A 72,089-nucleotide genomic window follows, 5' to 3' on the forward strand; every position below is an offset into this window, starting at 1 on the left:
TATCATAATCCAGATTGGCATTCCCGGAGTACCCATTATAGTGGAGAGACCCGCGTTTGTAATGAAAACCATGGGTAAAACTCGTAGACATGGGAATAGTCCCACAATATCATAATCCAGATTGGCAGTCCCACAGTATTCCATTATGGTGCAGAAACCCACATTAATAATGAACAACATGTGCAATACCCGTAGACATGGGAATTGTCCCAAAATACAAAAAAAAAAGTCACGTAGCCCACACATAGTCACGTGGATTAAATTGCATGAGAAATGGATTAAATTATGTGAAATGAAGATTAAAATTAATGAAAGCAGGATTAATTCGGATGGCAAAAGGATTAAATGTCATGGTATAAGGATTAAAATGTAGGGCAAGAGGATTAATAAGGGCGGGAAAAGCTGTAGAAGGGAAGACGGGAAAATGTGCACTGTGCGTGCATTGTCACGCGGAATATACTGTAACGTGCAAAACATGCATTATACAGAGTGTCCCAGAACAAGTGTAATTGAATTATCATAAAAAACTACACCACCATAGGTTTTTTGTTATAATTCAATGACGCGTTTTCTGGACATCCTGTAGAACACTAGAACCCTTCTAATCGGTTCCAAATCAAGAGAGTTTCTTCTTTTTTTTTTTTTGTCATCATTCAGATACGAAACCATATAAAAAAGCATGCATTTGCATGAAAATCCGCGCTCTACCTGTCACCAAGACTGCGGCCTCCGAAATCAACTTCGTCCAGGTGATGAATCTGTGTCCCATATATAAATGGAATCCGCAATGCCCTGGCACATCTGCTAGTGAAGGAAGGAAACCCGTCTCAAAACTCACACTGGATACCACAACCCAAAAGATCGCCCAATGAACGAAAAAGCCGAATGGGCGAGAAAAGGAACTTTCGCAATATGCTGCGGTAGCACAAGAAGGATGTGTGCAGATGTGTGGAACACTCAGGCGACGCGCGCTCACTGAACACTGTGAAGTCAACGACCCCCTTCTCCCAGAATGCACACGTCATCGACTTTGAGGATAATGCCAAAAGAAGTCTGTGGAATTCTGGCATATACTACAATCAACTCCTGGAAACCATAACCTGCCTATGGGGATGCTGCCCAGCGCTGGTGTAGGGAAAAATAGACCCTGGTCGTGTGGGCGGAAAACATAGTCCCGCAAGCGCCTCTGCGGCCAAAATTACAGGAGCGTAGTTGCGGATGGCTGATGAAACACATCACAGCTGAGCGAGTGTGATCATTCGCTCTCTCAATTTTTTTGAAATTGGGAGACAGTCTTGTTTCGTTAATGTGCACGCCATTCAATGAGTAACATAAAAGCGATATCATTCGCGGGGCTAGTTCGCTAGCGACATCGTTCGCGGGATGCTAGTATTTTTCTGTTGGTCACACACGGCTTTGACCCTGTATTCACACAAGTCAGTTTTCTGCCGGCTGACGCTCAGGCGACAGGGAACGTCACCGCTCTCTGGTGCCACGTGACCGGCGCTCTTCGCCACGTCACCACTTTCTGATCTCCGGAGCGGCAGTCGGAGGCAGCCGGATATCTTGTCCTCCCGGCACAGATTCTGACGACCGACGGCGTCTGCTGCCCGCAGAAGGAGAAGGTGACGCAACGGATACTTATCGCGCTTGCTTTTTATTGCATCAGGATTGCTCTGAATGTGTCCCATACAATACTCACTGCATGTACCATGGCCAATTCTGAATTGGAACGCCAGCGATGCTTGGCTTTACCGCGAAAGTGGTGCAACGACACACCGGCGCAGCAACTTCGGAACAATTATGCAATGCATAGATAGATGCCTACAATGTAGTGTTGCATATGAAGTTTTTCTCTACGTGAGGCGAAACAGACACGGAATACAAAGCAGGAATTTGATAAACGCGGATATTTCTTTCCCTGGACATACGTTGACTACACCTAATCGTTCGCTTGCACTTTTCCAATACATGTATAAAGACATAATAATTGGAAGCTACTCGTCCTACCGAAAGGAAAACAACAATTGATTTGATTTGATTTAATGTAATTAATTCTTGACTGCCTGTAGCTAGGCATCACAGTGTTATCGCCAGTCGATCATTGTCGGCACGCATCGCGCCTATATTGGTTCTCAGCATCGAGATACGCTTCATTTGTGGAAAATAAAATCGAACGAGACAACGTCTATTCTCAAAATACTCCGACAGGCGTTTGGGTCGTCCACACGGAGATTTGGGTTAATGCTGTTTTACATTTCGCAGCGCTTCTTCGGAATCTATTCTTTGGCCCATATCTTGTCCCGTTTCTCACGTGAATGCACTTGCATCATCCACAAGGAGCGCAAGTACAATGAGTTTTTTCTTTCATTTGTCCATCCTGCGCTAGACACAGACGAAATGCAAGCGCGAATACAGAAGGAATCGGAAAACTGACAGCTGCCGGGAAACTGACTCGTGTGAATGCAAGAGAATGAGCGGGCGTCTCCAGACACGTAGTGACCAAGGTAAATATAAATGGCAGCGAAGCTTGCATTGGCCACCACGTCTTCAAAGGGGGCCATGATAAAGACCGTCAGTGCCATCCATCCGTTGCGGGGCAAACTACAAATTCCGTCATAATGACGTCACCTGGTACGTCACCATTACGTATAGCGCGAGCCTGGCGCTCGCGCTGCGCGTTCCTTTCATCGCGATGTAGAGCTGCGGAGTACCACAATCGGCTGTTGAAAGCAAATCCAAGAGCAGAAACTCATAAACAATTTGTAAACAGAGAAGAATCAACACTGGCGACATGCGTGCAACAAAGGACACAGGGGACCAGGTGGAGGCTTTCTTTCTTTTATCACAGGTAAATTCGTCATGCCGTTGTAAACAGTATAAATACCCACATGAGACAATTGATGTTCGGAGGCTGGAACATAGTAATTCGTATTCACCAGCCGACTTGAACCATTGGTTTAGTGACGTCGGGTTTAAATCGATCACGTGATGTCTCCGGCTATGAAGAGCGGTTGACCAAAGGTTGACCACAACGCACGCGCATTATTGGCCTTGTCATGAGATGGTGGAGGGGAGGGAGAACGTAGCAGACGACAGAAGGATTGTGAAGAGGAAGCCCCCCTCCCCTTTCTTTTTTGATTAGGATGCTGTTGACGATTCGAAAGTTCAGGCGGCGCTGGCGCCCTAGCGCTGCCAGAGCGCTGCTACGGGTGCCTTTCTCTCATGCTTTCTCTGTATCTGTGAATTAAAAGCTTATCGACATATTGATATGGCCGCTAAAATCGTGTACAAAGAGAGCATGTGGCATGTTATTTCCAAAAACTGCTTTACGTATTCGCGCGGATGCAATCGTTGCCCTTTTGTCAGTGTCCGGTCGTCGATTGCGGATTGCATCTGCGTCGATCGTCTGGTTGTCGTTTGTTGTGCGGCCTGCTGTGTGCTGAACTGCAACGATCAAGATAGCCTCTCGATCGCTGGGGCATTCCAGCAGCGTGTGTTATATGTTGCAACGTTCCCAAGGTGTGTGCGGGCGCTTGATCACGGTAGGCTATGTAAACAGAAAAGACATGTATTGGTGGCGTTATCCTTCATGCGACTCCCGCAGCCATAACTTTCATGGTGTTATTGTTTTAAGAAATCGACGAGGTACTTTGCCACAAATCTGCAGCGTTTTAAAGCATCACTTCTGTGGCTGCGTTCCTTCGTGCGCACAACTTACAAAGAAAACCTACTCTGGGTGCTGTTCTGTTTACATACTCGTCCTGTGTTCTTTTCTTTTTGCGCTGTTTTCGTCGTGTCATCTAGGGTGTCTCTGCGTGTGAGCGTGTAAGCTGCCACTATCATGACCCCCTGTCGCTCTGGCAGCTGCGGTTCTGTGCTCCATTCTTTTCTAAATATATTTTACATCTGCATATCTGTATATAACATTGTTGTACAAATCATGAAGCGCTCAATTGATTGTTCTGTTCAGCCAACAAAAGTTCATCATTACGTTGTGACTAGGACGAACCTTCACAAATGGGAACATGATTGCAACCCAATGCATATGCTTGTCATCTGATATGATGCACTTGACATCACAGACATCATAATTGCAAAAGTAAAAGGCCACACTTTAATGCCGTTACAATATAGTTATGGGACATGCAGAATTTGTTGTTTATTGACACCACATAAACTACAATCTTCTCCTTGATGTTAAAAGTAACCAAATATCTTGTAAGGAAGGAGGTCTTATACCGATTTTGACACTGGTGTTTCAAGCATGGAGCAAACAGGTACGGACCAAGGCAAACACACACAACAACAGCTGCAACATCAGCTACAAACAAGCCTGTGCCGCTACATTAATTATTAATTGCATTGTGCCTATTTGTTCAAAGCCATATATTATTGAGGAAACACTTTTATGCACCTGGTCAGGGACATTCAGTCAGTTTGTCCATGCTCATTATTTACAAGTGCCTCCCTCGACCTCATACTTGCATTGTTAACAATTTCACTTCCATTATCATTGTTCCATTACATGCCAAACCATCACCACCAGCAATGCTCAAAAACTCCCCACAGCTTATGCCACGCTATAATAGGCTAGGTACATATATGTAAAACAATCAATATTCTCATGTACAGCATTGAAGAACTGCTTACCTGAAATAAAACAAATAAGAGGCATAGCACATGTACAATCACACAACACAGGCATTTGGTGTTGGTCATGCAATGAAAGTACTGTGCATGAGATGCCACATGTTCTCTTGGTGATGATGTGAAGGAATGAAGCTTCAACCTTTCCAACTGTTAAATATGTGCTGTGGTGTCTCGCATTGCAATAGCATTTACGTAATCTTTCCTGTAGGCGTTAACTGACAGATGTATGGATGTTAGAACCATTTGTCACGATGTTGATGGCACACTCTTAATTTCAACAAAATTCTGTGATGGTAGTATGGCCATATTCTGTTCATCTTCCACTGGAGAGTGAGAGCCAAGGGACAGGGAAGCTGGTGTGGAATGAGAAAGTACCTGTTCCGTGCAGGTAATATGCAGGACACATCAGAAAGGAAGAACCGTGTAAACTTAGCATGCACCTGTGCTGGTATAAGGGTAACAAAGTTGTAACATAACTGAAAGTAAAGTAAAGTATACATACAAGTATTAAAAGTAGCTGTTGCTTTAGTTCGTGCAGCATTACTACCATTTCTACTACTCTGCACTTATTGCTCGAGCTGACCTATTCAGACATTGACACGAACAACACAGCCAAACAAGAGACATTGGCATTGTTGATAAATAGAGGCACAGCGTTTGTTATAGTGTCCAACCATCGATTATTGCTGTGTACTTGTGACTGCATTAGTATCGCTCATCGTTGGTTGTGGGACCTGTGTGGTAAACCGCAATAACGAAGATGACCTCGCCTGTCTTTGGGGAAATCCAGCAGCATTTGTTTACGAGCCTACTGCAGTGTTCGCAATGATTCCTCTGCAATTGCTCCGTTACATGCGGTAGGCGAGATAGACAACACAAGAAACAAGACTTACTGCAGTGACAGACAAGACTTAGTCACTTACACATTGCAGTTGATAGTGGTGTTTATTGGTAAAATCGCACAACGGGACTACAACATTAAACACAACTTAAAGCTTGACATTTCGGGAACAGTACTGCTTCCATCATGAGAAGCAACGGGCTTGGGTGAATTGCTTGCTTGTCTATTAACGGTAGGTTTTACCCCTCTGGCCTTTGGACTATACCCTAATGTGAACGTACGTGCTAACCTTCGGAACGTAAATGTGCGAACTGTGCCCATTGGGACAGCACCCAGTGTGCCTTTGATGGTTCCCACTGGCTGGTCCATACTCTTGAATAACATAGAATTTGAGAATGTCATCTTTACGTCTGCAATACCCTGAAATTTTTTGCGTTCCTTCAAACCCCTTCATTTTGCACCTTTTCCCTCACGAAGTAAGAATACAAAATAAATCAAAGACGAGAAGACTAACATCATACGTGGTTTTAATTTTTGATTTCCTTCCAACAGGCCCAATTCGACCTCATATTTTCTGTCTCTTCATATTATCTTATCCCGAACCCTTTTATGAACCACAGGAATTTGAACTATTTGCAGTAAGAATAAGCAGCAAGAAATCCTGTTATGTTATAAATTTTCCTTTCTGTCCTATGATCTTCAACATTCAAGAGTCGTCAGTCACATGTGTGAACTACCTGCAAATATGTTTTGCAAAATATGTAATTAAGCCCTGGTTATAAACACTGTTGTACAGCCTACACAAAGTGACGGCTGAGCAGTGGTGGCGTGGAACGTGGCACGTGGGGGCGGCAAAGTAGGCACGCTCCCCCCCAGGCTCTATCTGCGGTTGATGCCCTATGGCAGTGTTTCCCAAAGTGTGGTCCGCGGACCCCTGGGGGTCCGCGAGAGTGTCCGTGGGGGTCCGCGACCGTCTCTCACATATCAGTGAGGATTTTCGTCCCCACAAACACGCGCTCGTACATGCTGCCCGATTTCCAAACACCCAGAACTTCCAAAATTGCTACAAGCATGCTTGAACGGCTGGCTTCTAATTTCTGATAGAAAAGTCCCGCAATGCACGTTTGTCCGCGTCACAGACTTACAAACAAGAAGAAGACACTAGTCCGAAATCGTTTCTGAAGCTGTATTGAAAGCACGCAGCAGCTGACGAGGTTGCTGGCTATGCACTGGCTGTGATGGTGTGTGTGTCTGTGTGTGTGTGGGGGGGGGGGGGTCCGTGAATTGGTTCTCATCGCTTCCGGGGGTCCGTCACCGCCAAAAGTTTGGGAAGCACTGCCCTATGGGACAGACAGATATTCCGCTGGGGTGATGCGGCTGAGCGTCAAAAGGTCTATTTGTTCGGTTATTCAGTGGGAACCATGACATTTGCGTGCGAGCATTGGGTGTGAGAAAGGGGTGTATGAATAAATTAATCTGCCACATGACAGGTGTCAATAATAGAAAGCAATTATGCCTATAATGTAGAAAGGAGTACATTTATGTGCTGCACAAGTGTAGCCGTCATTATTTACATTTCAATCTCATGAATAAATTAATCTGCCACATGACAGGTGTCAATAATAGAAAGCAATTATGCCTATAATGTAGAAAGGAGTACATTTCTGTGCTGCACAAGTGTAGCCGTCATTATTTACATTTCAATCTCATGAATAAATTAATCTGCCACATGACAGGTGTCAATAATAGAAAGCAAGTATGCCTATAACGTAGAAAGGAGTACATTTCTGTGCTGCACAAGTGTAGCCATCATTATTTACATTTCAGTCTCAAGAATAAATTAATCTGCCACATGACAGGTGTCAATAATAGAAAGCAAGTATGTCTATAATGTAGAAAGGAGTACATTTCTGTGCTGCACAAGTGTAGCCGTCATTATTTACATTTCAGTCTCATGAATAAATTAATCTGCCACATGACAGGTGTCAATAATAGAAAGCAATTATGCCTATAATGTAGAAAGGAGTACATTTCTGTGTTGCACAAGTGTAGCCGTCATTATTTACATTTCAATCTTATGAATAAATTAATCTGCCACATGACAGGTGTCAATAATAGAAAGCAATTATGCCTATAATGTAGAAAGGAGTACATTTCTGTGCTGCACAAGTGTAGCCGTCATTATTTACATTTCAATCTCATGAATAAATTAATCTGCCACATGACAGGTGTCAATAATAGAAAGCAATTATGCCTATAATGTAGAAAGGAGTACATTTCTGTGCTGCACAAGTGTAGCCGTCATTATTTACATTTCAATCTCATGAATAAATTAATCTGCCACATGACAGGTGTCAATAATAGAAAGCAAGTATGCCTATAATGTAGAAACGAGTACATTTCTGTGCTGCACAAGTGTAGCCGTCATTATTTACATTTCAGTCTCAAGAATAAATTAATCTGCCACATGACAGGTGTCAATAATAGAAAGCAAGTATGCCTATAATGTAGAAAGGAGTACATTTCTGTGCTGCACAAGTGTAGCCGGCATTATTTACATTTCAGTCTCATGAATAAATTAATCTGCCACATGACAGGTGTCAATAATAGAAAGCAAGTATGCCTATAATGTAGAAAGGAGTACATTTCCGTGCTGCACAAGTGTAGCCGTCATTATTTACATTTCAATAACATGAATAAATTAATCTGCCACATGACAGGTGTCAATAAGAGAAAGCAATTGTGCCTATAATGTAGAAAGGAGTACATTTCTGTGCTGCACAAGTGTAGCCGTCATTATTTACATTTCAATCTCATGAATAAATTAATCTGCCACATGACAGGTGTCAATAATAGAAAGCAATTATGCCTATAATGTAGAAAGGAGTACATTTCTGTGCTGCACAAGTGTAGCCGTCATTGTTTAAATTTCAATCTCATGAATAAATTAATCTGCCACATGACAGGTGTCAATAATAGAAAGCAATTATGCCTATAATGTAGAAAGGAGTACATTTCTGTGCTGCACAAGTGTAGCCGTCATTAATTACATTTCAATCTCATGAATAAATTAATCTGCCACATGACAGGTGTCAATCATAGAAAGCAAGTATGCCTAAAATTTAGAAAGGAGTACATTTCTGTGCTGCACAAGTGTAGCCGTCATTATTTACATTTCAGTCTCATGTATAAATTAATCTGCCACATGACAGGTGTCAATAATAGAAAGCAAGTATGGCTATAATGGAGAAAGGAGTACATTTCTGTGCTGCACAAGTGTAGCCGTCATTATTTACATTTCAATCTCATGAATAAATTAATCTGCCACATGACAGGTGTCAATAATAGAAAGCAATTATGCCTATAATGTAGAAAGGAGTACATTTCTGTGCTGCACAAGTGTAGCCGTCATTAATTACATTTCAATCTCATGAATAAATTAATCTGCCACATGACAGGTGTCAATCATAGAAAGCAAGTATGCCTATAATGTAGAAAGGAGTACATTTCTGTGCTGCACAAGTGTAGCCGTCATTATTTACATTTCAATCTCATGAATAAATTAATCTGCCACATGACAGGTGTCAATAATAGAAAGCAAGTATGCCTATAACGGAGAAAGGAGTACATTTCTGTGCTGCACAAGTGTAGCCGTCATTATTTACATTTCAGTCTCATGAAAAATTAATCTGCCACATGACAGGTGTCAATAATAGAAAGCAATTATGCCTATAATGTAGTAAGGAGTACATTTCTGTGCTGCACAAGTGTAGCCGTCATTATTTACATTTCAATCTCATGAATAAATTAATCTGCCACATGACAGGTGTCAATAATAGAAAGCAATTATGCCTATAATGTAGAATGGACTACATTTCTGTGCTGCACAAGTGTAGCCGTCATTAATTACATTTCAATCTCATGAATAAATTAATCTGCCACATGACAGGTGTCAATAATAGAAAGCAAGTATGCCTATAATGTAGAAAGGAGTACATTTCTGTGCTGCACAAGTGTAGCCGTCATTAATTACATTTCAATCTCATGAATAAATTAATCTGCCACATGACAGGTGTCAGTAATAGAAAGCAATTGTGCCTATAATGTAGAAAGGAGTACATTTCTGTGCTGCACAAGTGTAGCCGTCATTATTTACATTTCAATCTCATGAATAAATTAATCTGCCACATGACAGGTGTCAATAATAGAAAGCAAGTATGCCTATAATGTAGAAAGGAGTACATTTCTGTGCAGCACAAGTGTAGCCGTCATTATTTACATTTCAATCTCATGAATAAATTAATCTGCCACATGACAGGTGTCAATAATAGAAAGCAATTATGCCTATAATGTAGAAAGGAGTACATTTCTGTGCTGCACAAGTGTAGCCGTCATTATTTACATTTCAATCTCATGAATAAATTAATCTGCCACATGACAGGTGTCAATAATAGAAAGCAATTATGCCTATAATGTAGAAAGGAGTACATTTCTGTGCTGCACAAGTATAGCCGTCATTATATTTACATATCAAGTATAAAGATAAATTACTCCGCTGCATGTTAGCTGTCAAGTATAGGTATACCAAAACATTTAGCATAATGAAACACATATATAGAATTCACTCCTAAATAAGCACAGCGATGTCCACTAGTCAATACAAACAGAAGCATGTGCTGCTTCAGCTGTCTTCTTGTGCCACTGTCCTTGCCTTCTCCGTCCAATATCGCGCCTGTTCTCTTGCTGCCTCTAACTTGTAGGTCTGGAGCAGTGCAAGATGATGGGTGAGCTTTGTCTCACGCTCTAACTGCAGCTTCAAAATCTTCCTCCGAAGCATGTGCTGCTCACGGTCAGATTGCTGCTGCATCTCTAGTTTCCTAATGTACACAGCCCCTGGTGTGTTACCTGGACAGCCTGCAGCAGCTGAACAACGTTTTCTTTTCCTGCAATTTGGCCATGACCACATCAAGTTGAATACAATAAATTTACCATAGTTTTGGTTCCTTTTCACTCGCAACTCAAGGAAAGGTGGTATTCCCATTTTTTCGCATCTCACATTTTCTCATGCTGATTTTATTATTTACACATTGATATGCTCTTGTTTTACATCTTACATGTTGAGTGTGTAACGGTATAGTTTCCATGATTTTACCTAGGCAATGTACAGAACAGCGTAGGTTTCTACCTGCGTCCTGCGGCTGTCTCTGATTGTGGAGCATTAACTTGAGCGGGCTCTGGTGTGGTGGCTTGGGTCCCAGTGACACTTCGCTGTGAATGACTGGGTCTGCAGGAGGCAGTTCAGAGGTCAACAAATTTATATGAATGGAACAAGTAATAGTTATTGTGATAGCGCACATAAAATTATCCACCTTGGGCTTTCATGGTTCCATCGCACTACTTCTGCGGTTTGGCTGGAGAAAAGAGGAAAGTTATTTTCTAAAAATGTAATACAGTTGCACACTTACGATTCAAGCTGTGACGCAGTTGCGTCATCGTCAAATGGGTTTTGGTCCTTGGTGAACTTTTGTGGCAGGGCCTCCCAGATGGCTTTGTCTATCGCGGACAGTTCGAATTCTGGGCCTCCGCCGGTGCCGCGGTGCTCCCGTTTATATTTTCTGACGTTTTCCTTTGCCGTCAGCTTCATCCGTTTCCATTGGCCCTTGATTGCTTCTTCTGTGCGCGGGCAAAATGTACTCATGGCGATAAAGCGCTCTGCTATTGCTCGCCAAGCTTCTTTCTTCTTATTTAAAGTTCGGACGTCTGCAGATTTATCTTCAATGATCCTGACATATTCTATAGCAAGTTCAGCAATATAAAGCTTCTCAGAGAGGTCCCAATTTTCCGCCCTCGTACGTTTCCCTGCCATTGCGCGTAGATCCGCAATCGTCTGCTATGTGTTGTCGTCTGCTGTGCAACGCTTCTGTATAGCAATAAACTTAGCTTCAATTGTATAGCAATTAAACTCAACCGGCAAAATTACAAAAGATGTACCCTTCTTTCCTTGCCGATGATAAATGCACATTTGGCACCAAAAAGTTACAGCTGCGCATCCGTGCAACGCGCGTACCTTGTCGTCTGCTATACCAGGAACCAAGAATGAACGAACTCCGAGAGCTAAACGAAGTTGACGAAATCGATGCTTTCTAAAGCAACTTAACCAGAACTGTGAGGGATCTCTTGGACCCTTTTAGGACATGGAGCCAAAGGGTTTTTAGGCACCGGTATCGTTTCACGAAAGATACCGTACGCTTCATAATCGAGATGGTGCGGCCCGATCTCCAAAACAGCGAACTAAACAACGCAATTTCGCCTGAGCTACAAGTGTTGAGTGCCCTGAGGTTCTTTGCAAAGGGCTCCTACCAGGACGATACCTCTGACATACACGGGTTCAGCCAGCCGACCCAGTCACGTATCGTCCGGAGAGTATCAGCGGCTCTAGCCAGTAGGCGAGCCGACTTCATTAGGTTCCCGGAGACCCCAGCCGAGCAAGACATGGCAAAAGCAGACTTCAGAAGAAGATTCGGCTTTCCACTTGTCGTTGGAATAATAGACGGCACACACATTCGCATCAAAAGTCCTGGTGGCCCAGCTGCACAACTTTACATCAACAGGAAGGGATACTACTCCTTGAATGTGCAGGTATACAACATGTCCCATACATACAACTCAGCACGTCCAAAACTTGGCCAAATAAAATTTAGCCGTATAATAAAATTGGCATCATCATTATATACTCATTTTAACAATGGAATATAGCAAGCTGCCAGAGGCATACAAAACCCTGCGCACTATATGTGATAAATACTGCATGATAGTTAGAAGAGAGGTAGGATAACCACTACACCCCAGATATGTCATCCTGGCAGTGTCAAGAAAAAAATGTTTTATTCGCAACAATTGTTGCAAATACAAATATTTGCCATACACAAAACACCTGTGTTCGAAACACCTGGATCCATCATCCATCAGTCATGCAGCGGTGATCCACCTCTCCTCTAGCCACCATGCACTACTCGTACTGTGTTGGGTTTTGAGGCTGTAAGTGGCCACCCTCCGCCTAGCTTTGTATATTGCAATCTTAAAATGAGTAAATGCGTGAAATGCTCTTAGGATGCCAATTTTCTTTCAGTGGTGCCACTTCTCTTTACTGCATTTGTAATTATCCGATACCTTTTTCAGTTGGTGCGCAGTGCTCAGGACATGATAACGAATGTGGTTGCCCGATGGCGAGGCAGCGCACACGATTCCAGAATTTGGGAAGAATGCGAGCTGCATAGGAAATTTCGCTCGGGTGTAAGGAGTCTCTTCGTAGCAGCTCTCAGTAAATACACCAGAAGTATCATGACATAAATGTCCTGATTTCTAACAGATCATAAATGGAGTTCTCCTCGGGGACAACGGGTACGCCACCAGTGAACACCTTCTGACACCGCTCCTCAGGCCAAGCACAGAGGAAGAAAGGCTGTACAACAAAAAACACCGCAAGACGAGGCAGCTCATTGAGCATGTCATTGGGCAGTTGAAGAACAGGTTTCGCTGTCTAATTAGGAAACTTGAAGTAAGCCTCGACACAACAAAGGCAGTCATAGTAGCGGCATGTGTTCCCCACAACATTGCGAAAACACCTAATGGTGGGTTACACTGAACATGCATTTGTTAGGCGCCTTCAACTAAGATCAAACTCTTTCAGACGAAGAGGTTGACAACTCGTCAAGCACTGATGATGAGGACAACTCTGACGACGATGCTGACCCTGACTTCGCCAATGGGAATGACGTAAACACATTATCGCGACATATGTCGATAACAAGCGCGTCGGTCACGAGTACGCCCATCAGGAAGAGGGCGCTGATTGTGTGCTTGGATATGATATAAGCGGGTGGCAAGTTGAGGCTGCGGTTACTCTGGGAGTATCGACCGTATCTGTTGTCAAAGGTATGGAATAAACCTTGCATGTTGTTTGAACCTTTTCGTTTGCTGTGTCTTCCTTGGCGACGGAACGGACGGACTGACGCCCCGAGGTTGTGGAAACACCGGGTTTCCACAACTGGCGCCCAACGTTTGGGGTCACAGTTCGTCCGTTCGACAGCGGGGAGGACGCAGCACGCGTTGTTAATTTTTCCTTTGGTACGTTTTTTCTTTTTCTTTTCTTTCATTCAGGACCCGCCGGTTTGTTTGTGTTCTTTTTCCGGGGTGTCATTTTTTCTTTCTTTTTCTTTTCTGAGCTAGCGTTTTGTTTGTTCGAGTGTGTTTGAGTGTGTTTTTGAGTGCTTCAGAGCTCCCACTCGGTGCCCGAGCCCCGGAGCCGATGCATCATTCGCCGCCAGGCAGATACAACCTCCGGAACAAAGTGGTGGCACAGTTGGTGGCACAACGCCTTGATGCCGGGTCGGTTTCGCCGCCGCAGGCACAAGCGCCCCTGCGACTGAATTTACCGGTCCCTACCTTCTCAGGGTACACCGATAAAAAGTCGGTCGCAGACTTCTTGGATGACCTTACAGCCTATCAGACTGGTATGGGAATCTCAGATGAAGTCCTGATACAACGCATCCTGCAGGTTGCTTTGATCGGAGACGCCGCTCGCTGGCTTCGGCTGCAGTCGAGGTTTACGTCCGTTCAGGACTTTCAGAAGCGGTTTAAGAGCGAATTTCTTCCACCGGATTACGAATATCGTATCCTGGAGGAGCTGCATAAGCGTACTCAGCATCCAGATGAGACCTTAGCAGAATTCGTTCGGGCCTTGCAAGACCTGTATAGCAGAGCTGAACCTACTGCTACAGAGGAGCAGCGTGTGACACGGGCTATCCGTCAGTGTCATCCTCGCTACCGGCCCTATCTTCGAGCCCATCGCTTTAATAGCCTTGAGGCGCTGGCGCAAGAGGCTCGCTCAATTGAAGGAGACCTCTTAGCGGAACTCGAGTATCGGCCCCCGCCGCCGCCTGAATTGGCGTTAGAACCGCGCTGTGCGTGGTCAGCGGGAGCAGCCTCGGTTGAGCGCCCACCTGCAGTGGGACTGGATGAGCAGAACCGCAATTATTATGCGGAGTCATCACGCCGAGCACCTGATCCCTTCCGTTATGAACAGAGGGCGATCCCCGCAGGAACGAGCCTGGGCAGACCCGTCCTGTCCCTTAATCATGGGCAACCCGGCTATTTAGCTGGCGAAACCCCAAGGAGGCCGCAAGAGCAACGGCATGCTCCGCGGCAGCAACGCAGAATACGAGCCGGCTGTTGGACGTGCGGCAGCCCGGACCACTTTCGTCGGGACTGTCCGCAGCAAAGACCAAACCCCCATAATGTGCCAACGGGAAACGGTCGCAGCCGACGCCGGTAAACAATCGCTCAGCGACGTCGGCTATCTGCCGAAAGAGCGAACGAACGGTTACAATCCGTGACCCTGGTAATTCAGAAGCTGGCTTTGCAAGCAGCAAGATAAAAGGAGACGCTTTAGCTCCTTTTGCTTTTTCTGTCCGAGATAACATCGAGGACAAGGAACCAAACATCGCTGTTCGAATTTTGGGGAGAGATTACATCGCCCTTATCGACACGGGAGCTACAGTCTCCCTTATCGGCGATTGTGTTTACGAGCACTGCGCATCACGGAATGTGGAATTGCAATACACAGATGTCACTCTACGTCTTGCTTCCAATGACGTGATTCCAGCACAAACTGCAGTTGTGCTCTGGCTTCACTTTGATGGGAGACGACGAAAGCAGCGCTTCGTCCACCTTCCTGGCTTGGCAGTGCCCGTTATCCTGGGCAGGGACTTCATCATCCGGCAGAAATTTGTGCTGGACCTGCCCAATGGAGGTTACGTCTACCACGGATCGTCAGGATTTTTTCCTTTCGCCGTGCCACAGGACAGCAGTTCAGCTAAGCAAGCTGCAGCAACGTCCGTCGAACCGTCCCCGCTCCCGACTGTCTTAGGGTCATTTCATGGTCCCGAGGAGGAGCGCCGTCAGCTTGAACAAGTACTGCGGCAGTTTGACGGTGTCTTCACGGAAAAACCCGGTAAGTCGTCTGTGTTACAGCATAGCATAGACACGGGTAACGCTAGGCCCTGGCGTTGTAATCCGAGACCATTGAGTGTGCATAAGCGTGCTTTGTTAGACGCTGCTCTTGATGAAATGCTCCAAACCGGTGCAGTTCAAAGGTCCCAAAGCCCTTGGGCGTTTCCTATCGTCCTGGCTCCGAAACGTGATGGTACGGCTAGGTTATGCGTCGACTACCGTCGACTTAACGCAGTAACTGTAAGGGACTCTTATCCCTTTCCGTCCATCGAGCCTATTATGTATTCTCTGGGCAACGCTACAGTGTTTTCAACGCTTGATAGTAGTAGAGGGTTTTTGCAAATCCAAGTTGCCCCGGAGGATGTCCCGAAAACAGCCTTTACCTGTCATAGGGGTTTGTTTGAGTTTGTACGGATGCCTTTCGGTCTGTCTAACTCTCCCGCCAGTTTCCAACGGCTAATGGATGCCGTATTGGGAGATGCGAAGTATAACTTCGCGATGGCGTACATGGATGATGTCGTAGTGTTTTCCAGAAACTTTCAGGAACACTTGGAACACCTGTCAATCGTCCTTGCAAGGATGAAGCAGGCGGGGCTAACCATCAACCCCCGCAAGGTGCAGCTGGCATCGCCTAGGATCAGCCTTCTCGGCTTCATGGTGGACGGAGGAACCATCAGTCCTAGCGATGACAAGCTAAAGGCGATCATGGAGTATCCGGTTCCCGGTAACGTAAAAGCCTTGCAGCGTTTCTTGGGTATGGTTGGTTTCTACAGACAATTAATTCCTAATTGCGCTGAGTTAGCGCAGCCGCTTAACCGGTTGTTGCGCAACGATACACCCTGGCAGTGGGGAGAGGAGCACGAACGATCATTTCGAGCTCTTTCTCACGCGATCGCTAATACGGCCAGGCTATATTTGCCTGACCTGAACAAACCGTTTGTAGTGCAAACGGATGCTAGCGATTATGGGGTTGGCGCAGTTCTCTTGCAGGAGCATGACGCTATTCTCTGTCCAGTGGCTTTTGCAAGTCGCACGCTGAATCCCGCAGAACGGAATTACTCCGTCACGGAAAAGGAATGCTTGGCGATCATCTTCGCTCTCAGGAAGTTTGATCTGTACCTGGAAGGCACCACTTTCACCGTCCAGACTGACCACCAGGCACTTTCCTGGCTGCAGCGGCTCCACAACCCATCCGGACGTCTTGCCAGGTGGGCCCTGACGCTACAAGGCCACTCCTTCAACGTGGAGTACAGGCGGGGCTCGACGAACGTGGTAGCAGACGCGCTTTCCCGTGCGCCTCTACCGGACGGGGGAGAGGAAGGCACCGAGGCGCCTTCCCAGCTCTTGGCAGCAGCACAAGTGGCACGAGACGTATCTTCGTCTTGGGGCACGGTCGTGAGCAGAGAGCAGCTCCTAGACGCTCAGAGAGCGGACGGCCTTTGTCAGCGGGTGTCTCAATGGTTAGCTGAGCAGGACTCGGCAGGCACCGGAACGACTGACGGACGGCACGACTCCTATCTGCTGGGCGAGGATGGCATCCTGTTCAGATACATACCCCAGGCGGATGACGATGACGGCTCATCCCCCTTCAGAGTCGTGGTGCCACGGAAGTTGCGTAAGTCTTTCATACGTTACTTTCATGATTCGGCCTTGGCAGGTCACAGCAGTGGCAGGAAAACGTATGAAAAGTTATGTCGTGTTGCGACATGGCTAGGAATGAGGCAGGATGTAACAAAGTATGTTCGTACTTGTCCCGTATGCCAGAGAGCAAAACCTCGTGGTGGTTTACCCCCTGGGCGCTTACAGCCTATTCAGAGTAATAGGCCCTGGCAGACAGTTGCTTGTGATGTGATGGGACCGTTTCCACGTAGTCCTAGAGGTAACCAGTATTTGTTTGTGGTTACTGATCATTTCACGAAATGGGTTGAGCTGTTTCCTCTCAGGACACTGACTTCCCAGAGAGTGTGGGAAAAGTTACTCGACACATTTTGCCGGTTCGAGTTTCCTGCTCAGCTCATCACAGATAACGCTACCTACTTTACAAGTAAGGTGTTCTCAGATTCTTGCGCTGTCTTAGGCATTCGGCACAAGAAAACTTCCCCATATCACCCTCAGGCTAACAATACCGAACGTGTTAATCGGAACCTGAAAATGATGTTGGTTGCTTTTACTAGTCAGCACCACCGTGATTGGGATCTACACGCTACATGGACAACAGTAAACAGATCCACAGGCTTCACCCCGGCGTTCCTGAACTTGGGACGAGAGGCCCCTTTCCCAGTGGAGAATGCTCTGGGCCTCCGGGATGGTGCTACCCGGCTTCCTTATTCAAGGTTTGCTGAGGACCTCCGGAGTCGACTGGACGATGCAGCCCGGACGGCTCGGGAGAACCTGGATGTCGCAAGGTTGGACCAGGCTCGCCAGTACAACCGTGGACGTCGGAACCTCACCTACAGCGTCGGTGACCTCGTCCTTCGACGGACTCACCCGCTAAGTGATGCGTCACGAGGCTTTGCAGCTTCACTCGCAGATAGGTGGGATGGCCCCTTCGAGGTAAGTGCGTGCTCCTCCGGCCTCACTCACAGGCTTCGTCGCTGCGACACGGGCGAAGAAACTGGGGCAGTACACATCTCGGACCTGAAGACTTACCACCTCCGAGACCCCGAGAGTGAAGAAGCAGACAGTCAGCTTCCTCCTCGAGACCTGGATCAGGATCCCGTTCCCGGACCTTCCAGTCGCTACAGTTTGCGTCCCCGCAGGCGGCGCACGTAGCTGCCACTATCTCCATCACTAGAACCTAGTGCTTGTGATTTAGGGTTTTGTTCGTGTGGCTACTATTTTTAGCTTCTCACGACATATGCACGAGGGCCTTGCCAGACAATCGCCGTTAGGTGTTTCTACCTGACGGTGTCTCCGTTTTTCAATTTTTTCAGTGATGGCTCCGAAACAAGGCGCACAGAAGGTTGCGGCCGGCCCAGCTCGTCAGCACCAGGCGGCCCCGACAGGACGTCGTAACCGTCGAGACCTAAGACCGTCCATACCACCGAGGTCTTCGTCAGTTGCCACCTGGAAGGTAGTGGCGTACAACCGTCCCGTCTCTTGGGCGTCCAGGGCCCGCTGGTCCTCCCAGCCCAGGCCACTCCGCGGAAGCGACCCGAGCCAGGTCCCTCCTCCGTTTCGAGGACTCACTCTACAAGACAGGCACCCCGCCGACCCCCCGATTGCCCTCACCGAGGATGAGAAACGTCTACTCTGCCCCGTCTGCGAGGTGCCTGAACTTCATCGTGCTGCCCACCGCCGTGGTCCCCTACATCGAGCCAAGATAGACGCACTGAGAGAAGGCAGGAGGACTGTCTCAGACGTGGCAGTGGCTGTCCTCCAGCGGCACCGCCCGGACCTGCTCCAGAGACAGGAAGGAGTCCCGGCGATCCCCGACGACGTTGTACTGGACATGCCCGATGTGTGAGGGCTGTATTTACTTGGACTTTGGGGGGGGGGGGAGTATCGCGACATATGTCGATAACAAGCGCGTCGGTCACGAGTACGCCCATCAGGAAGAGGGCGCTGATTGTGTGCTTGGATATTATATAAGCGGGTGGGAAGTTGAGGCTGCGGTTACTCTGGGAGTATCGACCGTATCTGTTGTCAAAGGTATGGAATAAACCTTGCTTGTTGTTTGAACCTTTTCGTTTGCTGTGTCTTCCTTGGCGACGGAACGGACGGACTGACGCCCCGAGGTTGTGGAAACACCGGGTTTCCACAACATCTGACACAGAATCGTATGACGTCCCTCCAGAGGGGACTGGTACAACATTTCGTGCAGAATTTATTAGGAACTACTTTGGTGTATAACCAAAAATTGTACAAGTGTGTATCATTTGTGAAGTCGTATAGCGCACGTGAGGCATTGTGAATGTAAATAATGACGGCTACACTTGTGCAGCACAGAAATGTACTCCTTTCTACATTATAGGCATACTTGCTTTCTATGATTGACACCTGTCATGTGGCAGATTAATTTATTCTTGAGACTGAAATGTAAATAATGACGGCTACACTTGTGCAGCACAGAAATGTACTCGTTTCTACATTATAGGCATACTTGCTTTCTATGATTGACACCTGTCATGTGGCAGATTAATTTATTCCTGAGACTGAAATGTAAATAATGACGGCTACACTTGTGCAGCACAGAAATGTACTCGTTTCTACATTATAGGCATACTTGCTTTCTATGATTGACACCTGTCATGTGGCAGATTAATTTATTCCTGAGACTGAAATGTAAATAATGACGGCTACACTTGTGCAGCACAGAAATGTACTCGTTTCTACATTATAGGCATACTTGCTTTCTATGATTGACACCTGCCATGTGGCAGATTAATTTATTCTTCAGACTGAAATGTAAATAATGACGGCTACACTTGTGCAGCACAGAAATGTACTCCTTTCTACATTATAGGCATACTTGCTTTCTATGATTGACACCTGTCATGTGGCAGATTAATTTATTTTTGAGAGTGAAATGTAAATAATGACGGCTACACTTGTGCAGCACAGAAATGTACTCGTTTCTACATTATAGGCATACTTGCTTTCTATGATTGACACCTGTCATGTGGCAGATTAACTTATTTTTGAGAGTGAAATGTAAATAATGACGGCTACACTTGTGCAGCACAGAAATGTACTCTTTTATACATTATAGGCATACTTGCTTTCTATGATTGACACCTGCCATGTGGCAGATTAATTTATTCTTGAGACTGAAATGTAAATAATGACGGCTACACTTGTGCAGCACAGAAATGTACTCCTTTCTACATTATAGGCATACTTGCTTTCTATGATTGACACCTGTCATGTGGCAGATTAATTTATTTTTGAGAGTGAAATGTAAATAATGACGGCTACACTTGTGCAGCACAGAAATGTACTCGTTTCTACATTATAGGCATACTTGCTTTCTATGATTGACACCTGTCATGTGGCAGATTAACTTATTTTTGAGAGTGAAATGTAAATAATGACGGCTACACTTGTGCAGCACAGAAATGTACTCCTTTATACATTATAGGCATACTTGCTTTCTATGATTGACACCTGTCATGTGGCAGATTAATTTATTCTTGAGACTGAAATGTAAATAATGACGGCTACACTTGTGCAGCACAGAAATGTACTCCTTTATACATTATAGGCATACTTGCTTTCTATGATTGACACCTGTCATGTGGCAGATTAATTTATTTTTGAGACTGAAATGTAAATAATGACGGCTACACTTGTGCAGCACAGAAATGTACTCGTTTCTGCATTATAGGCATACTTGCTTTCTATGATTGACACACCTGTCATGTGGCCGATTAATTTATTCTTGAGACTGAAATGTAAATAATGACGGCAACACTTGTGCAGCACAGAAATGTACTCCTTTCTACATTATAGGCATACTTGCTTTCTATTATTGACACCTGTCATGTGGCAGATTAATTTATTTTTGAGAGTGAAATGTAAATAATGACGGCTACACTTGTGCAGCACAGAAATGTACTCCTTTATACATTATAGGCATACTTGCTTTCTATGATTGACACCTGTCATGTGGCAGATTAATTTATTTTTGAGACTGAAATGTAAATAATGACGGCTACACTTGTGCAGCACAGAAATGTACTCCTTTCTGCATTATAGGCATACTTGCTTTCTATGATTGACACCTGTCATGTGGCCGATTAATTTATTCTTGAGACTGAAATGTAAATAATGACGGCAACACTTGTGCAGCACAGAAATGTACTCCTTTCTACATTATAGGCATACTTGCTTTCTATGATTGACACCTGTCATGTGGCAGATTAACTTATTTTTGAGACTGAAATGTAAATAATGACGGCTACACTTGTGCAGCACAGAAATGTACTCGTTTCTGCATTATATGCATACTTGCTTTCTATGATTGACCCCTGTCATGTGGCCGATTAATTTATTTTTGAGACTGAAATGTAAATAATGACGGCAACACTTGTGCAGCACAGAAATGTACTCCTTTATACATTATAGGCATACTTGCTTTCTATGATTGACACCTGTCATGTGGCCGATTAATTTATTTTTGAGACTGAAATGTAAATAATGACGGCAACACTTGTGCAGCACAGAAATGTACTCGTTTCTACATTATAGGCATACTTGCTTTCTATGATTGACACCTGCCATGTGGCAGATTAATTTATTCTTCAGACTGAAATGTAAATAATGACGGCTACACTTGTGCAGCACAGCACAGCACTTTATTGTCTGAATATAAACAAAAGGCTCACGAATACAAAGTTGTGATAAATGAGTCCATAACAGATAATTTCCGAGAAAGGACCTCCACAATATCTGTGCTTATACAATGCGCAAAAGCTGTCGGTGATTAGTGACCCAGGCAGCACACCATGATTGGACCGTCATTGGTCCAATATTGGCACCCCAATTTGGCTATATTGGTCCAGCATTGGCTCTGCAACGCGGACCGATGTCGAGCTAATGTAGCTGCCAATGGATGGCCAATATTGGGATACCAATGAATGGCCAATTAGTGACCAGTGAAGGTACTTCTCATGAACTGGTCCGCATAATTATAACATGCACGAAAATGTGATTTGTTTTTAAAGAAGTTGACCACAGGAGACTGTGAAAACAAGTGAGTCAAATTTATTTATTTATTTAGATTTCTTTCATCCGTCGTTTTCGGCCACCATCTCTGTCGCATGCTCCAGCCAGATATTTCCCGATGCGTCCATGAAAATCGGCTTCGGTCACTGGGATCTTTAGAGCATCCATGCGCTGCAGCACTGCAGCTGCAAAATACAATAGAAAAAAAAGAATGTAAACCATAACCAAGACTAGTGATGCCCAGTGGCTCTTCGAACAGCAGATCACGTGCAAGCAATCGTAAACTCACCAACAATCACGCTGCACAAGGAGAGGGTCTTAAAAGACCGCTTGCCTCTACGTCCCTCTACGCTATACTGCGCCTGAAGTGTGTTCTTCATAGTCCGGTCCAGGGCAAGCTTGACAATTTCCTTGAAGTCACCACCACCTAGGATGGCTAGGCGATTCGTCTATAGCACAAAGTTGAAAACAGAGGGGTAAGATAAGGTATAAAATAACATGCTGTATATCTATATCAAATCCTCATGTATTTTCAATGGGCTATACTGATGTTGTAGTGTGAGAAGTTGCACACTGTATCCCTGGTGCACATGCTGAAGATAACGAGAGGATAGAGAGGTAGCAAGCGAGCGGGTAGTATAGTCTCGGGTCTTTAAGTTATCGATGCTGAAGATGTAATGAAGCAGTACATGTACCCCCAGTAGGGACCCTCCGCAAAAAAATGCTGTAGGAGTATTTTTGTCACAAAAATAGAGCTAGGTGTATGAATATAACAAAGTGTTTTTGCATATCTGCACGCATCTAACATGCATGGAGCCCAACACAAAGGACAGCTTTTGGACCGGTTCACGTAATGCTCTTTCCACGTCTTCTAGCTCTTCTATTGAAGACAGTGGCTGCTCAATCAGTAGTGCAGCATCACATGACAATTGGTGCTCAGCTGGTACAAGAGAAGCGTTGTTTTCAAGGGATGCCACACGTTTAGTCAGCTCGCGGAGCAGCAACCGGTTCTCAAGGAGTAACCTGATGCATTTTTCTTGAAATCCTGCAGAGTGCATCACTCAATTTTACACACTGGTGCCCATGACAAAGTTGAAGCTCACCATTCAAGCTAGTGGAGTTTTCAGCTCCTGTGGTCTGGGCTGCAGTAGCTGTTGCACGTGCCCCATTAGCATTGCTTCCACCTGCCACAAGAACACGAAGGTGTTACTCTGACTGACGAATACTCCATAAAAACAAACTGAATGAATGTACTTACATAGTATCATGCCTCTACCTTGATCACGAGACGTAGAGGCAACTGAAATTCTGGGGGTTGGAGCAACTGGCACTCTGACATTCTGGGTGTTGGTGCTTGGCGGTGCTGCAAAATATCAGGAACTTATTAGTTCCACAAAGCACAGGAAATACTCAGCACTTCAGCAGGGCAGAAATGCTTACTGGGTCTTAAGCTACATGAAATACTATCTCCTAGTTGCGAGAAACTATGAAGACAAAAATTAAGACAAGTGAGCTGGTGTATAATGTAAAATCCCGAGACTAGGGAACACGAAAGGACAGACACAGACTTCGTGTTGTGTCTGTCCTTTCGTGTTCCCTAGCCTCGGGGTTTTACATTATGCATCATCTTCACCAGCTCGCTTGCTTCTTAGCCATTTTTTCATTGAGCTGGTGTGTCAGCAATGCAATCTCTGTGCCTCAGGATGAGGGAGGTGTGCCAGACAACAAGTCTACAGAGACTGTCAGCGTGTGTGCTAGCTTTGTATGAGTAACTTTTGACACAAAATGATTAATCATGACGTTTTACTTATGACCTGCCATTCCCAATGCACCTCCAGTACAAACTGCTGCTTGTATTTCGTGGTATACTACCATACCTTTTAGTAGCACGGGTTCAAGGTTAATGATACAAAAGGCTGCAAGCCCATGAATGGAGGATGCAGAACATCACTAAGGTTCACTTACATGACAGACATCCTGCAAGAAGTATAAGTGGCAAAATATTACAGGTAAAGAAATGCTGAAGAGTAAGGAGATGAAGAGCGTGTTGGTTGTTGGGTATCACATGTTCTCATCATCCATGTTTTCCTTGCATTTTTCATCATGAAGCTATGCTGGGAATGACATGTGCAGAGAGATGTGATATGTTGCTGCTAAAAAACAAAAACAGCAAGGAGACCCTCATATACTACAAGCAAAACAGTAAACCACACAAGCAACAACATCTAACACTCAAGTAACGTTGCAACTAATACTGTAAATGACTCCAGACTACAATGTCCGCTCTCTACAAATGGATACTTACACGAACATGGGAGGTCGTGATCAATTAGGATTTCTTCAGTTTCACCATTATCTGCAAAAAAATTGTTGAAAAAGTTGGGAATGACATAAAAGAAAAATAAACAGGAGATGCACACAAGATTGCATAGTCCTGAAACTGAGTGCAATTTCGTTTGTTTACGGCCATGTTTTGGCCTGTACCAATCCACGAGCACAGTATGGATAACTTATGATGTAAAAACAAAAAAAGAAAACAAAAAAGGGAAATGAAAAACCTTACTTTGGCAGAAACCACTAACTCCAAATACTCGTGCAGCAACATTTGTTTTCTTGGCTGCTGAAAGAAAAGAGTACAGTATGACCAAGTAGGAATTTGCAACACCACATTTCCAAGTACGCTGCAATGCATGCAGTCATTCCGAGGCTCGGAAGAAGGAAATGCTAAAGAAATAATAGCGGTTCATCAATGAGATGTGTTTTTTGGCAAATGCAGAAAAAAACGACAAAGCCTAGTCACAAGGAAGTATGACTAGGGTTCACTGTATCATCCACAACCAGCACACCTTCTCCTCAGCTTTCCTTCCACCATGATTGCGTGCAGGTACGCGCACAGAAATCATGAACACAGCATTGTTTAATCAGATCCAGTTACAACCAACACATTCTGCTTCTGTTATTGCCATTAAGTCTCCGTCCTGTATGCGAACATGAGCCTATCAAATAGAGGGCACACCAGGTACTCACGTGGAGGTGGCAAAATAGTACGCCGCTTAGGGGGCGGCACGATTTCGTCACTGTTGGCCCCTACACCTGCAAAAAATATTACCTTGGGTGACAATCATGCCAGTGGTCACGAAAAAAAACATCAGCGGTCAATGTTGCCATTAGCACTTATGTCACTCAATTCTCAACTATTGCTTCTAGCTTCTTCCACAATAGAACTGAGTGCATTCACAAACGTCGCCTTATGACGTGGCCAGTCCGGGCCCATAATGGTGAAACCCGAGCCCTGACCGGGCCCACAAAAAGAAAGCGTCACCCAGCTCAGCCTGTGCAGTGCTCTAGCACAAACACTAGATAATCTCGGCAGCTGCACCGAAAAAGTGACGACCACCATGGTGGCCAAAGAAGTAAATAAATAAATAATTGGGTGTTTACGTCGCGAGACAACTGAGATCATGAGCGACGCCACAGCAGTCGGTCTGTGGAATGCTTTTGCCCACCTGAGGGATCTTTAACGTGCGATGAAAGCTCATCACACGGCACCCCGTATTTAACATCCCTCGTGGAAGACGGCGTGCCTAAGCAACTTGTACCCTGCCACCAAGTTGCTGGCGTCCTCGGCCGGGTTCGAACCCACGATCTCGGGATCAGAAGGCGAACACGCTACCAACTGAGCCACCGAGGCCGGTGGCCAAAGAAGTCTTGACGTCATGTGAATACACACGACAGCTTTCTGCCGCATGTTGGTGCAGCATGTGCTGGTGACCATCCATTACCCACACTTATGCGCATGTGCAATTCAGTATATTTAGGTGAGCAGCGTCAACACAAGGCAGAACTGAATATGACGAAAAATATTACTTAGCAAGGAAGTGAGTCACTAGACCAACTTACTTGTGTTGAACAGCATGGACTCTGTTGGGGCAGAGGTGTTCTCCTTGTCAACCTCATGGTCTGTAATAGAATAAGCAGAAAAATCAAGTTAGTTTGTTGAAGGCAGTCAGAACCTGTACTAGTGACTATTTAGGACTTCAGGGAGTGTATATTGCAGTAACGGATCTGCGTACGTTGACAGGCATTTTCAATGGTGCATTGTGTCGAGTGCACTTTGTCAAGTGGAGGAAAGCTCTAACGATATATAGACTAACGATAACGTGAAGCTATAATGCAGTTTCCGTGCGTTTGACAACGCAATCACAAAATCAAGTCTTTTTTTTATTTTGTTTTCTGCTTCTCTGAATTGTAACGATGTTATCGCATGTGATGCATACGTACCTGAAGCTTCAGATTGCGCCGGGCCGTGTGTATCGAGATCCGACGTGTCAAGCGCCAGCTTCAGCTTTTTGAGACCGCGCCGGTACCCGTCTGAAACGTTACTTAGCTTCAAACAGGCGAAAAGAAAAACAGGCAACAAATACTTACAACTTTCCTTCATTTTCACGACGGGGCAAAGAGCCCAGCCTGCTCCGGGTCCTTTGCACGCCCTTATCGCGTCTTGGATAGAAACACAACTTTCTGGCGGCCACAGGCAAAATTCACCACCTGCGATGAGCCATGATGCTGGCACGAGTTCCACTTTGTCGTCTTCTTCAGGAAACCTGACCACCGCATATTCTTTGGGCATTTTTTTCAGTTTTCTGGAGAGGCGGGCGCATCCAATTAGAGAAACTGGTTACAAAGCCACGACAAATTGATGCTCACCTGGAAACCACGCGAAGCTCGGTCAATCCTGATGCATCCAGCAATGCCCACAATAAACGACCTACACCCTACAGGACGTCAACGCGCTCCAAGCGTGCTAAGTAAAATGGCGTGGTGTTGGTGTTGTGTGCAGCTCTCCGCCCCGGCCCGGCACCTGTTACGATTGGCTTGACGTGGATTGGATAAATAACAAAAGACAAGTTGCTCCAATATCGCAAAATGTCGCATGAATCATAGACGTTCTACGTTTCCTGTCATATACTTAAAATACTAATTTTAGTCGTTTGTTAGAGAAATAAATAGTCGCTCGAACAAAAATGACACATGATGCAGCCAAGTCAGTCGCTTCACAATCCAACGCAATCCATCAAGTGCCGCAGCGCCATAACTAGTTGTTTTCATATCTTCGCGCGATGATTTCGTCGAAGTGGAAACGTTGTCGGACCTTGCGGGAAGAGTGCCGGGAGGTTTTGGAGGAAATTTCTTCAGTGGACAATGATCAGTGCCGTGGACCTTTTTTGGACCAGTCGAGCTCACCAACAAGAGAGGTTTTGTCAGCGGCGTCAGATACGGCTTCAAGCTTAGAGGACGATTCGTCAGATTCCGACGCAGACTCTTACGGTTCAGACATCGAGCATGAAAATCTTCTCCAAGATGAGCTAGTGTGTGAACAATATTCCACATCGCAAAGTAATTCCAATGGAGTGCTCCAGACAAGTGATGAGCAAGAACTGCCTGGGATGCCCTCAATCGTAGCTGGTCTTGCACAATTAGCCCAAAGGCATAACCTAACACACGCCTGCCTAAATGACATCTCAACCATGCTTCGCAAGTGGGGCATCGAGGTACCCAGAGACGCTAGGACGATACTTGGCACACAACGAAAAGCACATTTGCAGCAGGATGGCACGTTTGTTCATTTTGGCCTGGTGCGTGGTATTCTTCAAGCATTGGCCGGCAGTGAAGATGTTCCATTGCAACTTCAATTGCAGGCGAACATTGACGGGCTCCCACTTTTCAAAAGCTCAGGAACATGCCTGTGGCCAATATCGTGTCGGATTGCTAATGCTAGCAACAGTGTGCCCTTTCTCGTAAGTGTTTACTGTGGTAGAGGCAAGCCACCACACTTGGGTGATTACCTGAATGATTTCATCGAAGAGGTGGAGAATCTAACAAGCAATGGCTTGGAGTATCGGGGATCACGTCTCACAGTCAAGCTCACTGCGGTTATTTGTGATGCACCGGCACGGAGCTTTGTGAAAGCAATAAAGGGTCACAACGGACATCATGCGTGCGAGCGTTGCAACCAGCCAGGTGTGTATAAGGACCACCGTATGACCTTTCCAAACACTGACAGTCCTAGGAGGACAGACAGTTCTTTTCGCACTCAGCAGGACTCGTCTCATCTCAACGGATATTCTCCATTTCTCACACTGGAACTGGACATGGTGTTTGGCTTTCCAATAGAGTACATGCACCTCTTGTGCCTTGGGGTGACACGTCGTCGTCTTCATACGTGGGTCAGGGGTCCACGACCACACTGCTTGAGCGAGTCGCAGAAGAAGGAGCTCAGCCTGAGGCTAACAAGCTCTGCTCAGCATTTCCCGAAGGCATTCCAACGCAAGCCACGTGGATTAGAGGACCTGGAGCGGTGGAAGGCGACCGAGTTTCGTACCTTCCTCATGTATGTGGGACGAGTTGTGCTGAAGGGTCTTCTACGCGATGACTTTTACTTTCACTTTCTCTGCCTCTTCGTGACATCAAGAATTCTAGCATCTCCAACCCTGTGTTCTATGTACTGTGATTATGCAGGACACTTGCTAGAATACATAGTATCCGAGTGGGCACAGCTTTATGGCGCTCATAGTGTCGTCTACAATGTGCACTCACTTATTCATATTGCTGAAGAGTGCAAGGTGCATGGCCCACTGGACAATTTCAGTGCTTTTCCCTTCGAGTCTCATTTGGGAAAAGTTAAAAAGATATTGCGTACCACAAACAGTCCACTTTCCCAGCTAAGCCGGCGCCTTTCTGAGCGAGGCAGCTCAAACCGACCCCAGAAACAGTTGGTGCAGCACGAAATCAAACCGAAATCAACTGTTCTCTTGACGACTGGAGTAGCACTGTATGTTGAAGCAGTAGAACAAGACCAAGCATTTTGTGCCGTGTTACCAAATCCGCGTGACTTCTTCACAAGTCCTATGCAGTCTTCTGTGATAGATATCTATCAGACAGACAAAGTTCACCCATCAAAAAAGTGGTACAATGTCGGTACTTTCAAGAATGCAAGAACATGTCTCAAACTTGAGTACAGGTCCGGTCATCTCGTACTGCCACTTATGCATTTGCTGTAGGTGCTCACAAACATACATTGTATGCTCGATAGTTTTGCAAAATGCCGAGATGAGTGTTTTTGCAACTATGCAATTGCCAGTGGGTTCATTCTTTCAATGTTAGGTTTTAAGCCTGCTGTTAGTACATCCCATTTTGTGCACCCATCATTGTACGTGGCATGCCAGATTTCCTGGGGCTCTCGACACTTGCTAGAGAACCTCAGACGAGGACAATCACACCGGTTCCACATGTTTCTTGTATCAGTATTTGCAATGTGCATATCGTTGAAGTCATCTTTGGTAGCGTGCAACACATAAACAGATAATTTCAAATTCCTACTGTTTTGCGAACGATTGACAGTTGCCAGTGGGTTCATTTTTTTTCAATGTTAGGTTTTAGGCCTGGTCTTAGTACACTCCATTTTGTGCACCCATCATTGTACGTGGCATGCCAGATTTCCTGGGGCTCTCGACACTTGCTAGAGAACCTCAGACGAGGACAATCACACTGGTTCCACATGTTTCTTGTATCAGTATTTGCAATGTGCATATCGTTGAAGTCATCTTTGGTAGCGTGCAACACATAAACAGATAATTTCAAATTCCTACTGTTTTGCGAACGATTGACAGTTGCCAGTGGGTTCATTTTTTTTCAATGTTAGGTTTTAGGCCTGGTCTTAGTACACTCCATTTTGTGCATCCATCATTGTACGTGGCATGCCAGATTTCCTGGGGCTCTCGACACTTGCTAGAGAACCTCAGACGAGGACAATCACACCGGTTCCACATGTTTCTTGTATCAGTATTTGCAATGTGCATATCGTTGAAGTCATCTTTGGTAGCGTGCAACACATAAACAGATAATTTCAAATTCCTACTGTTTTGCGAACGATTGACAGTTGCCAGTGGGTTCATTTTTTTCAATGTTAGGTTTAAGGCCTGGTGCACCCATCATTGTACGTGGCATGCCAGATTTCCTGGGGCTCTCGACACTTGCTAGAGAACCTCAGACGAGGACAATCACACCGGCTCCACATGTTTCTTGTATCAGTATTTGCAATGTGCATATCGTTGAAGTCATCTTTGGTAGCGTGCAACACATAAACAGATAATTTCAAATTCCTACTGTTTTGCGAACGATTGACAGTTGCCAGTGGGTTCATTTTTTTTCAATGTTAGGTTTTAGGCCTGGTCTTAGTACACTCCATTTTGTGCACCCATCATTGTACGTGGCATGCCAGATTTCCTGGGGCTCTCGACACTTGCTAGAGAACCTCAGACGAGGACAATCACACTGGTTCCACATGTTTCTTGTATCAGTATTTGCAATGTGCATATCGTTGAAGTCATCTTTGGTAGCGTGCAACACATAAACAGATAATTTCAAATTCCTACTGTTTTGCGAACGATTGACAGTTGCCAGTGGGTTCATTTTTTTTTAATGTTAGGTTTTAGGCCTGGTCTTAGTACACTCCATTTTGTGCATCCATCATTGTACGTGGCATGCCAGATTTCCTGGGGCTCTCGACACTTGCTAGAGAACCTCAGACGAGGACAATCACACCGGTTCCACATGTTTCTTGTATCAGTATTTGCAATGTGCATATCGTTGAAGTCATCTTTGGTAGCGTGCAACACATAAACAGATAATTTCAAATTCCTACTGTTTTGCGAACGATTGACAGTTGCCAGTGGGTTCATTTTTTTCAATGTTAGGTTTTAGGCCTGGTGCACCCATCATTGTACGTGGCATGCCAGATTTCCTGGGGCTCTCGACACTTGCTAGAGAACCTCAGACGAGGACAATCACACCGGTTCCACATGTTTCTTGTATCAGTATTTGCAATGTGCATATCGTTGAAGTCATCTTTGGTAGCGTGCAACACATAAACAGATAATTTCAAATTCCTACTGTTTTGCGAACGATTGACAGTTGCCAGTGGGTTCATTTTTTTCAATGTTAGGTTTTAGGCCTGGTGCACCCATCATTGTACGTGGCATGCCAGATTTCCTGGGGCTCTCGACACTTGCTAGAGAACCTCAGACGAGGACAATCACACCGGTTCCACATGTTTCTTGTATCAGTATTTGCAATGTGCATATCGTTGAAGTCATCTTTGGTAGCGTGCAACACATAAACAGATAATTTCAAATTCCTACTGTTTTGCGAACGATTGACAGTTGCCAGTGGGTTCATTTTTTTCAATGTTAGGTTTTAGGCCTGGTGCACCCATCATTGTACGTGGCATGCCAGATTTCCTGGGGCTCTCGACACTTGCTAGAGAACCTCAGACGAGGACAATCACACCGGTTCCACATGTTTCTTGTATCAGTATTTGCAATGTGCATATCGTTGAAGTCATCTTTGGTAGCGTGCAACACATAAACAGATAATTTCAAATTCCTACTGTTTTGCGAACGATTGACAGGTGCCAGTGAGTTCATTTTTTTTCAATGTTAGGTTTTAGGCCTGGTCTTAGTACACTCCATTTTGTGCACCCATCATTGTATGTAGCATGCCAGATTTCCTGGGGCTCTCGACACTTCCTAGAGAACCTCAGACGAGGACAATCACACCGGTTCCACATGTTTCTTGTATCAGTATTTGCAATGTGCATATCGTTGAAGTCATCTTTGGTAGCGTGCAACACATAAACAGATAATTTCAAATTCCTACTGTTTTGCGAACGATTGACAGTTGCCAGTGGGTTCATTTTTTTCAATGTTAGGTTTTAGGCCTGGTGCACCCATCATTGTACGTGGCATGCCAGATTTCCTGGGGCTCTCGACACTTGCTAGAGAACCTCAGACGAGGACAATCACACCGGCTCCACATGTTTCTTGTATCAGTATTTGCAATGTGCATATCGTTGAAGTCATCTTTGGTAGCGTGCAACACATAAACAGATAATTTCAAATTCCTACTGTTTTGCGAACGATTGACAGGTGCCAGTGAGTTCATTTTTTTTCAATGTTAGGTTTTAGGCCTGGTCTTAGTACACTCCATTTTGTGCACCCATCATTGTATGTAGCATGCCAGATTTCCTGGGGCTCTCGACACTTCCTAGAGAACCTCAGACGAGGACAATCACACCGGTTCCACATGTTTCTTGTATCAGTATTTGCAATGTGCGTATCGTTGAAGTCATCTTTGGTAGCGTGCAACACATAAACAGATAATTTCAAATTCCTACTGTTTTGCGAACGATTGACAGTTGCCAGTGGGTTCATTTTTTTCAATGTTAGGTTTTAGGCCTGGTGCACCCATCATTGTACGTGGCATGCCAGATTTCCTGGGGCTCTCGACACTTGCTAGAGAACCTCAGACGAGGACAATCACACCGGCTCCACATGTTTCTTGTATCAGTATTTGCAATGTGCATATCGTTGAAGTCATCTTTGGTAGCGTGCAACACATAAACAGATAATTTCAAATTCCTACTGTTTTGCGAACGATTGACAGGTGCCAGTGAGTTCATTTTTTTTCAATGTTAGGTTTTAGGCCTGGTCTTAGTACACTCCATTTTGTGCACCCATCATTGTATGTAGCATGCCAGATTTCCTGGGGCTCTCGACACTTGCTAGAGAACCTCAGACGAGGACAATCACACCGGTTCCACATGTTTCTTGTATCAGTATTTGCAATGTGCATATCGTTGAAGTCATCTTTGGTAGCGTGCAACACATAAACAGATAATTTCAAATTCCTACTGTTTTGCGAACGATTGACAGTTGCCAGTGGGTTCATTTTTTTCAATGTTAGGTTTTAGGCCTGGTGCACCCATCATTGTACGTGGCATGCCAGATTTCCTGGGGCTCTCGACACTTGCTAGAGAACCTCAGACGAGGACAATCACACCGGTTCCACATGTTTCTTGTATCAGTATTTGCAATGTGCATATCGTTGAAGTCATCTTTGGTAGCGTGCAACACATAAACAGATAATTTCAAATTCCTACTGTTTTGCGAACGATTGACAGTTGCCAGTGGGTTCATTTTTTTCAATGTTAGGTTTTAGGCCTGGTGCACCCATCATTGTACGTGGCATGCCAGATTTCCTGGGGCTCTCGACACTTGCTAGAGAACCTCAGACGAGGACAATCACACCGGTTCCACATGTTTCTTGTATCAGTATTTGCAATGTGCATATCGTTGAAGTCATCTTTGGTAGCGTGCAACACATAAACAGATAATTTCAAATTCCTACTGTTTTGCGAACGATTGACAGTTGCCAGTGGGTTCATTTTTTTCAATGTTAGGTTTTAGGCCTGGTGCACCCATCATTGTACGTGGCATGCCAGATTTCCTGGGGCTCTCGACACTTGCTAGAGAACCTCAGACGAGGACAATCACACCGGTTCCACATGTTTCTTGTATCAGTATTTGCAATGTGCATATCGTTGAAGTCATCTTTGGTAGCGTGCAACACATAAACAGATAATTTCAAATTCCTACTGTTTTGCGAACGATTGACAGGTGCCAGTGAGTTCATTTTTTTTCAATGTTAGGTTTTAGGCCTGGTCTTAGTACACTCCATTTTGTGCACCCATCATTGTATGTAGCATGCCAGATTTCCTGGGGCTCTCGACACTTCCTAGAGAACCTCAGACGAGGACAATCACACCGGTTCCACATGTTTCTTGTATCAGTATTTGCAATGTGCATATCGTTGAAGTCATCTTTGGTAGCGTGCAACACATAAACAGATAATTTCAAATTCCTACTGTTTTGCGAACGATTGACAGTTGCCAGTGGGTTCATTTTTTTCAATGTTAGGTTTTAGGCCTGGTGCACCCATCATTGTACGTGGCATGCCAGATTTCCTGGGGCTCTCGACACTTGCTAGAGAACCTCAGACGAGGACAATCACACCGGCTCCACATGTTTCTTGTATCAGTATTTGCAATGTGCATATCGTTGAAGTCATCTTTGGTAGCGTGCAACACATAAACAGATAATTTCAAATTCCTACTGTTTTGCGAACGATTGACAGGTGCCAGTGAGTTCATTTTTTTTCAATGTTAGGTTTTAGGCCTGGTCTTAGTACACTCCATTTTGTGCACCCATCATTGTATGTAGCATGCCAGATTTCCTGGGGCTCTCGACACTTCCTAGAGAACCTCAGACGAGGACAATCACACCGGTTCCACATGTTTCTTGTATCAGTATTTGCAATGTGCATATCGTTGAAGTCATCTTTGGTAGCGTGCAACACATAAACAGATAATTTCAAATTCCTACTGTTTTGCGAACGATTGACAGTTGCCAGTGGGTTCATTTTTTTCAATGTTAGGTTTTAGGCCTGGTGCACCCATCATTGTACGTGGCATGCCAGATTTCCTGGGGCTCTCGACACTTGCTAGAGAACCTCAGACGAGGACAATCACACCGGCTCCACATGTTTCTTGTATCAGTATTTGCAATGTGCATATCGTTGAAGTCATCTTTGGTAGCGTGCAACACATAAACAGATAATTTCAAATTCCTACTGTTTTGCGAACGATTGACAGGTGCCAGTGAGTTCATTTTTTTTCAATGTTAGGTTTTAGGCCTGGTCTTAGTACACTCCATTTTGTGCACCCATCATTGTATGTAGCATGCCAGATTTCCTGGGGCTCTCGACACTTGCTAGAGAACCTCAGACGAGGACAATCACACCGGTTCCACATGTTTCTTGTATCAGTATTTGCAATGTGCATATCGTTGAAGTCATCTTTGGTAGCGTGCAACACATAAACAGATAATTTCAAATTCCTACTGTTTTGCGAACGATTGACAGTTGCCAGTGGGTTCATTTTTTTCAATGTTAGGTTTTAGGCCTGGTGCACCCATCATTGTACGTGGCATGCCAGATTTCCTGGGGCTCTCGACACTTGCTAGAGAACCTCAGACGAGGACAATCACACCGGTTCCACATGTTTCTTGTATCAGTATTTGCAATGTGCATATCGTTGAAGTCATCTTTGGTAGCGTGCAACACATAAACAGATAATTTCAAATTCCTACTGTTTTGCGAACGATTGACAGTTGCCAGTGGGTTCATTTTTTTCAATGTTAGGTTTTAGGCCTGGTGCACCCATCATTGTACGTGGCATGCCAGATTTCCTGGGGCTCTCGACACTTGCTAGAGAACCTCAGACGAGGACAATCACACCGGTTCCACATGTTTCTTGTATCAGTATTTGCAATGTGCATATCGTTGAAGTCATCTTTGGTAGCGTGCAACACATAAACAGATAATTTCAAATTCCTACTGTTTTGCGAACGATTGACAGTTGCCAGTGGGTTCATTTTTTTCAATGTTAGGTTTTAGGCCTGGTGCACCCATCATTGTACGTGGCATGCCAGATTTCCTGGGGCTCTCGACACTTGCTAGAGAACCTCAGACGAGGACAATCACACCGGCTCCACATGTTTCTTGTATCAGTATTTGCAATGTGCATATCGTTGAAGTCATCTTTGGTAGCGTGCAACACATAAACAGATAATTTCAAATTCCTACTGTTTTGCGAACGATTGACAGGTGCCAGTGAGTTCATTTTTTTTCAATGTTAGGTTTTAGGCCTGGTCTTAGTACACTCCATTTTGTGCACCCATCATTGTATGTAGCATGCCAGATTTCCTGGGGCTCTCGACACTTGCTAGAGAACCTCAGACGAGGACAATCACACCGGTTCCACATGTTTCTTGTATCAGTATTTGCAATGTGCATATCGTTGAAGTCATCTTTGGTAGCGTGCAACACATAAACAGATAATTTCAAATTCCTACTGTTTTGCGAACGATTGACAGTTGCCAGTGGGTTCATTTTTTTCAATGTTAGGTTTTAGGCCTGGTGCACCCATCATTGTACGTGGCATGCCAGATTTCCTGGGGCTCTCGACACTTGCTAGAGAACCTCAGACGAGGACAATCACACCGGTTCCACATGTTTCTTGTATCAGTATTTGCAATGTGCATATCGTTGAAGTCATCTTTGGTAGCGTGCAACACATAAACAGATAATTTCAAATTCCTACTGTTTTGCGAACGATTGACAGTTGCCAGTGGGTTCATTTTTTTCAATGTTAGGTTTTAGGCCTGGTGCACCCATCATTGTACGTGGCATGCCAGATTTCCTGGGGCTCTCGACACTTGCTAGAGAACCTCAGACGAGGACAATCACACCGGCTCCACATGTTTCTTGTATCAGTATTTGCAATGTGCATATCGTTGAAGTCATCTTTGGTAGCGTGCAACACATAAACAGATAATTTCAAATTCCTACTGTTTTGCGAACGATTGACAGGTGCCAGTGAGTTCATTTTTTTTCAATGTTAGGTTTTAGGCCTGGTCTTAGTACACTCCATTTTGTGCACCCATCATTGTATGTAGCATGCCAGATTTCCTGGGGCTCTCGACACTTGCTAGAGAACCTCAGACGAGGACAATCACACCGGTTCCACATGTTTCTTGTATCAGTATTTGCAATGTGCATATCGTTGAAGTCATCTTTGGTAGCGTGCAACACATAAACAGATAATTTCAAATTCCTACTGTTTTGCGAACGATTGACAGTTGCCAGTGGGTTCATTTTTTTCAATGTTAGGTTTTAGGCCTGGTGCACCCATCATTGTACGTGGCATGCCAGATTTCCTGGGGCTCTCGACACTTGCTAGAGAACCTCAGACGAGGACAATCACACCGGTTCCACATGTTTCTTGTATCAGTATTTGCAATGTGCATATCGTTGAAGTCATCTTTGGTAGCGTGCAACACATAAACAGATAATTTCAAATTCCTACTGTTTTGCGAACGATTGACAGTTGCCAGTGGGTTCATTTTTTTCAATGTTAGGTTTTAGGCCTGGTGCACCCATCATTGTACGTGGCATGCCAGATTTCCTGGGGCTCTCGACACTTGCTAGAGAACCTCAGACGAGGACAATCACACCGGCTCCACATGTTTCTTGTATCAGTATTTGCAATGTGCATATCGTTGAAGTCATCTTTGGTAGCGTGCAACACATAAACAGATAATTTCAAATTCCTACTGTTTTGCGAACGATTGACAGGTGCCAGTGAGTTCATTTTTTTTCAATGTTAGGTTTTAGGCCTGGTCTTAGTACACTCCATTTTGTGCACCCATCATTGTATGTAGCATGCCAGATTTCCTGGGGCTCTCGACACTTGCTAGAGAACCTCAGACGAGGACAATCACACCGGTTCCACATGTTTCTTGTATCAGTATTTGCAATGTGCATATCGTTGAAGTCATCTTTGGTAGCGTGCAACACATAAACAGATAATTTCAAATTCCTACTGTTTTGCGAACGATTGACAGTTGCCAGTGGGTTCATTTTTTTCAATGTTAGGTTTTAGGCCTGGTGCACCCATCATTGTACGTGGCATGCCAGATTTCCTGGGGCTCTCGACACTTGCTAGAGAACCTCAGACGAGGACAATCACACCGGTTCCACATGTTTCTTGTATCAGTATTTGCAATGTGCATATCGTTGAAGTCATCTTTGGTAGCGTGCAACACATAAACAGATAATTTCAAATTCCTACTGTTTTGCGAACGATTGACAGTTGCCAGTGGGTTCATTTTTTTCAATGTTAGGTTTTAGGCCTGGTGCACCCATCATTGTACGTGGCATGCCAGATTTCCTGGGGCTCTCGACACTTGCTAGAGAACCTCAGACGAGGACAATCACACCGGTTCCACATGTTTCTTGTATCAGTATTTGCAATGTGCATATCGTTGAAGTCATCTTTGGTAGCGTGCAACACATAAACAGATAATTTCAAATTCCTACTGTTTTGCGAACGATTGACAGGTGCCAGTGAGTTCATTTTTTTCAATGTTAGGTTTTAGGCCTGGTCTTAGTACACTCCATTTTGTGCACCCATCATTGTACGTAGCATGCAAGATTTCCTGGGGCTCTCGACACTTGCTAGAGAACCTCAGACGAGGACAATCACACCGGTTCCACATGTTTCTTGTATCAGTATTTGCAATGTGCATATCGTTGAAGTCATCTTTGGTAGCGTGCAACACATAAACAGATAATTTCAAATTCCTACTGTTTTGCGAACGATTGACAGTTGCCAGTGGGTTCATTTTTCTCAATGTTAGGTTTTAGGCCTGGTGCACCCATCATTGTACGTGGCATGCCAGATTTCCTGGGGCTTTCGACACTTGCTAGAGAACCTCAGACGAGGACAATCCCACCGGTTCCACATGTGTCTTGTATCAGTATTTGCAATGTGCATATCGTTGAAGTCATCTTTGGTAGCGTGCAACACATAAACAGATAATTTCAAATTCCTACTGTTTTGCGAACGATTGACAGGTGCCAGTGAGTTCATTTTTTTCAATGTTAGGTTTTAGGCCTGGTCTTAGTACACTCCATTTTGTGCACCCATCATTGTACGTAGCATGCAAGATTTCCTGGGGCTCTCGACACTTGCTAGAGAACCTCAGACGAGGACAATCACACCGGTTCCACATGTTTCTTGTATCAGTATTTGCAATGTGCATATCGTTGAAGTCATCTTTGGTAGCGTGCAACACATAAACAGATAATTTCAAATTCCTACTGTTTTGCGAACGATTGACAGTTGCCAGTGGGTTCATTTTTTTCAATGTTAGGTTTTAGGCCTGGTGCACCCATCATTGTACGTGGCATGCCAGATTTCCTGGGGCTTTCGACACTTGCTAGAGAACCTCAGACGAGGACAATCACACCGGTTCCACATGTGTCTTGTATCAGTATTTGCAATGTGCATATCGTTGAAGTCATCTTTGGTAGCGTGCGACACATAAACAGATAATTTCAAATTCCTACTGTTTTGCGGACGATTGACAGGTGCCAGTGAGTTCATTTTTTTCAATGTTAGGTTTTAGGCCTGGTCTTAGTACACTCCATTTTGTGCACCCATCATTGTACGTAGCATGCCAGATTTCCTGGGGCTCTCGACACTTGCTAGAGAACCTCAGACGAGGACAATCACACCGGTTCCACATGTTTCTTGTATCAGTATTTGCAATGTGCATATCGTTGAAGTCATCTTTGGTAGCGTGCAACACATAAACAGATAATTTCAAATTCCTACTGTTTTGCGAACGATTGCCAGTTGCCAGTGGGTTCATTGTTTTCAATGTTAGGTTTTACGCCTGGTCTTAGTACACTGCATTTTGTGCACCCATCATTGTACGTGGCATGCCAGATTTCCTGGGGCTCTCGACACTTGCTAGAGAACCTCAGACGAGGACAATCACACCGGTTCCACATGTTTCTTTTATCAGTATTTGCAATGTGCATACCGTTGAAGTCATCTTTGGTAGCGTGCAACACATAAACAGATAATTTCAAATTCCTACTGTTTTGTGAACGATTGACAGTTGCCAGTGGGTTCATTGTTTTCAATGTTAGGTTTTAGGCCTGGTCTTAGTACACTCCATTTTGTGCACCCATCATTGTACGTGGCATGCCAGATTTCCTGGGGCTCTCGACACTTGCTAGAGAACCTCAGACGAGGACAATCACACCGGTTCCACATGTTTCTTCTATCAGTATTTGCAATGTGCATATCGTTGAAGTCATCTTTGGTAGCGTGCAACACATAAACAGATGATTTCAAATTCATACTGTTTTGCGAACGATTGACAGTTGCCAGTGGGTTCATTTTTTTTCAATGTTAGGTTTTAGGCCTGGTCTTAGTACACTCCATTTTGTGCACCCATCATTGTGCGTGGCATGCCAGATTTTCTGGGGCTCTCGACACTTGCTAGAGAACCTCAGACGAGGACAATCACACCGGTTCCACATGTTTCTTCTATCAGTATTTGCAATGTGCATATCGTTGAAGTCATCTTTGGTAGCGTGCAACACATAAACAGATAATTTCAAATTCCTACTGTTTTGCGTACGATTGACAGTTGCCAGTGGGTTCATTTTTTTCAATGTTGGGTTTTAGGCCTGGTCTTAGTACACTCCATTTTGTGCACCCATCATTGTACGAGGCATGCCAGATTTCCTGGGGCACTTGACACTTGCTGTAGCAAGTGTCGAAAACCCCGGGAAATGAGGATAATCATTCCGGTTCAACATGTTTCTTGTATCAGTATCCGCAATGTATGTCGTTGAATGTGTATGTCGTTGAAGCCATCTTTGATCGTGTGCAAATAAATTTGTATCTCCAAGGTTCAAATTGATGTTTTATGCAAATGCTACGCAATTAAACAAACATGAACAGTGCTAGTTTATATTCTTATTAACACTGTCATCTTGTCTTGTTAAAAGGTATGTATAATGTATCGAGATACTGCATGGTCAACTCACATGCATGCACTGGAGCAAATGCGATTGACTGTTCTGCTGCTTGAAAAAGTTCATTTTCAAGCGGACTTCTAATTGTACTAGTTCTCAAAGAGAATACTTGGTATTCGGTGTCGCAGAAGAAAGGATTTTCGCATCGTATAAACAAACATGCTTGCTTCAGCATGCCGTCCTTTAACCAATGTAGCCTATCTCACGCCATGGTAATGCCATGGCGTTTAATGCATGGCCATTAATGCATGGTAATGTACATTGGCCACATGCTGGCTACGCTGGCATTCCTGCCTGTAAAGTACCAATGGACAGCCAACATAATACCAATGAACAAAAAGACTATTCTCTAGAGATCTGGCCTAGGATTTTCCCTCTCCCTCGCGCGCCCCGCCCATCCGGAGCGCGCCAATGGGAGGACGCGTGGGCGGAGTCGACTTTCATTGCCATCTGGGGGCAGAGGTTCGAACGTAGACGGAGACGTGCTTTTCGCGCTGCTACGTCCACTGGGTAGTTCCATTCACCATGGCCCTGAGTTGGCCCGTGTTCCAGAGACGGCGCTGCTCGATCTGTGAACCTAGGGACGCGCGTTCCTTGGGACCACGAAAATGGTCGGCGATAAGCACTGTGTCTGAGCGATGATCGCGTTTGTTTGTTTGTTTTTGCTTTTAATGAACGTTTTATGATGGCTTGTTTTTGCTTTTAATAAACGCTTCATGATCGGCGTCTCTGAGCGATGCCCGCGTTTGTTTGTTTGTTTTTGCTTTTAATAAACGCTTCATGATCGGCGTCTCTGAGCGATGCCCGCGTTTGTTTTTGCTTTTAATAAACGCTTCATGATCGGCGTCTCTGAGCGATGCCTGCGTTTGTTTCTTTGTTTTTGCTTTTAATGAACGTTTTATGATGGCTTGTTTTTGCTTTTAATAAACTCTTCATGATCGGCGTCTCTGAGCGATGCCCGCGTTTGTTTGTTTGTTTTTGCTTTTAATAAACGCTTCATGATCGGCGTCTCAGAGCGATGCCTGCGTTTGTTTCTTTGTTTGTTTGTTTTTGCTTTTAATAAACTCTTCATGATCGGCGTCTCTGAGCGATGCCCGCGTTTGTTTGTTTGTTTTTGCTTTTAATAAACGCTTCATGATCGGCGTCTCAGAGCGATGCCTGCGTTTGTTTCTTTGTTTGTTTGTTTTTGCTTTTAATGAACGTTTTATGATGGCTTGTTTTTGCTTTTAATAAACTCTTCATGATCGGCGTTTCTGAGCGATGCCCGCGTTTGTTTGTTTGTTTTTGCTTTTAATGAACGTTTTATGATGGCTTGTTTTTGCTTTTAACAAACAAACGCGGGCATCGCTCAGAGACGCCGACCATGAAGCGTTTATTAAAAACAAAAACAAGCCATCATAAAACGTTCATTAAAAGCAAAAACAAACAAACAGACAAACGCGATCATCGCTCAGACACAGTACTTATCGCCGACCATTTTCGTGGTCCCAAGGAACGCGCGTCCCTAGGTTCACAGATCGAGCAGCGCCATCTCTGGAACACGGGCCAACTCAGGGCCATGGTGAATGGAACGACCCAGTGGACGTAGCATCGCGAAAAGCACGTCTCCGTCTACGTTCGAACCTCTGCCCCCAGATTGCAATGAAAGTCGACTCCGCCCACGCGTTCTCCCATTGGCGCGCTCCGGGTGGGCGGGGCGCGCGAGGGAGAGGGAAAATCCTAGGCCAGATCTCTAGAGAATAGTCAACAAAAAATACCACGCAGGAACATGGATTTTGACAAATTGTAGCCGAATGCCCTCAGAAAGCATACTTAGCTGTTTTCACTCACTTTGAAGGTCTCTGTAGCACTTTTCTCAATGCCAAGCTAATGCCAATAATACCAACAACGTGCCAATCATTGGTTGTTCATTGGCATTCTTGGGCCTTTGTTGGCCCAATGTGAAGCCAATATTGGTCCAATATTGCGTGCTCCCTGGGGATGGTTAATGTACCTGCAATAGTTAACATTGAAAAGTAATGATGCTTCCAAAAGCTTTGCAGCCTCCTTTAGCACATTGCTGTGTAGTGTCGTTCGCTGAAGCAGCCCTACAAAAGTATATATACTGTTACCAGATGATAAATCAATACAGAAGTAAGCAGCTGTCTCTTTGAATGTCTTCTAATGTAGCAGTGATAACACGATACATGAAGAACTGTTCTTCATTGGTCTGTTCTTCTGTGGCATGCTGAAAAAAGTGAAGGACACATTTCAGTTTCATCTATGCTTGCACGTGAATCCAGGGGAAATGGGGACCTTGTTCGCTTTTGTTCCGATATTTGCATAATCTGGGAAACGGAAAATCTGCTCAAATTTTGTGTTCAGTGTAGTGCAACAACAGGCAATATTTCCATGCCTTGATAGTACTCACACAACAGCTGCAAGACACTAATGCGCTTTAAGATCACTCCTATTGTACTCTTAAATATGCCTGGAGATCAAACACGCTGCGAAGAGATGATGCCAGGGAGAGATACCGGGATGGTTGATAAACATGCCAGATGGATAACGCCCCTTAACCTTAACCTTCATCGGGGCTCTAAACAACCATCTAGCATGTTATTGCTCTTAGTGTACAATGACAGGGGCGCTTACAGTGAGTATCACAGGAGATGACACTCATAATAAGCGGCAGCACTATACGATAGGATGCACGTTGACGTTCGGCCATCCGCACGCTCTCTCGGTCCCTTGGATTGGTATATGGATTTTGTCCAGTGGCACATGTCGATATCACTCTCTTTGACCACACTTTGGCGGAGTTTTTTACGTTTGCCAAGCACGCAATTGCGCCTTGAAACAGCTGCCGTATTTCGTGCCCCGGTCAAGCGTTACGTCGTTTTCCTTTCTAACCGTGCATTTAACACGATTCTGCTTAATTTTTACCAGTTAACTTCGAATTAGTGCAACATCACCCACCGCAACCACTCTACAATAGTTTTTTCAACACACATGTTCACAGTAGTTGCAACGTACATAGACCGACGTTAAACTAGGCCATCCCGTAGTTTAAAATACGTCCCATTCAAATGCATGGGGCTTAAACCACCAGTTTAAGTAGCTTGGGTGGATGATCGAAATGAAATATTCGAGGCAAAAATTCGTCCCATTGTGATAAAATCCATCTCCTGGGCGCTTCTAGTAACTATGTCAATCAGAACTTACCCAAGATTTGATGAAAAATTCTTCGTGAACCGGGGATTAGGCCTACCAGCCACCATCGCTTCCGGCAGACTCTGCCGTAATGCGCATGCGCCGTGCAGGAAGCTCACTATGTGCGGTGCCATAGGCTTCACAGCAAGAGGTGGTAGAGTATTGGGTGGTGGTCCAGGATTCGCGAACGAAAGTCTCACTTGATCGATTTAAACCTGACGTCACTAAAGCAATGGTTTAAGGAAGTTGGTGAATACGGACTAGTGACTTTTCAGTGACTTCCACCTTTCATCGTAAATACCCACGACAGAATAATGTGCAAAATAACCACTATGACAGCCCATGTACTGAATAAGCACGAAAGGATAATGTACAAATTCCAGCAAACACAGGTGGCGCCCAGGACCTTAATGTCCAATGCATGCTGCTATAGCTGTCCTCATGCACATCTGGAACTTTCCACATATCTCTCGTACAAAGAAGGTGGAAGTGAACACATTTGCACTTGAAGATCACATTATATGATATTTGCATACTGTGTGGTGCTATGTCTGTCCACAGTTTTTGGCATTAGCTCAGTTTAGAAGTCTGTGATACTTTATCTTGCAAAACAACCACAATAATATCAGCTTCCAGCAATGACAGCCTTGTTTAGTGTGTACACATTCTGCTGATGATTACTTCTACTTTGATTACAACAGCATTTTTGTATTAAAGGCATGTCAAAGCATCGACAATGTTCTGTGCTTCTACTATTTTGTGCACATTTTGCCATGTGGTGTAGATTTTCAAGCTGCACAAGGTGCTTATCCCTGCACATAACTGCGCCTACATACTGGCGGTTGTGCACACAACTACTGAACTCAGCGAGGGAGTCAAAATATAAAATTACGTGCTAGGAATCTATGTACGCAGGTATACACTTAACACGTATCAAAGAATAGGCAAACTGCTGAAGATTGAAAATAGAAAATGTATGCTATGTATATATGTACAAAGGTGTACATACACTAAACATATAAATAATAGGCACAGACTTCTGAACTCTGCATGGCTGTCAATAACACAGCAAGGAGCTATGTGCAAAAGTGCACTTTGACAAATCGTATGCTACACAGGAATGAAAGAATTACAACAGATCATGTGTAATCTAGGTTACAACTGAAAGCACTGGATAGGCAACAGAACGATGCATATCCCTTTGCGTGTAAAGAAAACTTCTGGTTACATCACAACAACGTGCACAGATTACGAACTTAGTCTCACTGCCTGCTGCAGTGCCTTCTGAAGTAGCGTACTACTTCGTACTTCCTCATTCCTTTGTCGTAAAAACCAGAACAGTCGTACGCTCAGAAAAAAAGTAAAATAGATCATTATACACCGATGAAGAACACAAACTCAATGTCTTTGTCACAAGTGTGTCCAACACTTCACACAGCTTGGACCTGACCCCTTGGGGGGTGAGGAATGTCTTGACGTTGGCTTTGAAGGCCTCCTCACACGAACCCACAAACGTCGCAAAGGCAGGAAGAGGCACCGACTGCTCCAAAGCCAGTCCACATTCTTGACACTTAAATAAAGCAATAGCTGGCTACTGTCCTGAAATGTGGCATTCCTCCGAGGAATGCCCCATGTTCGACTTGGTGGTTTGAAATTGAAAAGACGACGATGAAGAAGAAAACAGCTATGAAGAGTCACAAAGTGCGCAGTCAACGTGCGGCAAACTCGTAGCTAACAACATGGAGAGGGACAGGAGCCGGAAGTGTACTCGGCTCTGCCTATAATCTTACGTATTAGTGGCAGACCGCGCGAATTGCTATATTAAAAACGAGTATATTGCAGTAGCAAACACAATATTCTCCGCCTCCGATTAAATTATTTTCGTTTACCTTCGTAGTTTGCCCCCTCAACAACCACGCTCGCATGTGTATCATGAAGGGCGCAGGGTCGCAAACACAGATTTCGTGTTTTTCCCCGCCTTCGCTAGCATTTATATTTACCTTGAATCATCCCTACTGCATTCACTCTAATCACATACGGCCGCAGCTCGTTGGCGTGAATTCAACGCTCAGTTCCGTCCTGTAGCTTTACTACGTAGCTGTTCACACGCTTCCACTGTTTGACAGTTGCTGGACCTCTCCACATGGACTTTGGCTTGCACGCACTATCACTCCCCGGTATCAAAACTACATCTCCCGGCGTGAATTATTTTGTCCTAGCGCGGCGCGTACTCTTTTTGTTTTAGTGCTGTACTCTCTAACTTCTTTGTACATGAACGACATACGTTCTCGTAGATCCTTTAAACAACTGGTAGCTGGTTTATTTAGCCCAATGGGTGGTGTCCCTACACCTGCCCATGTTTGTTTTAGAATAGAAAGTGGACCATTTGCGCACGAAGCGTCCATGTGACTTCATTAGGTACTTCTCGTATGCCCATAACAAGGAGGGTACGTACTTGTCCCGCTCACTGCCCTCAGTTTCAATCATGTGTCTTAGCATGGCCTTAAATGTCCGCACGACTATTGCTTTGCGGATGATCTGGTATCGAGAACCTCATTTCGACTCCCATTCTGGTCCCTACTTCCTGAGTCAATTTGCTGGTAAAATTGGTACTTGGATCACAGCTGGTCATTTCAGGTGTTCCATACCTAGCGAATATCTCGATCAGAGCTTTGCACGTAGCCTTTGCAGTTCGATTTTTCAGAGGCACAACTTCAGGCGTCCTGCTGCCAAGGTCTACTATGCTGGGTGTATATTTTTGCACACGTGCTGAGAGTCCGTCCAAGGGCACAACACAGTCAATAAAAACTACCTCAAGTGGATTCTCTGGTCGAGCCGGAGGGGTTATCGGAACGCTGCCAGTTTCCTTACCCTTAGAAAACACCTGATAGGGGATGACTTCCGCTCATTGGGATGACTAGCAGTATTTCTTAATATCCCATACCACAGACACGCAACGGAACGCGCTCTTTTCGTGCTGCTTTGTCATTTTCGTCGAAAAGTGGCCTCCTCTTGGCGAGTCGTGTGGCAACGTAAGCACCCATGACTTGAAAACCCAAGACGAGGTAGGGACAAAAACACACGAACACAAACACGGTCTCAGACTGTTTTGAGACCGTGTTTGTGTTTGTCTGTTTTTGTCCCTACCTCGTCTCGTGTTTTCAAGTCATGGATCGTCACCACCAGCTCGCTTGCTACCTAACTTTTTTCGTTAACATAAGCACAGGGTTGTACTGTCGTTCCCAGTTGATGCTGTCGTTCTAGCAACCCGTCTGAGAAAGAGCCCGTAAGGGGAAATGTTTCTGCCAACCCACAGCAGACCAGTCAGGCTCGTTTGAAATGTCAAATGAGGACGGGGCCCTATATCTGAAGCCAAAATCGCTCTTCGCCATCAGGATTTTCGCCGTGTAAGGTGTGTAATCAATATAACTGTGAAATAATATGTTCGGCTGTGCCATGCATTGTCATTGTAGATTTCACTCCATGTGCAGGCAATCTGACCAACGACAGGGAGATGGACCGCAAGATGAAACTGTGAGCGACTTTGTGCAGACGGTGTGTATATGTCTTGACACCTACTGCACATGGCTTTTTGTCATCGTGTTTTCTGAAAAGATATTTCTTGCAGATTAGGCGCGTATGGCGCAACGTGCACCAGGAAGAAAGACGCAAGCATTGTATTCAATGTGGCGGAGACTCATGCACGTCATTACAAGATTTGCAAATGCTTTGAGAAAGACAAGTTGGACCGGAAGTGAGAATCTATGTGCTTTTTTCATTGTTGTTCATCGTCCGACCATTGCGAATTTTGTGCCTGCGTGAGACGAATGCTCAGGTGTGTTGATGATGAATGGGGATGTCAACTCTGACATCATCGGGAGGATTGTGGACGTCCACAGGTAGTCCACATATCCCAGTAAGGATGTCTTGCAGTCATCCCAGGGACATTTATGGTTTACTGGGATAGTACCCGTATCGGAACATGCTCACGAAGACCTGATGTAGAGCCTCTATACTGGCTCGTCTTCTGGTGGCAGGTGTGACCTTCGCCATCAGAAGCGCACTTCTATTACACTACCTGTCAGAGTAATTTTTTGGAATGTAATAAAATACATTCACAGCTGGAGTATTATGTTTCCAAAATTTATTTCGCATTCTACATCATAACATGTTATAATACATATCACAAATACACACACCTAAAAGTACTTGAAAAAAAAAAACATCCCTGCAAACCATCAATATCCCACAGACCTACCAAATTGGTCTCACACGTCACAGGTGTCACGCGTATCCTCACAACGTCCGCTGTAGATCCACCATGAGACGTCACAAATATCTCCCAGTGAAAATTCTGTGGATATACTACGAATATCACAACAATTACATTTCTTTACCTTACAAGGATTTATTGTATCGATAACAGCCATTTCCAGCATTCTCAGACGTGGCAATTTCTCACTCTTTCATCATAATAATAATATTGATTTTATACCCTCATATCCATACCTTTTCTAATCATATTTGTAACGACTCATCACGTGTCGCACCATAGTCAATAAACAAAAGAGAGAGAGAAAAAACATATTTTACCTTTTCCACGGGAATTATAATGATCGGTCACGTATGTTGAGGGATATAACAAGAATGAAGTTCCCAACAAGCGCCAGCCGAAGCGTAACGACGTCTGCCTCATCGCCATCGACATTCCCCAACCGCCGTTTCAAACAGGCGAGGCGCGTCGTCGTAGCGGTTCGGTAGGATATGACATGTTACACGGAAGGGTCTTTGGAACGTCAGCATCATGCGTATTTTGTACTGGAATCTCGGGAGCATCGAGGCAGCACTGGCCAGTACGTCGAACAACTACGTGGTGCATAACAACGATTGCCGTGGTGTGCGAGAGCTAGCGTTACTTTGTTCTCCGGCTTTCCAGTTAAGGTGAGTTCATTCTTCCTTTTGCGTCACTTAAGATTTGTGCGTTTTTTTTTTTAAACGATCACATGTTGTAGATGTGTGGAGCAATGACAGCTTTGTATCTGAGTAAACAGCTGTAGTTTGCTTTACCTGCAGAGTCTGGTGCGTATCTCTGACGAACTCATGCGAACGGCGGAACTGTGGGAGATTGTGTGTGTACAGCTACAAAGTGCAAGTCCAATTCTTCACATCTCTTTGGTTCAGGATTTGATTGGGAATGATGAAAACAATGGTGAAGCAAATTCTATTAACTATGCGCAGCCTGCTAGTAGATAAGCTTGGCTCAGCTACAGTTGTCTTTCATATAAAGGATAGCAGTTATGTTTTCACGTTCGACTGCACTGTTTTTCAAAGTTCCTTGTTTTTTGCATGACCGCTTATCTTTCTTAAATGTCACATGGACGCGATGTGACTCTAGATTAATAAAACATGACTGTTTTACAGTATCCACACACAACCATGGATAGCCTCACACATGTGTAAAGTTACTGGTGTCTCTACAACACTGAAGAGCCAGGCATAAACCGGAAGACGTCGCTTGGGTGTCCCAGTGATTAGGCTGCTCCCGCATGTAACCATCTATACTGCAAGAGAAACTGCGGTAAGTCACTGTCTTGCATTTGTTCCCACTTTTTGCATAGTGTCTGTTCTTTACGCCTATTTATGGCAACAACAACAACAACTTTATTTTCGGCCTTGTAGAGTGGGGAGTTTCATCGCAACAAGCGATACTCTACCCCATTGCTTGGTGGAATGGGGGGAATAAAATAACGAGCCCCTTTATGGCAGTGTTTGAGCTGCTATCCTAATAGATGGAATTAACTATGTTATTGATTATCTTTCAGGGATGACGGTTGCTAAGTGGCGTAGCAATCACGTGATTATTATTATTATGATCATTATTGTCTTATCATGCGTCTTATCCGTGTCACCCTATATTGTTAATAATTAGCCTATTTATGTTGTAATATCATATTTTGTACTATTAGAAACAGCGTTTCTTACAGTGCATGTAACATCACTGTACTTGGTTTGTGTTCAATAAACAAGAGTTCATTGGTACGATGTTCTCTGTTGCAGAGTAGTATTTTCCGTAGAGTAAGTAAAAATTGCAAAAAAGAAGCTACAAAATACAATAACGATAATACGTCCTGTATATGTCCTCTATATGTCCAAATATCTCTGACAGACATTCCTGGAACCTTCCCTGGATCAGCAAATGTGGAAGAAATACGGGTCCTCTGTCTGTCCCAGAGACGTCAACGGGCTATTCAGCCTAGTCCCTGGGATATCCCAAAATCCCAAGTGGGATATCGTGTGGACCTTTCTGAGACATATATTGTTTACTGGGATACTGCCTTCCCCTGTGTGACACATACCACGTATTATTCGGCAAAACGTCCACAGTATAGTGTCCGAAAGCGACAAGGACGAAAATATTGTCTCAAACGTGTATGACAGGCCCTATAATATGCGAAGATGGGAATAGAACGCAAGCCAGTGAGTATACATTAGAAAAAAACATTATCTGAGTTTTGGGAATACAATTAAAGAAAGAGCACATCACGGAATAATATGATACCATAATATAAAGGGCTTTTGCGGAAAACACTTGAAGCAAATCCACACAGGTCATTTTGCTTGGTATTCGAATGCACGCGAGCAAGGTTTTTGAAACCAAATTAAATATATTCTGCCTTGAAGCACATGGATATGTTACGCTAAAACACAACCTAAGAACCTTACTGTGAGTTCCGTATTCGTATAGTTATAGAAAGGAACAAACTATTGAAAAACAAACAGCGTGGAGTTTGGGCTGCATCGCTAATCTGTCGGTCACTAAGAGAAGTTCATCTTACGGATTATCAAACGGTTGTCCGACTTGCCGCAGCAATGCTTCAACCTCGTTCCGAAGCCTCCTCACTTGCTCGTCTCGAATTCTGAGCTCTTTCTGGTGTACTTCCTCTTGTTTTTGTCGTTCTTGTTTCTCACGACTGCACTCTTCACGCACCTGGCGGATTTCCACTTCCAGGCTGTTCACTTGCACCTTCATCTCTTGCATACAAAACGTGTGTTTCTCGAGTGTCATATGACGTTCCATTTCGTCATCGCCTGCCTTGAATGTACATCCCGAAGAGGCCATCTTGCAAAGCTTCGGTGTTTTGCGGCAACCGGCGCCATGTTCCTCTAAGCTCCCTCGTCTGATGTTCTCTTGGTTGCAGTACTGACACGTGACAGGGTAATCCTGACACTCCCTGAAGTGATTCCCGATCTCACAGACGAAATAGTTTCCGTGACAGAAACGGCATTCCTTAGTACGTCTGGGACATTCCTCCGTCAAGTGTCTTGGCAAGTCGGTGTTAGAGATAATGGAAAAACACTCGTTGGGACATTGCGTGGGGCGTCTAGGGCAGGTCCGGAGGTGGTCCACGCAGTTGCGAGCGATACCAGTCTGATATTTACAACCAAATTTTGAACCAGGGCACAGCAAGAGGTCTCCAGGAGGACGTTGTTCGTTAGTGAGCAAGCAGCTCCTGCAGATGAAGTCTTCGGTGGTGATGGACCTCCAGAGGTCGATGAAGGAACCTCCGCAATCTTGACAAATCTGCTCCGATACCAAAGACGGTGGAGGGGTGGAACGTACGGCGGACATTACAGCTGGGTGCAGTAATCTGACGGTATGCAACTTCAAGCAATGAGACGCAAGTGAACGTCTGGTTTCGACAATAAGAGCTAGAACTGGCTTCAAAGCAGCAGACACACGATATCGTATCAGTCGCTATGACAACGGATGGATTGCAGATATAGAGCATTGATGACAAAACCAAGCGTACACAAATATAACAAAGCCTTCACACCTATCACACACCTGAACAGGATAGCAAACGAAGCAAAGCTACAAGTGGTCTAGTCTACGCCGGAGAAATTGATAAGGCGTGTCGCAAAGTCAAGTAGGTAAGGTAGGCTGTAACAAAACGTATATCGTACTCTTGCGTCCTTTGTTGTTGCTTTATGGAAAGTAGAAGAGCCCTCGTTGTGAGAAAGTTAACCCCAAAAAGCACAGGAAGCTTCGCTGCACGGTAGATTGTTTGCGGATTCTGGACAAATCTCACTATCTTCGTCAGTCAATTGTTATGGGGTGACTTTCGTTGCACGAAAACATGAACACACACACACACACTCACATATCGCTCGGAATCCCGGATCGTTTTTACAATTCCGGAATTTTGGGATTTCTAAATGTGGATCCCAGGATGGGAACGGGATTCTTTGGATCTACTCCCAGAATTCCGTATACAGATGTATCCACCAGCACATCCATCATACTATCACGAATCGCGACACAGCGCGCTTTTCCTGTCATCCCCGCGGAACATTTTAGTGGAAGAAAACACACACACGCAAAACAGCTAACAGGGCAAAAGTTTCACCGTGTATTATATAGAAATATGCGCAGGAATATCGACTTTGCGTCGGAATGCGTCTCTTCTTTGCGTCTCTTGTGGCTGCGGCCCAGCATATTTCCCGCGGTTAGCAGTGCACGAGAAGACATGACGTTCATCACTTATACTAAGGCTTGCCTGTTTTTCAAGCTTGTCTGTTTGCAGGTACACTGTCAATAAAGGGTTATTTTTGTTACTAAAGCCACTGCTAAAAGCAATGGCGTTTTACGAATATCCCGCTGGAGTATTCTGAGGGCTGGTGCATTTTGCTCTCCTCGCCTTTTACTCATCCACACTAATTCGTGTGTTCTGGTCTGGATCATCCCAATCTAGTTTTCTCAAAAGGCTGTTTCCGTTTCTTTCTTCTCTCTTTCAAACATACGTATTCATGCAGATTAAAATAACGAAAAAGAGAAATTCAGTAGAGAGAGATTCCGCAATGCTCTGTGTGGCCTTATGCATCGGAAGACTGACGATTTCGTAGGAGTTTTAATGAAACTCGAGGGCTGTTCATGGCTATAGCTTGCGTGGTTCACATAAGGCGACAGGTAACGTCTTTGTCACGTGTCGCGGACGATGAGGTTGGTTCGGTTTCGGATTGCAAATGATTTTTTTTTTGGGGGGGGGGGGGGCGTTTGGCCTGACGTTTCGGCACCTCGTGAATTCAAGCTATGGCTCTCAGATCTTCACTGCGTCATTTTTGACTGGGAACGCTTTTAATTACAGCCTTTGTCAACACAGAGGTGAAACTATAACTTTTACATGCAAAAATATATGTAAAATCTAAAGATTCCAAAATATATTGCATTATCTATGATGTGTCCCCTCTTGGAGCAACAGCAATATGTACTTGAAGCAAACAAGGTCCTACTGAAGACTGGGAGGTGGTGGGTTCCAATCCTACATTCTAAATCCTGTGACGGCCACGTGCCAGTTAAAAACCTTCCCTCAGACAGTACAGCCGGTACACAGCCGTAACCGTCTGGAAACAGCCGTAGCAGTTACCAAATAGCAAGCACAGCGATCCCCACCGAGGAATTTCAGCAGGTACAAACCCGTCACTTTGGCATGTAACTGCTTTGTGCCTGCTGAATAATAGGTGTGCCTCATGAGCAGTGTATCGTTGTCATGTGCTCGTTGAAGAATGCGTGTGCCGGCTGAATATGTGTGCCTTCGTTGGAGCTCACTCCGTTGCTCCGCGCTCCGCCGTTCAGGAGTGACATGGCACCGCGTATTCTTCCGCTGAGCGTTCCACCCCACCCTGTTTCCTCGCCCGTTACCTGCGCTGGAACTTCGCTTTAGACAAGGATGACAACCGTGCTTTTGAGTACAGGCTTAATGTTTGCTTAAGGTAAGTCAACCTAGCTGTCATGCATCGTACGACGCCTGCGTTATACTTAACCATCGAAGTACATTCTGTTGCAGACGGTGGACGCATTGCAAATGGCGGCAGGAGAGGATCGGCTACATCGGTGAAGCGACGATGTACATTACAAGTGAGGCTAATGGTATTCTTTCGTTATAGGTAACCGTGGCACTGTATCGATTGCAAGGACGTGAGTTACAATATGGTGTACTATTCCATCATACACGTTGTAACAATACCACCGTGGTATTCACTTCGGTTTTTTTTTACAAGTTGTTTCCTGTGTCAACGGTCACACATACATGTGCAAAACTGCAAGTGCTTCTCACATCGAAGCGTGTCTGGTGCCACTTACTTGGTCAATTGTTCGTCGGCCATTTCAATTGAGGAACTGTCCAGTTCGTCACTAAGGATGATCTTGATTGGCTGTGCCAGCGCGCTCGAAGTTTCGAGGATTGTGTGTTCGATGTTTGGAGGACTGCCTGGTGCATTGGATGGGTTGTGTGCCCGGCCAACGTGTGCTCCGTATGTGTGTGTTGGGATTAATGAATCGTGTACGCCTTCCATTCGGCAAACGATGATGTACTGGAGACAGTTTTTAGGTATGTGCTCGCCAATAAAATTTAGTGTTTCAAGTTCGGTGCATTTTCTTCCTTTCTTTTTCGTTTGTTTTCGGAAACCTGGAGGTCATTTTTCTGTTAGGGAACTCGAGAGGCACAATGTGTCAAGCGTATTAGGGTACGAGCAACCCTGCAATACGTCCAGGACACTGTGGCTCCTGGCGATAGCAGGGTTGCCGTATCAGTTGTTTCAGGGGCCAAAGAGCACCTGTAGCTTTCGCAGGCATTGCAGGCCTCTTGAAGTCATCTGGCACATTTAAAAAAAAAAATGTGCCAGTTGATCAAACGGCACCTATCCGTCACTGGGTTTAGAGTGTACCACGGGCTGTACTGTCTGAGGTTTGCACCAGGTTTTTCGAAGACTTTCCAGACGAATATCGCACAGTTCCCCCTGAAGTCAGTCCGGGACGCATACTAACCCCCGGTCCCCCACTCTTCCTGCCGTCAACTCTTCGTCTGTACACATATGTACGCTGCTCATAGCCGGAGTTGCTTCGCGGCACTAACACGAAAGTTCAAAAAACAAGCTTGGAACAGGGAACTAACAAAATTCCAACATCCCGATATCCTTGAGGAGCGGGAGCTCCTTGGGGGGGGGGGATGAAATATGCTTTGAAACGAGGTGTGGTGCCCGAGAAACACGGGCAAGAAACTGACATGCAGGAATTTTCGCGGAGCGGGCACACGGGCTCGGGCAGTGTGAATTGCAGCTTTGAGCATTGCTGTGTTTTCTCTCCGCTGCAAATTTCGATGTGGCACGGGTCAGAAACTCTGTAGTCTAAAAAGCGCGGAGTTAAAGACGAGTTTGTTTACTTAGAAATCTTCCCCTGTTCACTTAAAATCACTCAGAATGGGGCGCGGGAAAATTTTACTTCGCGAATACGCCGCTAGCGAGGAAATACGGTACTGTCTATGACCTACATGAACCCGAGTGGAGACTGTGAAAAGCGAGAAAGAAAAGGGAAAAAAAAGCGGTCCCGACACGGACGCCAAAAACGGCGTGTAAAGTGTGATACGGGCCTCACTGCAGAAGACATAGGGTACTTACAGGGTGTTATCCTATAAAATTTTACCCGCGCCGGCACGCCATGCTCCCCAGTCACATTTTACTTCCTAAAGTCTTACGAGATTGCCAGGTGACACTGCGTCGTATCTCGGCATTCGTGGTTTCGATGTTCTAGTCGTCTGCTTTCTCTAAAATAATTTTGCACTCACTAATGTGCAAATGGTCATCCATAATCTATCCAGCACAATCTGGGACAAGTTCTTTTATTTGCGACACCCAGTCACCAGAGCATATTATGACCAATGAAGCACCTCTTCAATAGAATTCTTGCTGCGGGAAGGGTCTCATGAAATACTTTGCTGTTTGTGCTCCTCGTGTAATATCACATTATAAACGCTTAAGTTTATAATCAAAAACTTTCTAATACATGGTAAAGGTACGATAAAGTGCTGCCATGTATGCAATATTGGCAAAATCCAGAAATATCCTCCATTCCTGATTCATCAAGTGCCACACGTTTCTTAGACACTACGACATTTATACGCGACGGTCCTTTGCATCGCAATACAATGCGTTGTGCCGATAATGCGGAACAGATAATGAGTCAGATTGTCTACAAAGAAGAAGAGCAACGACGTACGTGTCCTGCGTAAATGGCAATGAAATTTAGTGCTCCATGAAGTGCGTGAAAGGAAAGTTGCTTAAGCAGAAGTATAGGAACCGACTCTACATGGCCACCTCTGCCATTAGGTTAGTTTTTAGTTAGTTAGGTTAGTGTGTAACAACAACAAAATTATCTGTTACGGCTCTTCTTTCTGGGTGAGGCTTATGACGTTTTGAACGATCCTCGTACATGACATTGAGTCACAACTCGTCACACGGCCTCGTATATTACCTGGAACATTTAAACTCTGCAGGTCTGTTTCCTTTACTATGGCGAATGTGAGGTTTCAAAGTCTAGTAATACGGACTAAATTGCGCCCCTTTAGCATTTTTTTTAAAATTCCGTCTTAGCGCCGAGAAACAACTGTGGCTATGAACGGCACACAGATGCAGAGAGGACAGCAGGAAGAAGTGGGGGACAGGGGTGTTAGTATGCGTCCTGGGCCGACATCAGGGGGAAGTGTGCCGACATTCGGCTGGAAAGTCACCGGAAAACCCAGGGAAAACCTCAGACAGCACAGCCGGTGACAGGATTCCAACACACGTGTCACCTCCCAGTCTCTGCGTGGGAGGCGATCATGCTAGCCACTATGCCACGGGAGCTTGTCCCCTTTAGAATCATCCCTAAAATCTTGTCATTCGAATCTCCGCGGCATTATATTTTCTGAAGATATTCGTACTCTGTGAGACGCGGAAGAACGATTTTTTGTTTCGTGTAAGCGCCGCCGAGCAACTGTGGCTATGGGTAGCGTACAGACGTGAAGAAAGGACAGCACGAAGGAGTGCGTTCGATTTTTTGAGGAGCTGGACAATATTTCTACTATGAACGGCTGGATTAATTATTTGTGTACACATTGTACTAGTAATCAGCGAACGTCTTGTAGATTTCGAACATGCTTCGGATCTCCCGGGTAGGCTCTATGCTTTGCACTGGTTCTCTATAGAAAAGTGAACGGTGTTCCAATTCGGCAATCATGCGAATGAGGAGGGGATTTGCCCAGGCAGGCCAGCCATTCCACATGGATAAAATGTAATCCCGCACTGTCTTCTTTTCTGTTGATTCTAACTCATCATCAGATTCGGGACGCACTCCGTATGCCCGTCAGTATTTTCTAAAGAATTCGACGAGTTCCTCTTCTGTAAACGGAACCATTTCTAAAGGCTCGGCTTCGATAGCATCTCGTATCGTTGTCCTGAACACTACACGGTTCATGATACATATTTTTGAAACATTGGTTTTATTCAGGAACTTTGCAACTGCGAGAATGTACTCACGGCATTCTTTTTTGATTTTGTCAAAAGCATCAAAAATGATCACAATCTTGACCGGAGTGTCATTTTGCACACAATGCTCAAACAATTTAAATTCCGGTCCTTTAGTTTCTACGTTGCACAGAAGGGCCAATTGATGTAAGTCTCTGACGCCATTTGCTAAATTGACAAGTCCAATTCTCCGTGGAAGGTACACATGCAATACCCAATTCTTCACATCAATGTTTTTTATCTGTACTGAAAGCCTCGACGCCAAGGCGCTCTTGCCCGTTCCAGGGAGGCCACAGACAGCCACAACTTTCTCCTGTGTCTCCGAGAGGTACCCTTCGCCATAATCTTCACCAAGTACTCCGAAGGTCAAGCGTCGCCTGACGTAGTAATCATTCACGTCTTGTGCCACTTTGCTAAGTTGTGGCGCTACTTCGATATACTTGGACTGGCATAACTTTAGGAATGCAGTGGCGTTAATAAAGTTTACAAAGTTGTCCAAGTTAATCATCTCATCAATTAGTGGCCGATAGTCGGCGCCCTGAAATAGTATGTGTGACTTACTGAGAACCTTACGCTTCTCTGCAATTTTCCCGAAGCAAGCCTTGTCTATATAAGCGAAGGAACGATTCATATGTACACGAAAGAATGAGCTGTTCTAAAAAAGAAAAAAAAAACCATCCTGTTGTTCCTCTCTCAGAAAGTAATGTTTGTGTCCACGAGGTACAAGCAGGATTACTCTTGTGCCAATCACTGGTGAAACTTCGCTGAGAAGCTCGAATATGGTGCGTAGTTTTCTGCTATCGTTGCAGGTTAGAAGAACGAAGTTACATTTGTTTTCAGTCAAGACATCTGCCAGCGTGTCGTCCCACTGGGATGCTTCGAAAAATAAGTACGGCTGTCCCGTAGACTTGAGCGCATCGTGGACAAGGATCTCAAGCAACAACAGCTCTGGACCTGTAAGAATGAGGAGGGGAACATCCTTTAGGTCCTGGTGCTTCATGGGTTCCGTGAAGGTTACATTGAGCTTCTCCGTCTTATCTGCTTTTTGAAGCCTCACGTTTTCTATCTTAATGTTTTCTGTGTCTTTACTGGAGCATGCATTCTTGATGTACTTTGCCATCTCAGATGTAACAAGTTCACTGTAGAATTCGAGGAGCTCCGGTGTCTGACCTCTCAGGATGGCGTCGCCTTTTCCAGGACCGCCTCGCAGAGCAAGTATGTGGGGCATCCGGACTATCAGTTCCTTCTCCGGTGCATTATCAAGTGCCATCTTGATTATTTTGTCTAATCCTTTTCGTTTCTTCCTAATGCCTTGAATGATGTCATCGTATCTACGTTTTCTCTCTAGATCAGTGCAACAGTAGGGTATATCCCCGTTCCTGACACCAGACGAAGAGGAAAGTGGCACAGCTCGTGCACTAATGTTCCCAGGACGTCTGCGTCGAATGTTACTTTCGGATTGGCTGCGATAAAAACTTCATCTTTTGCAGTATCTGTTATTTCAAGATTGACGCTATAACGGCATCCCGTCATGGTTTGGACGTCACCTCTGTCGAAGTCGAATCGGATTCTCAGATGATGTGCAGTGGCAGCTACTTGCAGAATAGGTCGAACTAACTCAATGTTGTCCAGTGCTTTGAACATTTTGTCAACATACTTTCCGAAGCCTTGAGAGTTCATTTGACTTTCCGTTCGAGCTTTCAGGTGATTTACATAAGAGTCGTCGTATTTCGTCACGAATAGTCGTTGTCTTTGAAGTTCCGACCGTTGAATCCTGTTTAGACTTTTCAAGCATTTCCATTCTTTCTTACTTCTGAAATCACACTCGTGCGACAGAAGCAATCCATATATATAGAAAGAGTTGCTCTTGATTGCTCTGTGCATGGCTGACTCGCCGGTGTCTGGGTGTAGCCACAATCTGAGGTGTCGTAGCATTCGAAGACATTGTTGCACTTGAATATGACTCCTTTCGTCTATCGCCTTGTGCATTTCTCTTAGCATGTCTTCCCATTCATTCTCCTCCTGGACATTGGGCTAATTTTTGTGAGTTGGAGGCTCATCAGTTTTACTCAGAGACGCCTTGGTGATACCTACCTGGAATAAAACGAACGAGAAGGTTGTACACCCGAAATCGCTTTTGCTTTCTTCGAATTATTACTGCATATCAATTGTTATGCTGTTTGTGACCGAAATGGTTTTTTCGTCCAAACCAGGTTTCGGGTTATTCGAACTACACTGGTAGCTGACTTGGTACTGCAAAGGGCGAACCGGCGAAAGGACATCAGGGAAACCCAGCTATCTTATTGTTTGGGCAAAAGGGCTGCCGCAAAGGTACAGGTCATCAATATTTATTTCCTTGCTCAAGTACTTGTCTTAAGATCCTCGCATGTTTTCACAATGCTACGCACTTACAAATGAACTTCACCGCATAGAGCTTTCCAAGCCAACCATCATTTCCAATGATATCGTTATCTGCCCTGATTTGTTGAAAACGCGAGGCGTACGCCTTGTCTGTGACAATTATGCAAAGCATAAGGGTCACAAAAATGACGTACGCCTCTAGTTTTCCACAAATCAGGGCAGATAATGATATCATTTGAGACGATGGTTGGCAAGGAGCGCCCCATGCAGAGAAGTTCATTTTTAAAAGTGTAGTTTTTCACAATGCTAGTTCACCTTTCTTATGGCACTTCAACTGCTATCGAAGTGCCATGCATATTAAACTTTACTGTTCCGGCTGTGTAATGACGGTGAACATATATTTTAACATAGTTGCTCTCCTCTGTACAGAGAGCTCCGTCTTAAGAACATACAAACTTCATAGGCTAGAAACCACCGCATGCGAACTATGATATGCACAAGTGACCTTGCCTAATATTCCATATAGTTGATCAAGTGAAGTATTATGCAGGCAATTGTGAGTTCTTTAACGATGCTCCCTGAATAGGTCATAACAATTGCGTGTAAATGTACTAAAATCTGATAAAAAATTCCGTACTAACCTTCTGATATGTGAACTTGCTCGTAATTATTTAGCTAAACAACAACAACTTTATTACAAGATGATGAATGGGGAGTTTCATCGTCAGGGGCCATACTCTACCCCATTGCTGGTGGTGATGCGGGGAATGAAATAATGAGCCCCTTCACAATAAGGATCGAAGTTCTATGGTATCCAGAAAAGTGAAAAGAGTTTTCAGGGCAGGGCGCTGGATGTGTCCAGGGACCAAGTAATTTTGGAGAGAGAGGGGACGAGCTAAAATCATTGTTTAACGCCTCATTGTTACATTGGCGATGGATACTGATTGCCAATGGATGATGTCATGTTATTGTAAGCCCCAAAAAAAAATTTACCCGTGTTCTCTTACTGCTGTAGCAAAGGAGCAGGAAGCCAAGAATGATGATTGAAGCAACGGAAGCTACGACGACATTCACAATGGTATCCAAGCGTATCGTGATGTTCAAGTGCGTTCCGTCTCCTGTAACAGTCAATATTTACAGGTACGGCTATATTTCCATCTCTCCCTTTCTCTTGATATATGTTTAGATGTTATGCCTGCCCTCAGGATGATCTACGCCCCGGACCAACTTCATGACAGACTGTCACGAGATTTGCGTAACACTCATCTCTCTAACGACTCATAGAGTCCTCAGGGTGCCCTCAAAGTGTTATCATGTCCCTATTTTTCTGAGAATGTCCTCGGAACGTCCTGCAGACACCATATGGGCAATCCATCAAGTGTCATCTGATGTTATCCTTCTGGGATAACTTTCTAATCTGAAATTTCATCCAGGAGCAGGGGGAGTTGGTGATAGTTCACGTCGCTAGAACGCAGCACTCAGACGGGACGAGGGCGGTTAAAACGTGGTTGCAGATACGTTTGTCTTCTTGTTTTAACCGACCTTCGTCCCGCCTGAGTGCTGCATTGTAGCGACATTTCATCTAGGATCCTTCTGTTATCTTCTAGGTGAACTCCTGGGTATGAAAAGTGGTATATTACCAGCTCAACTGGCCCACAATGGAGATGGAAATAGGGTGGAGAGAAAAAAAATATTCGAAAATCAACGACACCGTGGCGAAGAGACCGCTCGGGAGTGACCAGCGCTTGTTGTCGTCAGGTAGTTGCAGAGATCGACGACAGGTGGTCACCTACTTCCAAGACGTCACACCAGATGGCGCTACCATCATAGGTCTATGCGAGAAAAACAGAGAACAACAAGATACTAGCGGCAGGTAAAAGTGGTAACACTGCTGAACAAGTCTAGGCATGCGAGAGAAAAGGCCTAACCGCTACTGCTAAACAGCACGGAGAAAACAGTACACATTGGGGAAAAGGGGAACGGTGAGGCCTAACCACAGCGTCACAATACTACGCAGCTAACACAAGACGGGAACCGCAAAACTGGCGTCAACACGAACAAAAGGCTTGCACACTGCTAAACAAGTCTAAACATACGAGAAGAGGCTTAACACGAGTGCGGTCAAACATCGGCAGTGCGTAGTGCGGCAGGCGGTAGTGCGGGCAAATTGTAGGTTTCGAAACTCTCGACGAAGGTGTACGGGTAAATTCCCTTCCTGAGAAGGCGACGGAAACGGTCACCAAACATTTGACGGGTGCAATGAAACGCACTCTCGCCACCGCTGGAGAGGAGCGTTTCTACCAGGTTAGACAACGAGAGGTTGAAAAACTGCGTGGTATCGCGGAAATGGAGCTCGCCAATATTGAAGCCTCGTATTTTTTCTGTGGTAGACGCTAAGATCCACGGTTCTCCCATATTTAGAACTTGCATGTGGTGGAGAAGGGAGCTCAAATCGTATTGCAGGTTGTGCACGGACACGACGAGTTCTTTGATGTTACGACACGTAAGGTTACACGTATCACACAGCGTCGCAACAAAATTCGAGGAACAGGGGTCTACGAAACGGGTGTGGTCGTGATGCGACACCTTCCGCGTATGTCGTTGGTTATCGCTAAACAAGTCTAAACATGCGCGTACGGCAAACATGCGAGAAAAGAAGCGCGGTAAAACAACGCGGCAAATCACTCACCTTTTCCCCCGCGACGACGGGTGCGACTGCTCCATCCGAGAGGCAGGCAGAAACTGAGCGGGCGGGGGGACTGAGGAGCAACCGAGCACACATCTGCTCTCCGCGACAGCCACCGAGCAACTAACTGGGACGACGCGCCGCGGCAGCTACGCATGCGCGCGCGCGCACGCTCCTAGCGCCCTCTGCGCCGCCCGCCCTCCTGACCGCGGGCTGTTTCGGTTTCGACTCTCCGCTCCTCCCGCTGCGCGCGCGCTCCTAGTGGCAGCGGGTGGCTTCTTCGTTTCGGTTTCGGTCTCATTTCTTTGCGCGCACTGCGCTCGCGTCATCAATACGTGAAGATGTTCAGCTACCACTCGTTACAAAATTGTTCCCGCACCCACGCTTCTTGGGAAGAAGTGGAGAAGGAATGTTTCAGCAGCGAAAGTTCCCGCAACGAGCTCGTCATCACTGCTTTTCGCTACGTGATAGACATGGTAGGCTTTGGCAATATAGGAGAGATCTCGCCGGGGCCGCTGCAGGAGATGGTGCGTCGGATCTACGCCCGTTACGAGAACGTCTGCATAACGGTTCCGGACGGACCCCTGGGACTGATGAGCGAATTTTTGAGTCTGGCCAACGCAGAATTCAACTACATCGCTGCAGACATCGTGGACCTTCTCGCTCGTGCCATCGCTCATATTAAGCATGCCTTGCGGAAGCAGCGACATTTGCAAGCAGTCTACATCGCCAACTCTGTTACCGATTTATTGAAATACCGCTTGGTTATCGACATGCAACGCATTAAACAGTCCGAATAACTTTGACGAGGCTCTGTGTTTTCTTTCACTGAAACATCCTTATTGAATACAAACAAAGGAGTTGGACGATATATGCCTGCACCCTCCCTAACTTGTCTGAACTCACGAACAGAACGAGATGATCAGACGTGCCAGAAAAGGAGAATCTTCATCGTGCCGACGTCATTGCGCGGGTCACGGTACCAGCACGATGACAGAATGGTCATTCTTTTCGTACACCCATTCCGCTACCACACTGCCACGATGACCCGCGCTTCTCCTGTCTGCGAGAGAGAGAGAGAAGCTTATCTCGACTACAACGTTTATTCTCGATTATACGCGTGTGCACGAAGGCCTTGCTCTTTGTTCCACTGTCACTCGATCCCTGACCACGACGCTCTCGAGCTCCCTTCCGGGTTTTCCGATGCTGCACAAAGAAATATAGAGTACTATCGTAATCCTGTACGCGTCAAATCGTCATCACAGCCTACCGTATTCGAAGCTTCCGTAAGGGAAGGAACGTACGGCATCCACGAGATAGCGCTTGTCGTCGTAGGGGACCAAGCTCTTCTTGAGTCTTGAAATGGTGTACATTGTTTGCTTTATACTCTGGATGGTGCACTGCTTCTGAGAGACTGTCTTCTCATTGAACAGAGAATCTCGGTACACTTCGTGCAATAAATGTTTCCTCACCACGTCTTTCTTAACTCCTTTAGCTCTCGCGATCTGTTTATGTGACCCAGCCAAGAGAATGCTGTACATTTTCGCTCGGATGGATACGACTTCCTGAATAACACCACCTCCCGTCTCGTCTTTGAAGTACCCCATCTGGTTCGCATGCTCGTCGTTGAAAAGCGGGTGGTCCGGTGGATAGGAGGACAGATCTAGCTCACTCTCAATTTTCATCAGCTGCTCTTCGAGGCTTTCACACGTGAGAGAAAAAAATATGCTGCCCGTATCGCTATGGATCAATTGCACTGGACACGTGAAGCGACAAAAGAGAGACTCGTAGATGAAGCTGCTGATTCGGACTTTTGATATTTCTAGAATGGCAAAGCCCCTGTAAAGGGGGTGCGTGCATTTGATGCGACGCTGTTTCATCTCGTATAAGATGCACGTGTCGCTCATAATGAGAAAATGCTGGCAGTCGAGGGAGCTAGCTTTTCGGAGCGCGGTTTCTTTGTCGTAGGCTAGGGCAAAGTTTTTCATGCGTCTCACATTTTGTATCGTCTTACCGAACATACTGTTCGACATGGTTCTGTACAGAAGTCGCTCGCATATCGTAGACGCAGCATTCCTCAACGCGACGTTCCTCTGCACGAAGGGTCGCAAAAAGTTGTCTTGCCGGAACGAGATGATGCTGTGAACACATTTTATTTTCATGCCCAACCTCACGTACAGTGCGAGCAATGCATAATGAACGACGTAGCGTTTTTTGTTGTAACACGTCAGCAAGAGTTTTTTTGTGGGAGGGGAGTTCAGCGCCAACGCATCTTTCAAGTGCTGCTGGTAGGCGGACAGTTCGTTCTCGTCCACGCACCTGTGTTCGGGTGCCAGGGGAAAATCCCTGGTGAGCGCGTGCAGTTCTTCGGCATAAGACAAGTCTACTACGTAGACATAACCCACTTCCGAATCGTGAGGAATGTTAAGAAAATCGATCTCGCTCCACCTCGAAGGATCGACCCATTCAAAAGCACCTGTCGGGAGATGGAAAGTCATCGCGTACGGGTACAAACTGTTGACGTCGAGATACTGGATAAAAGTATTTTCTTTCTGGGGGTCGTAATCGTCGCACCCCTCGTGATTATCCCGACAGTATCTGTGGAAGCTGTTACAAATGCCTCCCCTGATTCCCTTCTCGATCGTTTCGTACATCTCTTGGTCGCTTATGAGCTCGAGTTTGACATTGGTGAGCTTCAGAGCGCGTAACTGGCGAGGGACACGGTGCGTAAGATATCTATCCCATCCGTCTCTAGCGCAATCTTTCTGAAATACAGCGCGATGTCGCACAGGTGACAGGTGTCGAGCGTGACGTAGAGACGCGTGTAATCTCCTAGGTCCTTATATTCGAGCAATTCGAAAATCTCGAGGGCGTACTGATAGTCCTCGTCCGTGATCTCCTGGTCGTTCAGGTCACTTTTGAAAGCTTCCTTTGGCGGTAGTGCGGGCAAATTGTAGGTTTCGAAACTCTCGACGAAGGTGTACGGGTAAATTCCCTTCCTGAGAAGGCGACGGAAACGGTCACCAAACATTTGACGGGTGCAATGAAACGCACTCTCGCCACCGCTGGAGAGGAGCGTTTCTACCAGGTTAGACAACGAGAGGTTGAAAAACTGCGTGGTATCGCAGAAATGGAGCTCGCCAATATTGAAGCCTCGTATTTTTTCTGTGGTAGACGCTAAGATCCACGGTTCTCCCATATTTAGAACATGCATGTGGCGGAGAAGGGAGCTCAAATCGTACTGCAGGTTGTACACGGACACGACGAGTTATTTGATGTTACGACACGTAAGGTTACACGTATGACACAGCGTCGCAACAAAATTGGAGGAACAGGGATCTACGAAACGGGTGTGGTCGTGATGCGACACCTTCCGCGTATGTCGGTTAAATTCGCACCCGCAAAATTTGCAGTGCGTGCACATTCGCGCACTCGTGTCGAACGAGGTCTACTACACTCATGACCAACGGTGAGGGAAGACGGTTCAGCCTATCGATTGGTTCGCTAAATCCCTTCAGTGCGAGCAAGAATTTTTCTGCCGCGTTAGGTCCCAAATAGCCATCTACGCCCATTATTTTCCCATCACAACTTCTCACTAGCACGATGCTATACGAGCTCATCCTCTGCACACTCGAGGCGTCCTTAACGAGTGCATCCTTTTCCAGTATGCTTTCCGTGTCCAACACCGCAAAATAGGGGTAGGGATGCATGTACTGTATCTTGGTGAAGGAGACGCTCTCATCCGCTTTTGGCATTTCGAGAATTACTTCGTTTACGTCTCGACACAAACGTTCGTGCTGCTCCAACGCCCATCTCGTCCTATAACCGCTCGTGCATTTCTCACAATAAAAATAGTCACCTCGTCCCATGAAAGTGCTAAATTTTCTGATTCCATAGAAATGCTCCCTAACCTCGAGCAGGTGGACTTTATCCTGATAGAGCGTGCAGGGAATCCGCCCGGTAGATATCGAACTCGTCTGCTCGTCGAACACGTAGATGGACACGGAGATTTTGTTTTTTCTCACCCACAGGGGAATGTCTTCGTAAGTGACTGGAAAGCAGGGCGGCCAGTACGTTACACGCGTCTCCGGATTCGAAGGATTAATGTATTTGTGGTATCTGACATAATCGTTTGGGTTGTTCCTCAAAGGATGCAAGAGTGCCAGCACGCTATACTTGAAACACTCGTTTTCGTGATTCGGTGGAAGTTTGATGTTTGTGAGAGTCTTTGTTTTTCTCTTCAACATTACGGGAAGCTCGATCGTGCACCCAATCCGCTTCGGTTTTAAGCGCGTTAGTTTTAAGTCGACACATTGGACGTCGTTTGAGGTGAAACCAGATCCTTCTCTCGCATAGTTTTCTACGCGTTGCGAACACTCTGCGATGGCAGCATTTATCGTGCCTTCGATTTCTTGGCGGTTATGAACCACTCTCATGTGAAGGTTCACGTGAAGGAGATGAAAAGTCAACCCATCTGCTCCGTCCTTATTCATGAGCGCTTTCGAGCACAGACAAAATTTGAAAGGCATGGGATAAGCTTCGAGGACGCGCGTGATTACTGAAGCTATGCTCGGTAGATAAAGTCGCAAATCGTCGACGTTGTCGTCGTGCGGGGAACAGAGAAGCGTGTACCTAGTAGCCGTTCCGTCAAATGCCTCATCTGTGACAAAAAAAGGAAGGAATCGTCTCTCCGTGACGGAGGAATGATTCTCTACGACGTGTTCTCGTAATTCAACGATTCTACGACCCTGGACAGGCTCAGCTTCGTTTTGAAATTCTGGGCTTGCATCGGAATGAAATCTGCATACGACTGATCCCCTTCCCACATGAGCAATTCGTCTGCATTGTCATGTCCATCTAGGGGCTCGTCGTCGTCCGTTTCAGGTATTACGAAAGGCGGACTACGAGTTGCGTTTACATATGGAGGTTGTAGAAGGCGACTTAGCCACAGAAGGCGACATACGGCTTGCATGTAAACGGTTGCAAGACGACTTAAATAAGCCGTCGATTGAACGTCGCTCAATCGACAACGTAGCGTAGTTTAGGCGACAGCTGTCGACTGCCATCTGCCATGTAAACCGGCAAAGACGACTTTGCAAGTCGTACCCGCTACGTCACTTCCTCTCCGCGAGTCACGTGCCCTTCGCAAGAAGCAACATGGCGGAAACGGGAGCTCCTCGCAACCAGCAAAGGTGCATTTGGAATGAAGAGAGCACGACCTTCATGCTGTGTATCATCCAGGAAATGAATATTGCATCACAGCTTGACTCCAAACGCCAGAGAAACAAAGAAATATTCCAAAACGTCGAACAACGAATGAAAGAAATAGGGCACGATTCGTTCACCTGAACGCAGATCAGAGCTCACTGGAAGAACCTTAAGCAGAAATATAACGAGGTAAGCGTTGTCATATTGTGACAATATCATCGCGATGGTTTAGCATGTGACAGGACAAAAAACTTGTACGGTATCATGTAATGAATGTGTCGGGTTCCTTTGTGAACATAGTGTATTCGTATTGCTTACCATGTCCAGATTCCTGGCATCGATATGTTAATCGTAGGTTTTAGGTGCGTATGTTTGCTTGTTATAAAAAAAGTAACATGTAATGTGATTTCAAAATTCAGAATGGGTTCTGTTCTGATGCAGTCCATTCCTGTGTTTCTAAAAACTCACTGGAGCTTGCTGCAAATCACTTCCAAAAATAACCCGGCCTGCGATTGATAATCCCGGCCTGCAGCTGTAAACATGGTGGGTAAGTTTAGTTCGTGGTGTCGATTAGTACGAAGCGTATAATGCTAACGCTTTGATCATGTTAAACGCTCCAGAAGAATTCATCCATGCACGAAAAAAAAAGCACACTATTTTTGTGTGTAGATGTTCTTTCTTGGCACGCACGCACGCATGCATGTCTTTTATATTATCGTGTGTCCTTCTTACTGACATTTGTGGTTATTCCGTGGTCAACAGCACACTGTATATGTTGTAACAGTTCTTGTATTCCTCCTGAGGAAAAACTGAAACAGAGCAGAAGTGGGCAGGCTCCTTCAACATGGAAGTGGTTTTCGAAGATGGATGCAATTCTGCATGGGACACCAAGGTCCACGGCATTCGAGTGTGGTGTTGACAGTGCCATGATTTCTGCAAGTGATGATGAAAATGGAGGTGTGTGCATTCAGTTCGGTGGTACCTGATCTCCACCTATATCAAATTCTTCATAAGCTGTGTTCCATTGACTGCAGTACTTGACACAGTACATAGACTTTTCAAGATGCTTTTTATCCAAACATGTTACAGCTCTGCAGGTTTAGTGAAACAAAATACATCAAGAAAAAAATATGCCTGCCTATCTACACAGCTAGAAAAGAGAGAGAAACAAAAGAAAGGAAAAAAAGAGAAAACTGAGGCGTATATAATAGGTGAACATAGATTTCGCTCGCATTGGCATTCCAGCTATCAAGAACAATAATAATGGTGTTACAGCACAAATAGTATGAGTATAAAAGAAAGTACAAAATTGTGCATAGGTTGTTATATTTTAAACATTTTCAAACACTCAGTTTTGTCCAACATGAAACATGTGCTTAGTAAGGGAGTGAGTTTCTTGTTTGTAGCTTCCACAGGCTTTTGCTGAAGCTGATGATTCAAAATTTTCTTGTAGCTCCTGCTGCCAGTGAGGTTGAACTTGACAGCCAAAGCAATAGCCGTGAAGATGACCTCCCTTCGCCTGATCCTGAGGGTAAGGTGCCTGTTTAGCAAGAAATAATGCGAGAATGGTGAAGGGGAACTGTCGTTCTAATTTTTCACAGAACATGAGCAAATGCACCACCAAAGGAAGCGAAAGAGTCGAGATGCTCGCCTTGAGGACCTGGAGAAACTACTACAGCAATCAGCAGAGAGGGGAGAGAAAGCAGCTGCACAAAGGGCTGAAATGGCACACGAACGACAAGTCGTACTCCTCCAAAAGGAATGTGATCACTTTAGGCAGGTCATGGCAGACCTCAATGGAGAGTTTATTCAAAACTTCAGGCAGATGATAACAGCATTTCATCATCAACAGTTATCGTTACTACAAATGTATATGAATTCGACGCAAGACACATAGCAAGGTGCAAGTGTTGCTGCAACATTACCACGATCACCTCTATTTCCACTGTTCCCATCAAATGCACAGTTTGCACCACCATCATCATATGCTCCACAAACAGAGCGGCAGCCAAGAGGATTCCCATGACTGGGCTTCTGGTTTTAGGATTGCGCTGCTAAAGTGATTGTGCTGGTGGAGCGACATGGTCATTTTGTTTACCCAGCCCAATGTTTTGAAACGCCCTGTGTGCAGTCATAATGCATTACAGTGTCTGTGATGTTAAGCACCTACATATACTCACTTGCATTTCATTTAGCCAACATTAGTCACTGCAAATATTTATCATTATTTTTATTTATGTTATTCAATCTTTTGTTCCCCTGTAACTTCCAATGCTTTCGCACTTTTATAGTGGTGTAGAGCACCACTGGAGGGCCTCGGTTGTTAAAATCCTGTAAAATATGATATTTGTTTGCTTTTAGGCGCACTGGTGGATATGTTTATGAAAAATGTATTTGCTAAATATACTGGATGCCCAAAATGATGCACGGGTTGTGTGTTAATTTTTTCACAATCGCAGTGCATTGTGACCATTCCTTGTACTGCATTCGATCAACTAACCAATTACTGCGTACTCCACCTGTTTAACCCATGAAGAAGGGCGGTGTCTCGAGGGGAACGGGGAATGTGGTTCATTCCGTGTTGGACGTGTAGGCAGAGGTGGTTGTTTTACACAATTTAGGATATAACATTTTCTCTTGTAATCACAAACATACTTACAGGGATTACAATCAGTGTGCACGCCTTGCAGCAACGTAGGAACATAATACGTTCCGGATACATTCATCCTTGGAACCCACTTGAGCTTGCCTCGTTGGTTGTGGGAACATTTGTTGACAAGTGTGATTATCTGTTGCCCACCTGTTGTGAACACATGCATGTGCATGTAACTCCTATGGGGGATGTTGTCAATAATCGGTCAGCCTTGCTGATCTTGGGTTAATTCTTTCGTTGTTTTCCTCACAGAAGTTGTGCAACATGCACGCTGTAGCAACAAGAGTTGGGACAAACTTGTAGTACACATCAGTGCGTTTGAGGAGGATGCGCCAGCGGCTCTTGAGCCGACCAAATGCATGTTCGACGACAACCCTCACGGAGCTGAGGCATTCATTGAAGTAAACCTGTCCAAATAAGGACAAAAAATGAGTGCCCAACAAACAGAGGAAATACTCCAACATGGGCAAATTTCAATCGGTGTACATACTCTTACCTGCTCTTGTGTAATTCTACTGTTATGTATGAATGGTTTTATAAGCCATGGCAGTAGAGGGTACGCAGGGTCTGCAAGTATTAGAAAAGGTACAGGCGTCCCATTAATCACTATATTGCCCTGTGAAACGAAGGGGTGCGGTTTCAGTGAACACACATTTATGCATAACTGGCTAAGTACCTGAGGTATCAGTTCATGGGCGTTGTTGTACAACTTTGAAGCCTTAAGTGCTGAAGCGTCATGAGAGGAACCAGGCAGGATGCAGCTGATGTTGCGAAATCTGGTGACAGGATAATTACATTTTTTTTTGTTAACATAACATCCCGTAACAACCATACTATTTGATGGCTATGAATGAGGTTCCACATCAGCTTTACAGAATACCATAAAATTAAGACAATACACACCGCATTGCGTCATCTACAGAAGCTTGTAGTACTATCGATGTCCATCCCTTTCGATTCACATAATCCCTGTATCCGGCAGATGGTGGGAAAATATGAATATGTGTGCCATGAATGCTGCCTATAACCTGAGGTATTCCACACTTTTCCAGGAAACGTTGCGCTATGAGTTTTGCTTCGTCACATTTTGGCATAGTGATCAACTGGCTTAGGAAATGTGTTGTCATCGTGTTACAGAACCGATAGAGGCAGTTGTGGACTGTTGATTTGTGCACTCCAAAGAGAGAAGCAGGGCACCGTGATTCCCCACAACTTGCGATCTTGTATACAGCAATTGCTACTCGTTTGTCTACAGGTACTGGTGTTCGGACACAGTTATCTGCTGGGGACATGTGTGGCCGCACAAGTGACACTAGTTTTACAAATGTCCGGCGTGACATCCTGAAGTTCTCTGTCCAGTCCGAAGGGTCGCCATTCAATACCATGTTCTCCCACCAGGAGTCGGACCTTTAACGCATCCATATCCGACGCTCTGTGTGACCTGTAGCCTGCAAGCCTGTGAAAGAGGCAGCCTGTTAGTAAACGTGTAAGAGCGACTCTAAGCATTTAGCTAATGTAGTGTAAGTTAGTAATTTTTCTACATTCACATATTGGGATCCACTGAGCTAGCGTGCTTACTAAGGCGTGCGTTCATGTATCCCTCCTTGCTGCATGTACAATACAATTGGATCTTCCACTACATCACGAACGGTACACATGTATGAAAAAAAGCTACCTTTGTACACTACATTTCTTGGAGTTTTCTCAAAAGGAAATATGCTCCACGATCCCGTTCCGTTCATGTCCGATTTTTGTAAGTTCCCTACAGTGGAATATGCCTCTAAAAATAGATTACAAACGCGCACAAAAGTTGACAGATGCATTCAAGTGAGAAAGGTATACATTCGTACCGTGCATTAGCGCCCACTCCGCAAGTGTCCACGCAGGTGTCGCCAATAGCTGCTCCTCTTCACACATGATTATAGGAAGCTGAGCTTCAGTGTGATGCTGAAGCACGTCCATCACCGTGGCAGCATATCTTGTGAGCAGTAGAACATAAGCGCGGAAAAAAACCTCTCTTGGTTCATCAGGAGCATGACAAAAACGTACCACTCCTAGGTGAACACGTGAACGCCGGTGCCGTGGTTTCAGTCGTTTCAGCTTTCAGTTTACGATTCTCTAGTTAG

General features: G+C 45.1%; 2 protein-coding genes and 1 long non-coding RNA gene across 4 annotated transcripts; all 3 read right to left on the reverse strand.

The window, feature by feature from the left end:
* Positions 1–22,194: 22,194 nt before the first annotated feature.
* Positions 22,195–27,014, reverse strand: LOC135372316 (uncharacterized). 2 transcript variants are annotated; one of them, XM_064605959.1, is made up of 12 exons: positions 26,879–27,014; positions 26,600–26,814; positions 26,453–26,542; positions 26,072–26,131; positions 25,199–25,264; positions 24,735–24,788; positions 24,477–24,527; positions 23,430–23,534; positions 23,275–23,355; positions 23,014–23,216; positions 22,461–22,620; positions 22,195–22,356 (listed from the first exon to the last, which is right to left on the reverse strand). In XM_064605959.1, exons 2-12 carry the CDS (start codon positions 26,799–26,801, stop codon positions 22,223–22,225), a joined length of 1,206 nt encoding a protein of 401 aa, XP_064462029.1. In that variant the 5' UTR covers positions 26,802–26,814; positions 26,879–27,014; the 3' UTR covers positions 22,195–22,222. The 2 variants fall into 2 exon arrangements, with proteins under 2 accessions (XP_064462029.1, XP_064462028.1); XM_064605958.1 differs by having other exon boundaries at positions 24,735–24,791.
* A 20,836-nt stretch (positions 27,015–47,850) lies between these two features.
* On the reverse strand, positions 47,851–51,545 carry LOC135372319 (TNF receptor-associated factor 4-like). Its single transcript, XM_064605961.1, has 2 exons — positions 50,554–51,545; positions 47,851–49,278 (listed from the first exon to the last, which is right to left on the reverse strand). Exons 1-2 carry the CDS (start codon positions 51,345–51,347, stop codon positions 49,164–49,166), a joined length of 909 nt encoding a protein of 302 aa, XP_064462031.1. The 5' UTR covers positions 51,348–51,545; the 3' UTR covers positions 47,851–49,163.
* Positions 51,546–57,058: 5,513 nt separating this feature from the next.
* Positions 57,059–62,197, reverse strand: LOC135372320 (uncharacterized). The gene is made up of 3 exons (XR_010415948.1): positions 62,106–62,197; positions 60,410–61,248; positions 57,059–59,149 (listed from the first exon to the last, which is right to left on the reverse strand). It is a non-coding gene; the product is annotated as an uncharacterized LOC135372320 (long non-coding RNA).
* Between the last annotated feature and the right edge of the window lie 9,892 nt (positions 62,198–72,089).

The sequence above is a fragment of the Ornithodoros turicata genome, chromosome 1 (assembly GCF_037126465.1).
Source record: "Ornithodoros turicata isolate Travis chromosome 1, ASM3712646v1, whole genome shotgun sequence".
NCBI classification, from domain to species: Eukaryota; Metazoa; Arthropoda; class Arachnida; order Ixodida; family Argasidae; genus Ornithodoros; species Ornithodoros turicata.

Excerpts from the sequence above, each read along its gene's own strand:
- LOC135372316 (XM_064605958.1), bottom strand. The coding sequence starts at position 26,801 with ATGCCCAAAGAATATGCGGTGGTCAGGTTTCCTGAAGAAGACGACAAA. Across the intron at positions 26,543-26,599 it reads CGTGAAAATGAAGGAAAGTT|ACGGGTACCGGCGCGGTCTC; the intron begins GTAAGTATTTGT and ends GTAACGTTTCAG. Across the intron at positions 26,132-26,452 it reads GGCGCAATCTGAAGCTTCAG|ACCATGAGGTTGACAAGGAG; the intron begins GTACGTATGCAT and ends ATTCTATTACAG.
- LOC135372319 (XM_064605961.1), bottom strand. The coding sequence starts at position 51,347 with ATGTCCGCCGTACGTTCCACCCCTCCACCGTCTTTGGTATCGGAGCAG. Across the intron at positions 49,279-50,553 it reads GGACAACCGTTTGATAATCC|TATAGATGGTTACATGCGGG; the intron begins GTAAGATGAACT and ends TTTCTCTTGCAG.